The 72,089-nt window shown below is 41.0% G+C and overlaps 1 protein-coding gene and 2 pseudogenes across 1 annotated transcript; all 3 read right to left on the bottom strand.

The window, feature by feature from the left end:
* Positions 1 to 26,241: 26,241 nt before the first annotated feature.
* Positions 26,242 to 28,236, bottom strand: LOC133794014 (ureide permease 3-like). The gene is made up of 3 exons (XM_062231204.1): positions 28,102 to 28,236; positions 27,830 to 27,992; positions 26,242 to 26,470 (listed from the first exon to the last, which is right to left on the bottom strand). Exons 1-3 carry the CDS (start codon positions 28,220 to 28,222, stop codon positions 26,422 to 26,424), a joined length of 333 nt encoding a protein of 110 aa, XP_062087188.1. The 5' UTR covers positions 28,223 to 28,236; the 3' UTR covers positions 26,242 to 26,421.
* Positions 28,237 to 30,117: 1,881 nt separating this feature from the next.
* On the bottom strand, positions 30,118 to 34,021 carry LOC133795955 (probable protein S-acyltransferase 4; annotated as a pseudogene).
* A 368-nt stretch (positions 34,022 to 34,389) lies between these two features.
* Positions 34,390 to 36,019, bottom strand: LOC133795954 (proteasome subunit beta type-1-like; annotated as a pseudogene).
* Between the last annotated feature and the right edge of the window lie 36,070 nt (positions 36,020 to 72,089).

Raw genomic sequence — 72,089 nt, 5'->3', positions numbered from 1 at the left:
CATCATAAAGGGGACTTTTGGAACTTTTGATTCAAATTCTTATTTTCTAGAGAGAGAGTACTTGTATTTGAGAGAATTCTTGTATTCTTATAATCTGCACTGAAGAAACTCAGTTGACTCAGGTTCTTCTGATCTTGAGTGCAGATCTATAATCACAACTCTAAGTGGATTAGGCTATTACCAACATATTGGGGCTGAACCACTATAAAATCGTCTGTGTCGTTTATTTCTCTTGAAGGTTTTTATCGTTTTTGACGTCTACACGTCGTTGGCCAAAAACGCGGTCAACATTTTGGTGCTTTCGTTGAGAGCCTGGAGAGAAAGATAGACGGTCCCTGAAGCATTATGGTGCCTAAGAGCACCAATCCGGCCTCCAAGAAGAGAGGCTCCTCTAAAGAGCCTACTAGATCAGAAGGTCCTGGCCCACAAGACCATGAGACTGAGCCTAGGGTCATGCTCGAGGATGTGACTCCAGAAGTCGAAGAACTCCAGGAAGCCATGGGGGCCTTCCAGGAGGAGATGGCACAATTCCACGCCAGACAGGAGGCGTTCGCCGAAGAGATGGCCAGGCAGAAAGTCGCGTTAGAGCAGCAAAGGCGCAATATGGAGGTCAGAAGTGAAGAGCTTAGACAACAACACGAGGGGTCAACCGGAGGCATCGTGAAGCAGCACTTGCTCTAGAAGCGACTACCCAATTGGCCTAAGCCAATGCTCAAGCCGTAGCACAAGCAGCCACCCAGGGAGCAAGAAATAATGACGCTGGTCGGAGGACCACTGGCAGAGCCGATTCTCGAGGACCGGGCAGAAGCAAGAGTAACCCCCCTGGTCAGGAAGATGATGGGGACCGATCCAGAACTGCCTCGATGCAAAGGGAGCACTCTAGAACCCCCTCCAGGAGCCACCGATCAGAGACTTCTAGATCAGGGAGGCACCAGTCGGGCAATAAAAAGACTCCACCCAGGCAGGATCAGACCAAGACTCCTCGAGAGAAGAGGACTTCACAATTCAAAGATGGGCATTGTCGTGATGAGGCTGATAGTCATCACACCGATCAGTCAAAGGAAAAGGAGGGCAATGACCAACAAGGAGGAAAAGACTGCCCGGGGCGTGCCAAAAGGCCTCCATTGCACCCCGACCAACAGCGTAGTAGGAGAGAGCAAGTCCCGCGTAGTAAGCCCTCTGGGAAATCGAAGAGTACGGTGTTCGATCGGGCAGGAGAGCATGCTTCCCGGAAGGATCTAAGGGATGTTATCACCAACAAGAGGAGGACCGTCCCGGTCGAAGGGAAAAATCTGGACCGCCCTGCCAGTCAAGTAGAAATACTTGATGGTAATGCCCGACCAGGCAGTCAAGATCTTGGAACTTCATCAGTTGCACCAGCCATCCAAGCCCAGCTGGATGTACTAGCAGCTGCAGTGCAAGGTTTGTCAAAACGACCTTCCGGGATAGATGCGATAGACCACCGGAGTGGCAGCCCATTTTGTGCCCGGATTAGAGCAGCCCAGCCATCGGCAAAATATAAAGCACTGGTTCTGCCAGTATATACAGAAAAGGCAGATCCCATCAGACATGTTGGGAAATTCGAGGACCAGATGGAATTGCTTGGAGTAAGTGCGATTCTCGGTGTAGAGTTTTCCCGACTACATTGTCGGATACTGCCCAGGAATGGTATTGGAAGTTTAAGCCAAACTCCATTACCTCTTGGGAAGCATTCAGGAAGGAGTTTTGTAGACAATTCAACACTGCCTGGACTCCACCAGTTTATGCCAACCACCTTGCAGATATCAAACAAGGAAAAGATGAGTCTCTAAAGAACTATATACAGAGATTCATGAGAGAAGCCAATAGAGCAACTGCTGTAGGAGACGAGGGGAAGATGGTTGCCATATCCGCTGGGATAACTTATCAAAGTCCTTTGTGGGACAGTATACATAGAAATCCAATTTCAACACTTCAGCAATATCTTGACCAGGCGGACAAGTATATGAAATTGGATGATGCAATAGAGAAAGAGGAAAATGGCATAAACAATCCGGGCGGGTCAAGTGACTCTGGTGGAAGGAAACGTGGAAATAACGGGTCTGACCACCATGAGGAAAAGACAGCAAAGTTGAATTCAAATGAAAAGCCAACCAAGTATGAGCCTCAATTCACTAACTACACCATTCTCTCGACCAGCCGAGCGGAGATATATCTTGCTAGTCATGAAGAGGTTCCCTACAAGAAACCTCCACCCACCAGGAAAGAGATGAGGAAGAGAGACATGAATAAGTTTTGTCATTTCCATGGATATTATGGTCACGACATGAATGAATGCAATCACCTCAAGGACGAGATAGAATTTCTTCTCCGATCGGGAAAGTTGAGAAAGTACCGGGCAGAGACACCCCAGGGAGAAGGAAGCAGCAGCAATCCTAGTTTCAAGCGACAAAGATCTCCACCCTTGCAGCCCGGACCTGTGGACTTTACCTTAGACACTATATGTGGAGGTCCATACTTGACTGAGGAAAGCAGCGAAGCAAAGGAGAAGTATGCTGAGCGGGAGTGCTAGGATCAGAAACCATTGGAGTGGCAAGCATCAGAGGATATATTATTTTTAAATACCGCTTTCAGAGTGGTAGCTTGATTTCGAGTTGTTTGACTTGTTATTTAAGTTTGGTTTATGAGCTGGTTATTTGCTAACCAGTCATTTTATTTTTGAACAATTTTGGTTGTTTAAGACTCGTTATTAGACATGTTTTGTCCTTTTTAATTTACGAGTAATAAAAGAGACTACGCGAAGCGTGGTCGATTCTTGCTACAAATATGCATGTGTGTTAGTTATCCGAGCAGTGTCCAACTGGTCGGTAAAATCGGACAGTGTTCAACTGGTCGATACGTTCAAGCAGTGTTCAACTGCTTGAATATTTGCCATATATTCTATGTGTTTCACGAGTAATTAACTGCTCAAACAGATTCGGTCAAGTAGCAAGTGACTAAGGATCTTTCAACCCTCGATCACTTGGTGGGCACATGGGGTATACTGGTATATAATTTAACACAGGCAATAAGAGCACGAGTTAATGTATCTGTTTTTAGGCTGACTTGTAAATTTTCGAAGTCCAAAAAGGCCATTAAGCTAACTTGTTTGACAAAGCTTAAGTAACTTGGAATTTTTTTTTTAAAAAAAATTCAAGTTAGAAACAGATATTCGTGTGACAATAAACATTATGCTCATAAAATATTAGAGCAATAAGAGTGTGAGAAAGTATACTTAGTATGGACTTATGAAATGTCTAAAATTTCTAAGTTAGAAAACTAAGTACTCATGCGAAAATATAAGGCATATATCAGAGTGACTTTACTATTCACAAAAAACTTATAACTTTTTAAGTCTAAAAAGACTTAGAATGTTTTAAGTTAACAAAGAAAAGTAAAGTATAAATGCAAGCAGCTCAGCTATACAAGAATAAAGAGTAAACTACTAGCCAGGTACAAGTTTAGCTGATCAGGTGCAAAGTTTTCCTGCTCGGGAGAGCAGATACAACTTCCCTAGTCGACTAAGCATGTATCACCGATTGAATAGGAAACTCTGTTGTTTAGAATAAATAACATCGACGAGTCCCTGGAGTGAATCAAACAAACATAAATTGATAAATGTAAAGGAAAAATATTTGTTACTACTCATAAATTATTTTATTGGGTAATAAAAATAGTTTTTATCCCTTAGAAAAAACATGTATGAAGGAAAAAGTAAAAGGCAAAAATTTGGTGCCTAGTGTGAGTGGTGTCCGACCGGATTGGCCGAGGTTTCCGAAGAACTAGGCCCAGAATTTTGGTGCCTAACGCGCGGCATCTGAGCAGCTGCCCCTTGATGTCCGACCGCATTGGCCAAGGCATCCGAGTAGCTGCCCTTTGGTGTCCGAGCGGAGGCACGCGTGTCCGACTAGCCAGCGTACGTATCCAAGGCATGTGTGCATCCGAGTGGATGCGCATCCGAGGAGGAGAAGGCTGTGTCCGAGTGGATTGGGGCTGTGTCCAGGCGGATTGGGCTGCGTCCGATCGAGTGGGGCTGTGTCCGAGCGGAAAGTGGCATTCGTCCGTGTGGCTGAGGTGCTAAGCCTTAGGATGTGCCGAGCGGCTATGTCCAAGCAGCATTCGTTCGTCCGAGCAGCACACATCCAAGGAGCCATGGTGCCGAGGTGTGTGTCCAAGGCTATCCGAGGGCCTAGTCCAAGCCAAAGCTAGCATCTAGTCGGATGCATCTTGAGGCCAAGGGGCTAATGTATGGTCCGATCAGACCATACTTTTTACACAAAAGAAAGAGCCATACCCCGTGTCCCATACCCAAACCTCACCAAAAACCCATTCCGAAAAGCAAAGCCCTAAATTCCATCTAGCACAAACACCATTTCTCATCCAAAACACATACTGCAACAAGATCAAAAAATAGGATTTGAAGAAATCAAAAGACAAGTTCAGTCGTGGGTTTACATGAAAGTTATCGACCGGATAGGAGCTTTTGAATGACCTCAAGAACATTTTGCTAGAAGAAAAGTTTATCATACGAGAAAATCATATAATAAACTTGGGGGGCAAATGTTATCCCCAAAAATTGGAGATCGATGACGTGGCAATAGAGGTGACAAGTGGCAGTGCATGGTCCGTAAATGACACGTTAATAGTCAATAAATATATTGGCTCCTTAGAGTTGTGATAAAGTGATCTGGCTTAGGAGTTACCCGGTAGACCAATGAAGAGTTTTGACTGGCCATTCAAGTGTCATGACCAACCAGGCATGACCTTGTCCGACCAGTCATATGATTTTCTGTCGAGGCATGACCTTGTCTGCCCAGTCATGACCTTGTCTGACCAGTCATGACCATGTCTGACCAGTCATGACCTGTCTGCCCAGCCAAGTGCATGTCTGCCTAGTCAAGTGCATGTCTGCCCAGTCAAGTGCATGTCTGCCCAGCCAAGTGCATGTCTGCCCAGTGAAGGTTTGGCTGACCAGACTGAATGTGATATGGATCGACTAGATAAAGCAGAACTACGTCAAGATTCTCATAAACGGCTTCAACAAGAATCGGTCTTGGCATACGCGGGAATCTCTCAATTTATCACACAAATTTAGTGTATTGTTATATTTTGAATATTGTTGTAATTTTAATATAACGAGAATAATAAAATATCCCGATTATGGGGGATATCATCTGTACGATCCTGAGCCTATAAATACAAGGCTTATGGCATCATAAAGGGGACTTTTGGAACTTTTGATTCAAATTCTTATTTTCTAGAGAGAGAGAGTACTTGTATTTGAGAGAATTCTTGTATTCTTGTAATCTGCACTGAAGAAACTCAGTTGACTCAGGTTCATTTGATCTTGAGTGCAGATCTATAATCACAACTCTAAGTGGATTAGGCTATTACCAACATATTGGGGTTGAACCACTATAAAATCGTCTGTGTCGTTTATTTCTCTTGAAGGTTTTTATCATTTGTGACGTCTACACGTCGTTGGCCAAAAACGCAGTCAACAGCAACCAAATAGGCTTAAGAGATCAAGTCGGCTGAGGAGAGGCTGGTCGAGAAGCACCAGGCAGCCGAGGACAAGCATGCCAAGGAGTTGCGATTAGCGGAGGCTAAGATTGCCAAGATTGAGGAGTTGAAGAAGAAAGAGGACTCTATTTCCAAAATTACTGCCTCGAAAGATAAGTATAAGGAAGCCTCGCAGATAAACTACCGAGAAGCCCACAAGCTTCAATCGGAGTTAGAGATTAGCCGCAAGGAGGTTGCTGATCTTGAGGAGGCCAACGAGCGCAACCTGGAGAAATATGAAGGAGAAGCATTCCAGTGCTTTACATGTTCTGGAAAAGCAATCCCAAGGTTGTTTTTACTTATCTACCTGATTCAATAAGGGAGGCAGAATTGGCGAGGTGTGCTGCTCGCCTAGATGAGGAAGAGAAGGCTCAAGGGTCCCCTGAAATTTCCCTGGAACCAGGCATTGAGGGTGTCAATGACGATGATGAAGCCACAGTCGACCAGTAGCCTCAAGAGCCTCAACAGAATCCTTCGCCTGCTGCATAACTTTATCTCCTTTTCTTTTATCTTTAACTTGTAGTTTAGGACACATGAACTACGGTTTGTAATATCAATACAATTTATACTTTTATTGATGCACAGGAAACTTCTCTTTTAATAGACAATTACATCCAAGCTGTAACTGCTCGCGGTGCAAAGTATTTCACTTTTGATATTATAATATTTGCATTTTACTATGACATCTGTTCGCATGACCGAACTTAGCATAGTACTTTGGTTTGATTTGACAAAATAACAAAATTTTGAAAAATACTCAAAGTACCGTAGCATGCTTTCACTTATTTTCCTGTGGATATGCTTTGCTTACTAGATACCTTATATGCCCCCCAAGTGATTGAGGAGCTTTAGGTCCTCGGTCACTTGCCTTGACCAAGACCTGTCCGAACATAACTGCTCAGAATAGATACTTGTTAAAATAATAATATAGCAAAACAACACACGTAATGAGCAAATACATGTAATAAATACAATAGTTGGCAAGATTGATTGGCTGGGCACAGTCCCTTTTATTTCTCGTAATAAATGGACAAACGAGCCTGTATAAGTGATTAAAAATATGATCATACACTTATAAGCGATCAGTCACAAAATTGACTAACCCTTGTTCACAAACTTGTAAAAAGTAAAATTAACACAAGCCAATTCTTTAAGAAGAATTGTTTATTGATAGTACTTGCACAGGTGTTCTCCATTCCAATAACGAGGAACGAGATCTTCATTTAAGCGAGCAAGTTTATAAGTGTTTGGAAGGAGGACTTCTTTAATTTGGATGGTCCTCCCAGTTCAGTCCGAGTACTCTAGCAGCTTGATCGTAGGTGTTAAGGAAAACTCTTCTAAGGACCAGATCTCCCACATTACATTTTCTTTCATGCATTTTAGAGTTGAAATACCGGGCGACTTTTTGCTGGTAAGCTGCTACTCGGAGTTGGGCTTGCTCACGCCTTTCATCGACCAAATCCAAAGATTCCATCAATAATTGGCTATTAGTGCCTTGATTGTAAGCTATCCGTCGATGTGATGGCGGATCTAATTCAACAGGCAACATAGCCTCATATCCATAAGCCAAGGAAAATGGAGTATCACCCGTTGATGTTCGATTCGACGTTCTATACGACCAGAGAACTTCAGGCAACTACTCTGGCCATGCCCCTTTCGCTTCTTCAAGCCTTTTCTTCAGAGTATCTTTTAGTGTTTTATTGACAACCTCAACTTATCCGTTTGCCTGCGGATAAGCTATTGAAGAAAAGCTTTTGATAATTCCATGTCGTTCGAAAAAATTCGTGAATAGGTCACTATCAAACTGAGTGTCGTTGTCTGAGACAATTTTTCTCGGCAATCCATAGCGACATACTATGTTCTTGACTACAAAATCCAGCACTTTTTTGGTCGTTATGGTCGCAAATGGCTCAGCTTCGGCCCACTTTGTGAAGTAATCGACAGCTACCACGGCGTATTTGACGCCGCCTTTCCATGTGGGCAAAGACTTGATTAGGTCTATTCCCCATACTGCGGTCGGCCATGGACTTTGTATCTGCTTTAGCTCATTAGGGGCTGCTCCCGGAATCTTGGAGAATCTTTTACACTTGTCACATTTTCGAAAAAATTGCATCGAGTCTCCATTCATTGTTGGCTAGAAGTATCCTTGTCTTTGGATATTTTTTGATAAACTCTGCCCCCCAGTGTTGTAACGCCCTACTGCCTTAGAGTCATTACTAAGTGAGTATAAAATATTCAATTAACTCGCTAACCGAGGTTTTAAGACAAAAGTGTGATTAAATCATAATCAGAGTCACAAACTTGAGAATAAACCTTTTATTGAAAATTTATAAGACATCTAACATTTGGGATCCAAAAAACATTGTTTTGAAGTATTTACAACTCAAAATATAATTAGAGTCGACTAAACGACAAAATTCAGGTTTTATACAAACATTTCCCACAAACACCTCTGGTCGTGGCAGCCAGACAAACCGGACATGTACGCGCTGCTCATCCCGCTCGCCATACTCAAGATTGATCGACTCTCCCTTTGCCTTTACCTGCACCATAGAGCACCCGTGAGCCAAAGCCCAGCAAGAAAACCCTCACAAGCAGATAATAAACGCATATCAAGCACTTAATATAAAATCAAGCCAACACCAGGTCACACATGTACGACCTTGTCGTCCCAGGCGCTATACTAGGCCCTGGGTTTGCGATCTAAACCATAAGGATATCCCAGGTAACCTTGGGTTCTCACCCTGGCAGCTCGCACTCCACGTGCTAAACGCTGCACCCGGCCCCTTGGCGTTCTCGACCTTCACCATTCCTGGCCTTTTCCGTTACATCATTTTCATACACATATGATAAAGCTAAGCAGAAATCTAAACACATATAAATTCAATCAAAGGGCCATGCCCCGCAACACAGTCATATAGGGCCGAGCCCTACAACTCAATCATATAGGGACGAGCCCTGCACCACAATCATATAGGGTCGAGCCCTGCAACATAAGCTCTATGGGAACAGTAGTTTTCTTACCTGTGTCCCGAGCTTTCTAGGCACCGATGTCTCGAGCACAGTCCCCTAATCTGAGCCTCCCTGAAATCCTAGTCACAACGCATTAACAATATACATCCATCAAGCTCTAATCCATTAAATAACTTCGAGTCTTAACTCTAATCTCTGGGACATTGAATTCTATCAATCCCGATGATAAAATCCATCCCGAGCCTTAACTATTGAATTCCTGAGCCTAGAACCTCTTAAAAACCCAAGAATGCACTAAGCGTCGTGGCCCTAGGGACTCATGTTGCGGCCCCCAGCTCAACCCGAGGCCCTGCCTCAAAATAGCCCACACGCTCTGCGGCCCTTCCTGGAGGGCGCCGCGGGGCGCCTCCAATTCCAGACGCCCCGAGATCAAGGGGGTCGTGGCTCAACAAGAACAGGGCCGCGGCCCGACCCCTCGAGCCCAGAAAAACTCACCATTTTCACCTTAAAAACCAGTCCAATTATCCCCAAAATCAAGCCAACAATCCTAACTAATTATCACAGGGGTTATACTATAGATTCAACATCAAAACCCAATAGAAATTCAAGCCAATAACCTTATAAAAATCAAAGTTGAATCTTCATCCCTCCAACATGAAAAACTCTAATATTCAACCTAAAACCAAGTGCAAATTAACATAACTCAACATATTAAGAAGCTTACCGTGTACAGAATTGAATCTACAACTCAGTTTCCTAAGCTCCAAGCTTCCAAAACTTTAGCTTGGTTCCTAGCTTCAATTCCTTAGTTTTGGCTAGTTTTCTCCAAGATGTCACTAGGCCTTCAAGAGAGTAGGAAAACCAGAGCAAAGGTAGAAAAAGTCTAGGGGTTTCCTATATTTTGTTTTATTTAACTTAAATCTATGTGGTTACCTCAAGGCTCGGGGTACCAAAACGTCCCCGAGGGAAAAATAGTAAATTTCCCCTATATTCCCTCCTAGGCATTCTAACCTCAAATATATCTGCAAATATTTATTTTCGTAACCCGATAACCCCATAAAATGACTAACACCCGAACTACCCCTCGACTCACCCCGAGTCGGATTTTCGACCCCGCTGTGACTTTCTAGCTAACCGCTCCCTAGGACTGTCTCGGATCGTGCAACACAAATATATCACAATTATCATGTTTATACCCTCAACGGGCTAAAATTCCAATCATGCCCCTAATAGCCAGACGGGGCCCACATGCATATTTAATTCACCTAAACATGCATCACTAGTCACATATTCACACAAATCCACATATTAAACAATAATTCACATATTGCCCTCCAGGCATGCTAATCAAGGTCGTAATCCTTATTAGTAGATTTGGGTCATTACAACTATCCCCTCCTTACAGAGACTTCGCCCTCGAAATTACCTGAATAACTCGGGATACCGCTCCCGCATCTCAGATTCCAGTTCCCATGTCGCCTCCTCAACCTTGTTGTTCCTCCACAACACCTTCACCAAGGCGATGGTCTTGTTCTGCAAGACTTTGTCCTTCCGGTCAAGAATCTGAACTGGTTTCTCTTCATAGGACAAATCTTAATCCAGCTCCAAATTCTCATAACTCAGAACATGCGTCGAATCAGATACATACTTTCGAAGCATGGACACGTGAAACACATCATGAACCCCTGATAAGGCTGAAGGCATCGCCAATCTGTAAGCTACCTCTCCAATCCGTTCTAGAATCTCAAAGGGGCCAACAAACCTAGGGCTCAGCTTGCCCCGAACACCAAACCGTTTCACTCCCGTCAAAGGTGAAACCCTAAGGAACACATGGTCACCAACTTAAAATTCTACGCTCCTACGTTTCTGGTCTGAATAACTCTTTTGGTGACTCTAGGAGGCGAGCATTTGAGCTCTAATATTCTCAACTGCCTCATTTGTCCTCTAAACCATCTCAAGACCTAAATACCTCCTCTCACCCATCTCATCCCAATGGATAGGTGATCTGAACTTCCTCCCATAGAGCATCTCATATGGAGCCACTGTTGTTGTATGAGAACTCGATCGAAGGAAGATACTTACTCCAAGATCCCCCAAAATCTAGCACACAAGCCCGTACCATGTCCTCTAATATCTGAATCTTCCTCTTAGTTTGTCCATCTATTTGAGGATGATAAGCAATACTAAACCGTAACTGTGTGCCCATAGCTTTATGCAAACTTTCCCAAAACTTGGAAGTGAAGGTGGGGTCCCCGTCGGATACTATCGACCTCGGAGCCCCATGCAGTCGAACAATCTCCTTCACATATAGCTCAGCATACTGCTCCACATTATAAGTCATCCTGACTGGTAAAACGTGGGTAGACTTGGTGTACCTATCCACAATCACCCACATGGAATCATGCTGTCCCACGGTCTTCGACAACCCAACTACGAAGTCCATGGCAATATCTTCCCACTTCCACTCCGGAATCCCTAGAGTTTGCAGCAACCCTGCTAGCCTCTGATGTTCAGCCTTGACCTGCTGACAGGTTAAGCACTTGGCCACATAATCCACCACATCCCTCTTCATACCTGACCACCAATACAAAGTTCTCAGATCCTAGTACATCTTCATCGTACCCGGGCGTAAGGAATAGGGAGTGGTATGCAGTTCATCTAAAATCTCTCGCCGAATATCTGAATCCACCGGAACACAGATCCGACCCTTATCCTTTAGTAACCCCGTCTCTGAGATAGAGAAGTCCTTAGTCACTCTGATTAAGACGTTCTCCCTATAACCCCTTAACTGAGAATCACTCCCCTGTGCCTCCTCGATCCTCTCAAGGAGCGTAGATTGAAGAGTGGTGTTGGCTAACCGACCAACCACCAACTCTATACCTGATCTAGTCATCTCCTCTGCTAGTTTATTGGATATCTGTCTCGAACTGAACAGTTGTCCTGGGCCCTTCCGGCTCAATGCATTGGTAACTACATTAGCCTTCCCAGGATGGTATAGGATATCACAATCATAATCCTTAACCAACTCCAACCACCGTCTCTTGCGCATATTCAGATCCTTCTGAGTAAAGAAGTACTTCAAACTCTTATGGTTAGTATATATCTCGCACTTCTCACCATATAAATAATGTCTCCAAATCTTAAGTGCGAACACCACCGCTGCCAATTCTAGGTCATGCGTGGGATATCTCTGCTCATACTCCTTTAACTGTCTCAATGCGTAGGCTATCACCTTCCCAGCTTGCATGAACACACCCCAAACCCTGTCTGGAAGCATCACAATAAACCATGAACTTCTCATTGTCCGTCGGCAGACTCAACACTAGCGCGGTGATCAATCGCCCCTTCAACTCTTTAAACTTGTTCTCGCATCTGTCTGTCCAAACATATTTCTTCTTCTTCTTTGTCAACTCTGTCAATGGTGTAGCTATTCTAGAGAACCCCTCAACAAACCGCCGATAATACCCTACCAATCCTAGAAAACTCCTTACTTCAGGAACACTACTCGATCTAGGCCAGTCTCTCACTGCCTCAATTTTATTTGGATCAACTAGAATCCCCTCCTTACTAACGATATGGCCCAGAAATGTAACTTGTGGTAACCAGAACTCGCACTTGCTTAACTTAGCGTATAACTTATGCTCTCTTAACCGCTGCAATACCAAACGTAGATGTTGCTCGTGCTCTGTCTCTAACTGTGAGTACACCAGAATATCGTCGATGAACACAATCACGAACTTATCTAAATAATCCTTGAAAACCCTATTCATCGTGTGCATAAAAGCTGCTGGGGCATTGGTTAATCCAAAGGACATAACCAGGAATTCATAGTGTCCATACCTCGTGCGAAAAGTGGTCTTTGGTATGTCCTCCTCCTTGATTTATAACTGATGGTCACCCGATCGGAGATCTATCTTAGAAAACATCGTCTTTCCCTGTAGCTGGTCAAACAAATCATCAATCCTAGGCAATGGGTACTTATTCTTAATGGTCAACTTGTTTGGCTCCCTGTAATCAATACACATCCTAAGAGATCCATCCTTCTTCTTGACAAACAACACTGGAGTACCCCATGGCGAGAAACTCAGTCTGATGAACCCCAAATCTAGTAACTCCTGCAACTGAATCTTCAACTCCTTCAACTCTGCCGGAGCCATTATGTAAGGTGCCCTAGATACTGGCTCTGCTCCTGGTACCAACTCTATAACAAAATCAATCTCCCGTTGCGGCGGTAGCCCTGGCAGATCTGCTAGAAATAGATCCGGAAACTCGCATACCAATCTGGTCTCCCCCGGTCCAATTGACATATCCTTAGAGGTATCCACAACACTCGCTAGGAATCCTATGCAACCTCCCTACATCAGGTCCCTAGCCATCAACGCTGAAATTATAGGTACCCGTGGTCCACCAGCTGTTCCCACAAATACAAAGGGTACCTCCCCTTCTGGTTCAAAATTCACCATCCTGCGCTTGCAATCAATGGTCGCTCCATACTTTGATAGCCAATCCATTCCTAGGATCACATTGAAGTCATCCATCGCAAGCTCAATCAGATCATCAAATAATTCCCTACCATATACCTCTACTAGCAAAGCTCTAATCCACCTCCTACAGTCTACCAGTTCCCCAGTCAGCAACAAAGTTTGAAAACCCCTAGCATACAGAACACTAGGTCTACACAGCTGATCTATCACTCTAGCAGACACAAATGAATGGGTAGCTCCCAAATTAAACAATGTAGTATAAGAAGAACCAGCACTAGAGATCTGACTTGTCACAACTGAGGGGCTAGCCTCTGCCTCCGTCTGAGTCAAAGTGAACACCCTGGTAGGAGCGAGACCGTCGCCCTACTTTGGCTCCTCCTTCCTGGCTTATGGGCAGTCCTTCTTCAAATGATTGGCACTCCCACAGATAAAGCAGGCCCTAATGCTGCACCCACCCTAATGTCGTCGTCTACACCGAGGACACACTGGGAAGCTCCTCCAATTGTCACTTCCGCCCTGACGGCCACTAAAACCACCCCGTGCCCTCCTATCAGAACTGGGAGAAACAAGGGTATCTGGGGCCTTCCTCTTCTGCTCATTGGAGCCACTACCTTGAATGAATCCAATAGAAGGAGGCACTGTACTCTAGGCATCACGCCTAATAGCGCTCTCTCTCCAAATCTGGTCCTCGACCCCCTCAGCTGTAAGGGCCTTGTTAACTACTTGAGCGTAGGTAGTAGGCTCTGGATCCAAAGTGATCTTCACATCATGGGTGATCATAACATTCAATCCCCGTACAAATCTATCTCTTCTTTCCACATCTATCGACACTAGGTCTGGCGCAAACTTCGCAAAACGATCGAACTTCAAGGCATACTCTGTCACGGTCAACCGGTTCTAAGTCAGGTTGATAAACTCATCAACCTTCGTAGCTCGGACTGCAACACTATAGTATTTCTCATTGAAAATGTTCTTGAACTCTTCCCAGGTCATAATTGTCACATTCCTCCTGTGGGGCAGGGTGAGGGTCCTGACCCTGGTTATCATCCTCGGCCCGACTGTCGCGGTGTCTAGATGAATGACGAGGCATCTCAACAAATACGTCTGCAATCAATGATGCCACTCATCAGGCATGATAACAACATCCAAAACCACCTCCCAATCACATCAGCCAACCACAAGCAACAATCCATATAACATTCAAATAACATATAGCACACAATGGGCCATGCCCTGATATCATGCATACATTAAATCATTCGTCATGCTCTATATCATATAAGCAGGCAAACAGGGCATTTAAGAACATATTTCAACATAACAGTCAATCATACCAACCAACCCTGAGTCAAGCTTGCCACTGACAGCATGCGTACATGTTTGGTCATTCTCCAGAAACCATAAACCTTGGCTCACTTGATACCAAGTTGTAACGCCCTACTGCCTTAGAGCCGTTACTAAGTGAGTTTAAAATGTGCAATTAACTCGCTAATCAAGGTTTTAAGACAAAAGTGTAATTAAATCATAATCAGAGTCACAAACTTGAGAATAAACCTTTTATTGAAAATTTATAAGACATCTAACATTTGGGATCCCAAAAACATTGTTTTGAAGTATTTACAACTCAAAATATAATTAGAGTCGACTAAACGACAAAATTCAGGTTTTATGCAAACATCTCCCAAAAACACCTCTGGTCGTGGCAGCCAGAGAGATCGGGCATGTACGCGCTGCTCATCCCGCTCGCCATACTCAAGGTTGATCGACTCTCCCTTTGCCTTTACCTGCACCATAGAGCACCCGTGAGCCGAAGCTCAGCAAGAAAACCCTCACAAGCAGATAATAAACACATATCAAGCACTTAATATAAAATCAAGCCAACACCAGGTCACACATGTACGACCATGCCGCCCCAGGTGCTTTACTAGGCCCTGGGTTTGCAGTCTAAACTGTAAGGATATCCCAGGTATCCCTTTGGGTCTCACCCTGGCAGCTCGCACTCCGTGTGCTAAACACTGCACCCGGCCCCTTGCCATTCTCAGCCTTCGCCGTTCCCAACCTTTTTCGTTCCATCATTTTCATACACATATGATAAAGCTGAGCAGAAATCTAAACACATATAAATTCAATCAAAGGGCCATGCCCCGCAACACAGTCATATAGGGCCGAGCCCTGCAACACAATCATATAGGGTCGAACCCTACAACACAAGCTCTATGGGAATAGTAGTTTTCTTACCTGTGTCCCAAGCTTTCTAGGCACCGATGTCTTGAGCACAGTCCCCTAATCTGAGCCTCCCTGAAATCCTAGTCACAACGCATTAACAATATACATCCATCAAGCTATAATCCATTAAATAACTTCGAGTCTTAACTTTAATCTCCGGGACATTGAATTCTATCAATCCCGGTGATAAAATCCATCCCGAGCCTTAACTATTGAAGACTAGTTACTCTTAAAGACCCAAGAATGTACTAAGCGCCGCGACCCTAGGGACTCATGCCGCGACCCTCAGCTCAACCCGAGGCCCTGCCTCAAAATAGCCCACACGCGTTGTAGCCCTTCATTATGGGCGCCGCGGCGCACCTCCAATTCCAGACGCCCCAAGATCAAGGGGGTCGTGGCTCAACAAGAACAGGGCCACGGCCCGACCCCTCGAGCTCTCACCATTTTCACCTCAAAAACCAATCCAATTATCCCCAAAATCAAGCCGACAATCCTAACTAATTATCACAGGGGTTATACTATAGATTCAACATCAAAACCCAACAGATATTCAAGCTAAAAACCTTATAAAAATCAAAGTTGAATCTTCATCCCTCCAACATGCAAAACTCTAATATTCAACCTAAAACCAGCTGCAAATTAACACAACTCAACATATTAAGAAGCTTACCTTGTATAGAATTGAATCCACAACTCAGTTTCCTAAGCTCCAAGCTTCCAAAACTTTAGCTTGGTTCCTAGCTTCCTTAGTTTTGGCTGGTTTTCTCCAAGATGTCACTAGGCCTTCAAGAGTGTAGGAAAACCAGAGCAAAGGAGAGGGAGTGGGTTGGTTTAGAAAAATTCTAGGGGTTTCCTATATTTTGTTTTATTTAACTTAAATCTATGGGGTTACCTTAAGGCTTGGGGTACCAAAAACGTCCCCGAGGGCAAAATGGTAAACTTCCCTGATATTCCCTCCTAGACATTCTAACCTCAAATATATCTCCAAATATTTATTTCCGTAACCCGATAACCCCATAAAATGACTATTACCCGAACTACCCCTCGACTTGCCTCGAGTCAAATTTTCGACCCCGCTATGACTTTCTAGCTAACCGCTCCCTAGGACTGTCTCGGATCGTGCAACACAGATATATCATAATTATCATGTTTATGCCCTCAACAGGCTAAAATTACAATCATGCCCCTAATAGCCAGACGGGGCCCACATGCATATTTAATTCACCTAAACATGCATCACTAGTCACATATTCACACAAATCCACATATTAAACAATAATTCACATATTGCCCTCCAAGCATGCTAATCAAGGCCCTAAGCCTTATTAGCATATTTGGGTTGTTACAAGCGTGGTCCCCACAGAAACCTTCATGGACCTCTCACATTAATTCTTTGGCCTTTTCTTTTGAGACGCGTCTTAGGAGTGGCATTGAGAACCCCCTTTGATATAGAATTATGTCGACTAGGATAAACTGAGCAGCCTGCCTCTGAAGGGCCCTTTCTTTGTTTCTATCCGTCGGCAATACTCCATGTGTCAAATACTCAATGAAAGGTGCCATCCATGTATCCGCTGCCTGAATTACCAAAGAATTTTCTTCTATGCTGATGCTTGGTGCGAACAGCCGTTCAACAGGCACCATATTCAGCGTGTCTGCATCCTTTGCACTTACTAACTTGGCCAAGGCATCAACATTTGATTTCTGGTCGCGAGGTACTTGCTGTTGAGTATATTTGTCAAACTGTGCCAACAAATCCTTTTCTTTGTTCAAGTAAGAAACCATCTTCAACCCTCGGGCTTGATACTCCCCAGTAATCTAATTAACCACCAACTGGGAGTCACTATAGATTTCAAGTGACTTTATGTTCATGTCCCTGGCTAATCGTAAACCAGTGAGTAGGGCTTCATTATTGGACGATGTGAAGTCGAATCTGATTGCACAGTGGGATCGATGTCCTTCAGGCATTATCAAAATCACTTCGGCTTCAGCGTGATGTTCATTAGAAGAACCGTCTGTAAACAACTTCCAAGAGGGAGTTTGGCTTTGAGGCTTAGGCACTTCTGTCTGTTCGCTGTTTGGAATCCCAGTGAGCTCTGCAATGAATTCGGCTAGAACTTGCCCTTTTACTGCTGCTCGTGGTAAGTAAGAAATTTCAAACTGCCCAAGTTCAACTACCTATTTCAATAATCGGCCAGCGGCTTCTGGCTTCTGCAGAACTTGCCGTAGGGGCTGGTCGATTAATACTATGATGGGGTGAGCTTGGAAGTATGGCCGCAGCTTTCTGGGGGCTAAAATCAAGCAGTAGGCTAATTTTTCAATGGGGAAGATACCGCAGTTCTACTCCTATTAGCCTTTTGCTTACATAATATACGGCCTTTTGCACATTTTCCTCCTCTCTTACCAAGACAGCACTAGCAGCATATTCTATGATCGCCAAGTAGATGAATAGGGTTTCTTTTTTTACTGGATTAGATAGAATCGATGGCTGCAACATATGAGACTTTAAAGCTTGAAAACCCTGTTCGCATTCCTCCATCCACTCAAATTTCTTATTGCCTCTAAGGAGATTAAAAAATGGGAAGCACTTGTCCGTCGATTTGGAGATAAATCTACTTAGAGCAGCGATTCTCCCTGTTAAACTTTGAACATCTTTGATCTTCATTGGCGATTTCATATAGACCAGGGCCTTGATCTTTTCGGGATTAGCTTAAATTCCTCGTGAGTTCACTATAAATCCCAAAAATCTCCCTGATCCAACTCTGAAGGAACACTTAAGGGGATTCAACTTCATCTGATACTTATTCAGGACGTTGAAGCACTCTTGCAAGTCCCCTATGTGTTCTTCTACCTTCTTCGACTTAACCAGCATGTCATCAACATATACCTCCTTGTTTGTACCAATCAGCTCTTTGAACATGTGATTGAATAATTGCTGGTAAGTCGCACCAGCATTTTTCAAACTGAAGGGCATTACTTTGTAACAGTATAGCCCTGTATCAGTCAAAAAGCTAGTGTGTTCCTCATCAAGTGGGTGCATACTGATTTGATTGTACCCAGAGTATTCATCCATAAATCATAGGTTCTCGTGCCCTGAAGTGGCATCAACCAGCTGGTTGATTCTTGGGAGTGGAAAACAATCCTTCGGGCAAGCTTTATTAAGGTCTGTGAAATCCATGCATGTTCTCCACTTGCCATTCGACTTGGGTACTAGTACGGGATTAGAGACCCACGATGGGTAAAACGCTACCCTGATGAATTTGTTCTCCTTTAGCTTTTCGACTTCTTCCTTTAGAGCTTTCAATCTATCTTTGTCGAGTAGCCTTCTTTTCTATTGCACTGGTGTAAAACTCTTGTCTATGTTCAGGACATGGCTGATAACTGCTGGGTCAATTCCAACCATGTCTTTATGCAACCAGGCAAAGACTTCCTGGTTCTTCTTCAAAAATTCCACTAGCTTTTGTTTTATCATTGTCTCTAAGTTTTTACCGACTTTCACAACCCTGGTCAGATCTGCTTCATCGAGTTGGACATCTTCGAGGTCCTCGATGGGTCCTACTGCTTCATTAAAATCCCCAAAGCGAGGATCCAAATCCCTATCCTCCCTTTGGGCAACACCCTATTTGGTGACACACTCACCTGATTAGGCTTGTATTTCATTGGTCGTCTGCAACTCTTTTCCGGCGGCTTCCCTCGATCCACCTTTCTTTGCCTTAGATATCGATGAATTATAGCATTCCCTTGCTTCTCGTTGGTTTCCCAATATGCATCCTATCTTTGCGACAGTTGGGAATTTCATGGTAAGGTGCCACACCAAGGTCACAGTTCTCAGGTCCACCAAAATAGGCCTTCCAATTACAGCATTGTATGCAGAAGGACAATCAACTACTATAAAAGTAGTGAGTAATGTCCTGTTTGTGAACGCAGTTCCTGCTGTAATCGGAAGCCTAATCGACCCTGTTGGCGTGAGCCCTTCACCAGAAAAACCAAAAATGGTTTGGTTGCACGGCTCCAGGTCCTTCACAGATAACTTAATCCTTTCCAGTGAAGATTTGTACAAGATGTTGACTGAGCTCCCTGTGTCAACCAACACCCTCTTAACCATCATGTTGGAAATCTGGACGTCCACGACCAGCGGGTCCAAATCTGGGAATCGGACATGCTGAGCATCAAGCTCAGAGAAAGTTATTAACACTTCCTCTGTTCGAGCTTTTTTGGGCGCTCGCTCCTCCACATTCAGCATCTTGATGTCCTGGTCGTGGCATAAGGTCCGAACGTATCGCTCCCTTTGCTTCCCACTATCTTCTGCAAGGTGTGGCCGCCACAGATGGTGAGTAACGTACATGCCACAGGAGCTGGCTGTAATGGTGGAGAGCGTTGGCATACAGGCGCTTGCTCATTGCCTCCTTGAGCCTCTCGCTGAGAACCTCCATAGCTCACACGTATCTCCTTAGATGTCCTTGTCTAATAAGGAACTCGATCTCATCCCTATGCTGGTTACACTCATTAGTGTCATGGCCATAGTCATTGTGGAAACGACAAAACTTTGTTGTATCTCTCCTGGAGATATCCTTCCTTATAGGTGCTGGTCATTTGTAAGGGACATTGGAGCTGGTTGCCTGGTAGACCTCCGCTCTGCTCTCGACAAGGGTCGTGTAGTTGGTGAATCTTGGCTCATATCTATTGCCTTTGGGGCGCTTATTTTCGGAAATTGATGGCTCATTGTTCTCCTTTTTTCCACCATTTTTACCGTTGACATTGCCTTTGATGTTGCCATTGGGTTTATCCGACCCTTTGGCGGCTTTAGCGAGATCTTCCTTTGGTCCCTTGTCTTTCGCAGGCGATTTCCCCTCGTTGGCAATCGCATCCTCGAGCTTAATGTATCGATCTGCTCGATCAAGAAACTCCTGGGTACTCTTCACCCCATTCTTTCTTAAGTTGTTCTAGAGGGGAGAATGGCGCCTCACCCCAGCAGTTAGGGCCATCATTTTCCCTTCATCTCTAACAATTTTAGCCACACCAGCTGCTCGCATGAAACGCTGGACATATTCCTTTAAGGATTCTCCCTCCTTCTGACGTATCTCGACCAGCTGGTTGGCTTCAGTGGGGTGTACACAACTAGTGTAGAATTGTCCCTAGAATTCCTTCACGAACATTTCCCATGATACTATGCTAGTAGGAGGGAATTTAAAGAACCACTCCTGAGCAGTGTCAGATAGGGTAGCCAGAAAAATCCTGCAGCGAGCATCTTTCGACACCTTTTGGATGTCCATCTGTATTTCAAACTTGTTCACATGGGATACCGGGTCCCCGTACCCATCGAAGTTTGGCAGTACTGGCATCTTGAACTTGCTGGGGGTTTCCGCCACAGCTATTCTTTGTATGAACGGAGTACCTCTTCTCCGATCGTACTCAGTGTGGGATGTCTGGCTTCCCACCAGCTGCTAGACAGCCTGGTTTAGTGCATCAATTTGGGCCTGTATGGCGTCTAGGATTGATGGGGCGACTGCTGCCGGTGGAGCATACTCATCATGCCTCTCACGCCTGTCGTTGAGCATGGTCCTTAGGTCATCATCTCTGCGCCTTTGCTCGCTAGCGCCCAACCGATCAAAGACGTTATGATGTCTAGGCTGCCCCCCAGTATTTTGGCTCGTAGGCCTATTTTCTCTTGGTGGGGGATTCTTGTCTCCACCTCTTTCTTCATGCCCTCGACCAGCATTTCTCCTGTCGGAGTCGGCTTCATTATAATCATGGCCGCCCCTAAACTGCGACCGGCTATGGCGTGACTGGCTGGTCATGTTGTTTTCCCTTCTAGCTGGCACCTCTCGAGTGTCAGGGGGAGGCCTGCGTTGGTCGGTGGGTCCCCGTGCATTATTATGCCGTGGGGGTCCCTGATCGCAGAGCCTAATTCGGCGTGCCTTCTGTTAGTGGAAGGAAGTTGGCCCTTGCTCAGTGGATTCGGCTCATCATCCTCTAGGCGTCTAGGGCTTCGAAGAGGCTACCCAGCCTTATTCTACCTCTGTCGTTAGGGATTATCTCGACCAGCGCAAGAAGGTGGCTGCTGCTTAGGATCCTGAATTGGGACATCCTGTTGAGCAGAAGGCGACTGCTCCAGCCTTTGAGGGCTTGCTGGCTGAAGCGAAGGAATTGGATTTGGGGCCCGTTGTGGTGGCTGATCCGGTTGAGAAGCCAGCGCGGCTTGTCCTCGAGCCAACTGAATGACTGCTTCTAAGGCGGCTATGGCATCTCTCTGTCGGTGGTCCATGTCTACCTGCTGCTCATTCAGTTCTTGACGCTGACATTCGATTTCCCTCTGCTACAGCGACAATGTCTCAGTCGTATTCTCTTGATTGGCCTTCAGATTGGCCAACTCCTCCTGCAACACACTCAGTGTTGTCCTCAGTGTTTTAGAATCCATTTCTTCCACCTCAAAATCCAAGTGTGGATCATTTTTAGCCACATTTGGAGGAGGAGGTTGAGTGGATGCATCGCCAGAAGCCTACCTAGTTCTCTTGGATGTCTTAGCCATTTGGTCTTCTTGAATTTTTGGATTAAGCTCTCAATGAAAGCACCAAAATGTTGACCCTCAAATTGTTCAACGACACAGACTCAAATGAACGATAGAAAATGAGAGGAAAACAAGAAGAGAATCAAATGGAAAATAAACGACACACACGATTTATAGTGGTTAGGCCTCGGTGGATGGTAATGACCTACATCCACTTGTTGTTCTTATTGATATTGAATCCCAACACTGTGATCAATGAACTAGGGTTCACGAGTTTCACAAGCCTTGGGAGATTAAAATTTCGGTGAATAATCACACTATATGCTTCTCTTTGAGTACAAAGATTCAAAGTTCAAAAGTCCCTTCCTTGAGTCATTTCATTCTTGTTTATAGACTCAAGAAGGTTACATGGGTCGATGGGCCTTAATTACAATTGGATTAACGTGTTAAGGTGATAAAGGAAAATATAATTAATGCAATTATTACAAGATTGCGTATAAAAAAGGAAGTAAATGAAAGCATGCGACCAGATTGGTCGCACCGAAACGTGAGACTTGATGAATTAATGATTCTCTGGTCGATCATCGAACAAGATTCGTTTTAGGCAAAACCACCGCGTACCAGACACGTGCCAGCCAGTCCTGCCACGTCATCAGGAGCCGTTTTTTGGGTAAACAGTAGGGTTCATCGCGATCTGGTTATATCCAGAGTACGTGTAACGACCCAAAATTTGCTAATAAGGCTTAAGTGCCTTGATTAGCGTGCTGGGAGGACATAATTGGTATATATGTGATTAAATGATTAAATGCATGTTTATGAGTATTAAATATGCATGTGGGCCCCTTTTAGCTAATAAGGGCATATTTGTAATTTTTGGCCCATTGAGGGCTTAAATGTGATTATGTGTGATAATTGTTGAGACCACATTATTATGTGGATATATTTGCAGCATATGGCTCGAGACGATCCTAGTGAGTGGATTGGTGAAATAGTCACGGCAGGGATTAATACCCGACTCGGGGTAGCCTGGGGGTATTTTTGGGAATTTAGAGAATCTATTGGGAATTATTAGATGTTGGATAAATAATTGGTAATTAATTGGATGACGAGATTAATTGGTAGATATTAGGAACATTTAAGGAATTAGCTCGAACTAGGGGAAATGACCATTTTACCCCTAGGGATAAGTTGTGGGCTAGCTAATTAAGAGGGGCAATAGGGTCTTTTGCCTAGAAACTAAGGATTGACTTAGAATTATTTAGAAAAAAATAGAAAGAGGTAGAACAACTCAAGGAAAAGCTCTAAGCTCACTCTCTTTCATCTCTCTCACGTACTATCTCTCTCTGTCTCTCACTCTCCCTTATTGAATTTTGAAGCTACGGACCCAAAGGGTGCATAAGTTAGGCTTGGGCTGGAGATATTTGAAGGAAAATTGAAGGAATTGGAGAGGATTCAAGCTAGGAATTATAGCTAAAAACTTATGTTGAATCAGCCATAGATGAGGTAAGTTTTGGTCTCTTAATTTGCTGAAGAATATAGCTTAAATTGGGTAGAATTAGGCTGAGTAATTTAAAGCTTAGAACATGGGTTATTCTGGGATTTAAGTAGGATTAGACTATATTTTTGGAGTAATGGATTCTGGTTGAATTGGGGTATTGGTATTGGTATTGGTATAATTGTTTAGGAGATTAATGTTTAAAGTATGTGATTTAATTATGAATTCGTAGCTAGTTTGGTGTTGAATGGAGGTGATTTGTTGGGGAAATTCTGGGTTACTCTTGGTGTTTTTGGTTGGGAGATGCATGTGAAAAACCCAGATTTTCTGGGTTCGAAGGGGGCGCGCCACAGTGCGTGTGGCCATTTTGGCCTGGGCATGGCCTCTGACTTGGGGGCGTGCCACGACCCACTGGGCCAAGTTGCAGCCCGCCTCCCCCTTTGGCTTGGGGGCAAATCACGACCCATTAAGCCAAGTCGTGACCCGCCTGGGAATTTTAGCTTGAGAATTGTTTCTAGAATTGGTGAGGCTTTAGGGGTTCGAACCTAGGCGCTTGGGACAATTTCTACTACCCGGTTTAGTAGAAATTGAGGTCCCGGGGGCTAGTTTCTGTCTCCTAAGTATTTATTTGGATTGGAAGTTGATGGATACCATTGGCCTTTGTGACTAGGTTTATCGCCAAGGCCCAGGGCTACGGATCATGCTCAGAACCATTTCATTTTCTTTGATCGGAATTAAAGGTAAGAAAATTGTACCCTTGTGTGGCTGTTTTGGGACTGAGATTCCCTATATCTGAATCCAAATGTTGTATGATTATGATATGCCATGTGAACATGAATTAAATGACCTAAGAGAGTCGAGGTTGAAAATTTTCGTACAGGACGCGGCTCGGCCACTAAGAGCTGGGGTCAGCTAGATAAACACTTGACTCAGCCTAAGCGAGTCGGAGTCAATGGGTTAAACAGAGGGTGCGGCCTAAGGGCGTCGACCCTGAGTAATGTATAATGATTGTGATAAACTGTTGGGTATAAATATGCTTACTATTGTTAATCTGATGTTAATGGCTTGTTAAGTACCGAAGTGATTGGCTTGTGATTCATTGACTGTCATCACTGATTATGTGTTTGCTATGGTCTGCTGAATATCTGGTTATCTGTCTTGTGAATTATTGATCATGCTATGCTGTTATGGTTTTATTTTTGGGCCTTGGCTCACGGGTGCTACGGGGTGCAAGTAAAGGCAAGGGTAAGATGGACCAACCATGAGTTGGAGAGCTCTGGGGGTGGGGTGTACATTGTCAGCTACTTGTCCGCCATAGCCGAGGGATTATACAGGGACTGAAAACCTAAACTGTGTATTTTTCCATTAGAGTGGCCTATGATTATATATAACTTTTGGAAGTTTGTAAATTTTTCCTTTAAACCTTGTTTTTGGGATCCCATGTACTAAACATTTATTTTAATGAAAATTCTCCGTTTATGACCATAATCTTTTAACCCTAACTTGATTATGACTTTAGGATCACATCTTTATCCAAATGACTTGATTTGTGAGTCTTGCACTATTTTAAACACACAGTGTAATGGTCTTGGTTATCCAGGACGTTACAGTATGCGTCCATGAAGGACATTAGCTCGTGACCTGCCGCGGCGTCTACCAACTAGTCAATCCTTGGCATTGGGAAACAGTCCTTGGGACAAGCCTTGTTTAAGTGAGAGAATTTGATACAGGTTCTCCACTTCCCATTCAGCTTCGGGACCAGCACGGGATTGGCCACCCAAATCGAGTATTTTTTCCTCTTGGATAAACCAGCATTTTAGTAACCGAGCTACTTCTTCCTCTAACGCTTCAGCTCAGACTGTTCCCAAAAGCCTCAGTTTTTGGGATTTTTTAGGCACATTTTTGTCCAAATTTAATGTGTGAATTATTATATTTGGATTGATTCCAACCATATCCTCTTGCAACCAGGCAAAAACATTCAGGTTCTCTAGTAAAAAAAAGACCAGTTCCTCCTTTCTTTTGTCTTCAAGATTCTTTCCAACTCTTACAACTCTTGAAGCTTCTTTGGGGTCGATGTTCACTTCCTCGAGCTCCTCTATGGCTTTGAGCTATGACCTGTCTTCGCCTATCCGTGGATCAATGTTGTCATGTTGGACGACCTCACTATCCCTTTTTTGTTGAGGTTTTTTGTAACGCCCTGGGTAGCCAAGACCGTTACACTGTGTGTTTAAAAAGGTGCAAGACTTTCTAATCAAGTCATTTAATTAAAAACGTGTCACTGAAACTAAAATTGAACTAGGATTAAAAGATTTTGGACATGAAAGATACATTTCATTTAAATAAACATTTCGTACATGGGATCCCAAAAGAAATAGAGTTTAAAGGGAAGTTTACAAAATTTCAGGGTATATACAACTACTCACTACAAGAAAAAATGCTTTTAATAACACCAAAAATGTGTTATCAAAACATACCATAACACTTTTTGATGTGTTAAGACCGACTATGTTATCGTAGGTCATGGTACTTTACATAACACTTTATCATTGTTATACAGATGTGTTATTATACTATCAACGATAACACACTTTCTATGTTATTTTAATAAATAGATAAGTGTTTAATTATATTATTTATAGTCGATTATACAACACATTTCAATACTTATAAATTTGTGTTATACTACAATTTAGTATAACACATTTTTTGTGTTATACTACACTTTAGTATAACACATTTTTTGTGTTATATAATGAAGTTTGCATAACAAAATTATTTACATAAAAAGTGTTATTGTAATAGATATTATAACACAATTTTCGTATTATTTTAATATTTAGATAAGTTTAAATTCTCATTATATATTCATTTATATAACACTAATTTATTCTATTATATTTTAATTTTTTTTAATATAATTAAAATTAGCTTTCTAATATATACTAGAATCATCAAATGTACTTGATTTTCAAATAACAAAAAGTAAAAACATTCAACATTGTATTAACAATCCACAAATTAGTTTAAAACATTCAACATTGTCATCAACAACAAAATGTTCTTTAAGTATTCAAGTAGTCTTAAATATACAACATATTGAAAAGTTACTACTTTCAGCACAAAATATTCTACAGCTGCCCAACACAAAGCCTTCAAAATTAAGTATCATTTTCTCCTCCAATTGATGGAGAAAGAGACATTTTTCTCCTGCAATAGCAGATAAAAGGTAAGGTATATGCTTAAAAAAAATTAAAAAATATGAATCAAATAATAAAACGGTATACAATATAAGACCTAAGCAAGCAGTACCAAGTGAACATACTTCAAAATTCAAAATACTGCTATCACACAGTGAATTGATACATATTACAGTAAACAAACATTAACATTTTCAGGTTAAAGGGGCCTCAATTTCACCCTAAAGACATCTCTGGTTCAGGTGCTTAATTACTGAGACACCATGTTAAAAGTTTGGGAGATTTGAGTTACAAAAGCATTTAGAGTGGTTTGCAAAGAATATCCAATATCAAATTAAGGGTACTGTCTTCCAGCTGCAACATAGACAAAACAGAAAATATTAATATAAATAACATAACATACTCACAACAAAAGAAAGGCCTTGCTTGAAGCACTATAAGGGTTCCAGAAGGAGGAAATGCAAGCCTCCCCAACCAACCCAAAACAAGCCTACCTAGGGCCTTGCTTTAGTGTTGTTCTATGCCCTTTTTGGTGTAGAGTGGTTTTCCTGTAAGCATTTCAGCAAATACATCCTATGCTCCAAATATCTATTACAGGAGTGTACTGAAGACAAAGTAGAGGTCTTAGACTCTTAGTATTAGAAACAAAGTACTAAGCAACCATACACTTGATATGATCTAGAGTAAGAAGGTAACATAAAAATTAACATTGGCAATCCCCTCAAAGATATTGGAAAATACTAAAAAGCATTGATACTTGTTAATTGTCAATCAAAAACAATGTCTGCAACTATTCTTTTACCATAAATAAGTGTGAGAGTACATAATAGGTAGACTGACCCATTGTCAATTTGTCATATAAATAAAATGAAGAGAAATAGATCAATGGTGCTGAGAGAAACATGTATTTTGGTGATTCAAGCTTATAGACAAAATAATGATGGCCACATACCAGTAGTATATACAGTAGAAGAAGCCAATACAACATGCCAACTCATATATACATATATTGCAAGGGAACAATACTTGAAAAAAAAAAAAAAGTATTGGAGTATATTGTGGCATCAGTAATAGAAGAAATTGAAGAAACAACATGAAAGAAGAACTTCAAAAGATCATCAGAAAATCAACAAAAAAATGCAATACTTTATGCATATGTCATCAGCCAATCAATAGAAATTGAAAATAAAATCCCAAAGATCAATCCCAGCTTACTTTTGAGAAAAATTGACCCACAGAGTTCTGGAGCACAGTACCATCGAGTGGCAACATAGTCCTTAAAAAATGAAATGTTCAATAAGAAATGCAGTTTAACAGACTGACGTTCAGATATTGGAACTAAATAAATTGACCATTATTTGAAACATACCCCTCTTTAGATGAAAAACCTTCAAGCTTTTCTCTATTATCAGCTGCATTAGATGAGTTGACAGTAGAAGCAAGGCAAACTGCAACCAAGAAGCAGCCAACGCCAAGGAAAAGGATCTCGGCTCTATTAATTCTATTGTCTAAAAAGTAATTCAAGGTTGTTCCTGTCACCATTAAAGATCACAACAGAAGCAAAAAATTCAGTATCTATAAGAGCAACACAGACAAACATCAACATTTAGAAATGGTCAGAGAGAGAATGAAAGAAAGGACCTATAACAACTGTTATGCTTGCAGTGATCACTTCTGTGACTGATAAGCCAACAAAAGCCCAAGCATACTGAGTTGAGAGATTTCCAAGGCTAAGTACCACCCCTCCTTCCATTGCAAACATCACAGAAGGCCAATTATCCTGCACTAATCACCCTAACATGAATCAAAACCAAATACATACAATCCAATACAACTCCATTATGGCAAACAGATGAAATTTTCATTATGCTGTGTTCCTTATCACTGGTCTCTCCAAATAGTACCACATTCATCAAAGAGAATAGAGAATGAATGAACTAAACTTTATCATTCAACGCTTGTAATGAGCTAAAAAATATAATCAATACTAAATTAATCATGAGAAGGAGCAGCCAAAAGAATTATATAAAAAAAAAAAAGAGGAAAAACAAAAAAGAATGGATTCTAGACAGAAGCTTCAAACTTCTATAAAAATAAATTGATTTTCACCTCTGCTAAATTGATTTTCAGCTTTGTTAGGGTAAAAAAAAAAAGGAGAACAGAAGCTTCTGTTTTGGAGGTAATCTCTGAAAATTACATAGGCCAAAAAAATATGACAAAAGCCTTTGGCATGCCTTAGTAATCAATGGTGGTCATTATCTAGATGGTATCATCATAGGAAGGAGAACCATCACACTGTACTACATGGTATCATCAACATTCCTTTGTGATTAAATAATAGCATTTCATACTTCCAAACAGGCCCCCTGTGTGATCGCTGCCATCACACACACATAAGAGTACTTAATAGAAAATGAATTGGATAAAATGATCTCTGTAAATGTACCAGAGATATGGGACTTTATTATTTATAGCTGAATAGTACAAAGATACAAAGAGAGGGAAAAAGGAGCTGGAAACCAAGAAATGATTAATAGGAAACTAACCACACTAATCTACTAACTATATCTGAACCTATATTTCCTACAAATTTAGAAGGATTAATACTATAGTCAAAGACTTTTTCGATTATATATTTATTGTAAAATTTGAAGCAACTTTAAGTTGTATTTTCTTTCTTTCTTTTTAATGTTTGGTGTAAAATTATAGATTTAGTATTGCCCTTTGCTTGTTCTTAAAAAGAAAAAAAAAACTTTTGTGATAACAGTTTTCGAATGCAATGATGTTTTCTATAAATTCAATTCACTCTAGCCTATCAAGGAAAAAAAAATTATGATGTATATTAAATGCCAAGATAATAACAATAATATATTTTATTCATCTTTCATTTTAATTGTAAAAAAAAACTCTTAAAGTTGCTCACATATACGTACAAAACTAAATCTTAATTATATCTAGGGTTATATTTTTTTGGAAAACTGCCTTAGCATTTACTATTGATCCCCTAGGGTGATTATTCGGATATCAAATCAATGGTTTGTTATGCATGAGTAAACCTTATAAGGATCTTGATTACCTTATTTATGGAACATTTACAGCATTGGAATGATTACCTTATTTATGAAGAGGACATAACAGTAGTAGTGTCTAAATGAGAAGTTTGTTCAAGTGTTCATGATGCTCCCTTATTGGAACAACACTCAAATGGTTTAATAGTTTGGTCTATATCCCTGATACTAGATAGCTATGGATTATGTCTTTGGGCACCAAACACTGCTATATATAGCAGAACCTGTTTGTTGCAAAAGGAAAATAAAATTGATCGTTCATACCATACGAGTTATGAAATGTAGAATCACCTTTAAAGAAAAGGCAAAAATAAATACCTCTAAGCTTGATTATGATTAACCACTGTTCGACGAGAGTGACTTCTGTTATCATTTTTCCCCAATGCTCCATCAATAACCACGGCACTATCAAGAGACTCTCGTACTCTTTCTCTTGCAGGAGAATGTTGCACTTGCACATCATCTCCATCTTCACCATCTATTCTCAAATTCCCACCAAAGGATTCTTTCTCTCCGATTTCAACAGGAAAATACGAGTCCAAACCATGTCTTCGCTCTTCTTCTGGGTTCTTTTCTAGATCGTCATAATTCAAATCGTAGAGAAGAAAGTTCCTCCACAGTTGCCTGCAACTCCCTTGTTATATGGGTTCTCCTTCTTGTCATATCGATATCAGAAGTTCTCATAAGTAGTTTGGTTTGTACATATGAGGTAGAGATGGAAAGCTGTAAGACCACCAACGAACCAAACAGCTATAAAGCAGTATGCTATTAGAAAATCTGATAGATAATCAACCTTCATAGCTTCCAAGACTTTGCCGTGTCTCCTAATTATGTGAATCCAAGAAAATGTGAACACATAAATGCAGAGGATCGTTGAAGTTGAAATGAATGCGAAGAAGAACCGATAGTTACGCTGCACCATAATCAATTCATGACAAAAGAATCGATACACCATAACAGAGTAAATTCCGATAATAATTGAACAAAAAAACGAACATTGATTATGATATTCTAATAATTTGTAACAACTCTACAAGTTCTTCTAATGTACATGAATACTGGCAGGTGACATGAAAATGGAGGCGAGAAGTGTGCTCACTGATATTACAAAAGACACAGAGCCACTATTTCACAAAATACTTTGGCTGATTAAAACACCAATAAGTGTCAACCACAAAGAATAACAAGAATAACAGTATTGCCCTTTTGGTCTATTTCATAATCTGCCCAACTTTGATTTGAAAATATTCTTATTCCATTGACATTTTCCAAGGATGATTTTTTGAGGGAAGTTGATAATTCATAATATTTAAGGTTAATCTTTGGACTAGATATTAGGAGAACAAATATTGAACAGAACATAACCTAAATTCAAATTGGTGCATGTGTGGAAGGAGGAGAAAACAGGTACAATAACTTACTATTCCAATGCATTGACCGACCCAGGGACAATGATGATCAAATCTCAGAACACAGTTGTTGCAAATGGAACAATGAGAAGCATGGGGAGGGCGATACAGCAAACAAGTGTCACAGTACTTCACTTTTATTGTGTGACCATTCACAAGAACATCTTTCGTTCGAGGTAGTTTAAAATGTGGAGTCCTACCATTAACCCACTCCATGGACGGTGTAGGAACATCATCTTCATCTGGTTCAAGAGGCCTTGTATTTCTAGGAACAATACCCGGATCTCTACTAGATGTTAGGAAGAGAAATTTCAAGTCCTACAAATTTGTCCATTTGTTAAATTATGTCAAAGTAAACAATATAAACAAACACAAAGAGCTCCATGTACTCTCTCACAATTAGGTTCATTCTAAGAAAAAGACACACATAAAGCAACTTATTACAGAAACTTATCCCAAGTTTATTACATTCAGAAGAAAATGAATCATAATTAAGAGGAAATTACACTAGCCACTCTTATCATTGAGTCAATTTTCAAAAGCTAAACTAGCCTTACCTATGTCATAATGCTTTTAAAAATTCCTAGTACTCCAATCCAATATACACCTACAACTCTGAAAAAGGTAAACTTAAGATCCTAGCAATTAAGTCCTATTATAGACTATTATTTGTCCATGTAAACTTAAGATGTTACTCGCTATTAAAAAAAATTACCAAATAGACTTCGACCTATTAAGTAGATTGAGTTAGTTCAAGATCGAAACTGGACCTATTGTGCCAAATGAAATATGCTTAAAGTGATAATATTTTTTAATAGAAAACATTTAATTTATATTACAAATTACATTACTATACTATTAATTATAGAAAGTAATTTTTCTATACTATAGCTAATGGATTTCAAATTTTTAGTGATACTTTCTATAAAGTTGATCAAAGGATTTTTTTTAACTCAGTTATACGTGAGAAGAATTGTGGAACAAATAACTGAAAGAATTTTTCAAATGGTAAAAGAAATTGGAGAACAGCCTAGGAAAAAGATTGCCATAGTGGTAAAGTATAATCACAAGATGTAGAGTGTGATTGAAAAGAAATATATTAAAAAAAAAAAACATTATACTTGCCCAGAAATCTTTCCTCTTAGAAGATATCAATGCTAGAAAGAAGAAATAAAATACTTACCAAAAGAGTAAGAATTGCGCCAACGACCAATACGAGATTCCAGTTACTTTTATAGTAGTACCTCATGTGATCTATTTCATAAAAAACCTTTACACAAAAGGCAATTGCAGGCCCAACTATAAGAAATACAGGTAGAAGCACGGATGCTGCATCGGGGCCAAAAATGAATTGCCCACCACAGAAAAATTCCTGGAAAGAACAAAGAAAGCTGTATTAATGAAAGTAGGAAAATAATTATCATGTCAATGTTAGCTCCATACCCATTCTCAATTAACTTTATGCTTGATAAAATTCAACAAAGATAGCAACTCAAACCAATGGCCAACTATATGTAACAAAGAAAAACAAACTCTAAAAATGACTAAGAACTTAATTAATTGTGATGATTTTTGTAAGACCCAAAAATTTGGGTCATCAAAGATTCCTTTCTAAGCATTTTTTGTTTAATGAAGAAGGAACAAAACGCATCGTTTCATCAATACTAAGAAACAACAAAAATTCTGAACTACTAAGGTTCCATATTTGCACTGTGGCAGAAGTAGAAACTGGTTCTCATCAAACATAAAACGTCCAACTAAGAAGAGAAATAACTAGCTTATCATACTGATGACGTGGACCAACAGTTTAACTGTTTAAGTTTTTCTCTTCATAGTTAGTTAGTTAGATTTTTCCTATAAATAGTAGAAGTATAACCTGTGAACCTTTGATTCATTTTTACATTAATACTTTGTTGAATTGTAGAGAGAATCGTCACGAACTTGATCATTAGAGTCCCCGATCCCTTTTGCAGATATCCCGGGTGTTTCAATCTTAGTTTTAACCCATGAACAATTACGATGAGTGATTACGTCGATAAGGGACATTTACTATGCATTAATTACTTACATAATTGGATCTTAACACCTATGAAAATAATTAATTTTGTCAAATTTTGGATTCAATAATTTTAAAAATGTAAAATTTGTTCTATCCTTAATCACTATTATTTGACTAGATTGGCCATCATACCAAGAATAGGACTGAATACAAGGTAATCCACTCAACAAGCAATGTAAAACTATCTAAGATTTCTCTATATTCAGGTCGAAATCATGAAAATTAAAATTGTATTTTTTTCTCTCCTCCATTGATGCATACATATAAAAATAACTCAATCTCACAGAAGATCAAATCATTAAGAACTGTAGTATAGAAAAATGATGACCAAAAAGTCTGTTCCTTTCCTGAACTCCAAAATAAACCAAGTATGAGAAACCACAAACTATGCAATAATAATAATAATCCACCTATGTTTTCTGCTTTAATCAAATTAGTAAGGCTAACTAAACAGCTACATTATTCATAGTACTTTTCAGCAGTTTTTCCACTGAAACTGATCATATAAACATAATCAAAGGTTACAAAAAACAACCAGAACAACAACCACTTTCCAAGCCAATAAACAAAAATCCAAAAAAAAAATTGGAGCTCATAACCCATCAAATCACTTGTAAAGACAAGTTATAGGAAACCAAACAAATAAATAAATAAAAGAAAGAAAGAAAATCCAACTGAGAGGGATAAGAAAAGAGAAGGAAAAACTTACATTGCTTCCCTTCCAAACTTGATAGACCCTATTGGGTTTCTCTTTCTCCTGAGGGGTGGCCATAAAGAACAACCCTAATTCTGATTTTTTTTTTATAGTTCTCACCCCTGACTTTTTTGTTTTAAATCAAAATCCCATGTCTTCTTCCTCCTCCACGAAATCCATAACCCCAAAAAGAAGAAAAACCCTTCAACAAAACTCTAAAACCCACCTCCAAAAAGTTATCAAAACTCCAAAACTCCAGCTGAGTAGCTACATGTAATATCCATATATGGATTTAAATTTATTTAGTGATGAGTTTAGTCGTGGCCTCATAAGCAACCCCAGACTTCCAAACTTTGGGTATGGCATTGGTATAGTGAACCCAATAAGTGTACCCTAAACTGACTGCAGCTTGGAATCTCAAGGTGATCGGTCCGCTGCTTGTTGGTGGATTTTCCATGTCCCAAACTGCCCCATAGGCTCTGCGCATGGGTTTCCATTATTTGGTATCCTCCTGCACATAAACAAACAGCATTGGCTCATCAATCAATTTATTGGTTAGTATATTAGTATTAAAGGTTAAAATCAGTTTTCAACTTTTTAAAAGACTTATTTTATACATTGAATAATTTTCCAATGGTATAGCATATTTCAAAGAGACCTTTTTGGACAGTTTTGAAAATGGTGTTGAGTATTATTAAGCTATATAAAAAAATGAAGGTGAATCAGTAGGATGACAATTTCAACCATGTCTCCAGTGTATATATCTCTCTCAGTTGCAGCAACATAAACTGTTTTCACCAAATCAATTGCTTTCTGCTTCAGAAAGTGGAGTGACAGCATCCTGTCATTGCAAAGGATTTGTGGATTAGACAAAGGCAGAGTAAGGACCATATATGAATGGGTAATATAAACTTGAGGTCAAAGAATATACCTGAACATGCAATAGAAAAGGGCTGGGAGCCTTTAGACGCTTATCCAAAACAGGCATGATAAGTATTGAACCAGAACCTTGAGAGCTATATCCAACCTTCTCATAGGAACCAACAACAACGTATGTGAAGACACAACCCTTGCCTATTAAAATCAATACATCTAATTAGCATGCAGAAAGGTCATCAAACAGGCAACACTAGAGTTTTATCGATTACCTTCATTATCAAGACCACCTAAAACATTGAATGAGTAGTAAGGAAAGAAATGTTTGTAGTAGAGAGTGTTTGACAGCAATTGGGCCATAGTAGGGCAGCTCATTTGTTTGTTATGTTGATGTTGATAAATCTAACGAAATATGATATAAGTTATAAATAGATGAAAACGAAAAGGAAGGTAGCTACCTAAAGGGTCAATCAAATACCTCACACCCACTCATGAAAGTATTTTAAAGTGTGCAGATATCTTAGTTTATTCAACTTGGTATTACTACTTGAAGCCTTACTAAATGTTTAGCATCCAATTGCTTCTATAAAGCTCTCACATCAGCTTGAAAACCAGATGAAGCCATCACGGATTTATTAGCTCTGTGAGTTTAAGATAAATTACAAACATACAAAAGAGCAATTAAACCACAACATCAAGAATCTTAGGAGCCAATCTAAAAGCTTTTTTCATCTGTGAAAGAGTCCGATATAAAATCATCAGGCAACACAAAAAAAAGGAAAAGATACATTTTATTAATGCTTATTGAAATAAGCAACAATTTTCTATAGGGCGATCAGCAAACACACACATAAATACATATATACATATATATTGCTACCAAATTATCCACATGAGGTTCCACTCAACAAAGTGTAAAATGGAACCCAGAACTACAACTTTACTTTTACATAAACCAAATATTAAATGGTCAGTATATTGAGTCTACTGCCACAGTTCAAATACGAATTTGGCGACCACAAACGCACTACAAACCTTTTTCAAGGAAATAATTATAATCATTACCCAACAGTCCAATAAGTTTAGTAAAGCATTCGTTCAGCCTAAAACCTGCGCTTCCAACTCAAAAAACTCTCCTAGGTGAAATCTTAGCAAGTAAATATCTATTAAGAGTGGGAGAGAAGCGTACAGTTTACAAATTTTCGAGTAATCCCGAGTAAGAACATTATAACCGGTCGACATCCGAGTATCGGCGGTGATCACACAGTAATTGGCTCCCGCGATTGCCATACAGGATCCGCCATTATTGTAGTAGGGGAATCAGTTAGCGTGTTGCTTATTCATTGTGAAGGTGAAGGGCTAAGTCGGAGCAAGAGAAGGGCCTTAGGTTAGGTCTTGAAGAGGAGTGAAATTGGAGTATTGTAGTGTGACCCTTTCCTTTATTTTCTTTTCTTTTTTTTCAGTTCTTGACTTCGGTATTTGGCTGTCTTTAGCTTTAAGAAAACGAAAATGGTACCAATGGTTATGTTATACCTTGTTTTCCAATGCATAGGTGTCAAATTCTCACCTAAACACAAAAAAATTCCCATTAAAATCTCAAAAGACTAACAAAAGAAAGAAAACCCAGAAAGATGAGAAAACCAAAAAAATTTGGTGTGTTAAATTTTACCACGGAGAAGAGAAGCAACAGAGCCTATGGAAGAGAATTGGAAAATGAGGTAAAGACCACTGTCAATACAACAACAAACGAGTGATAAAACGTTTCTATGGTGGACATGGCCAATGGTTCCAATCTCAGTCAAAAACTATTTCTCTTTTCTCTCATCCAAAGCTGTTTTCGTGAGCCTTTTCACAGCTATTTCGTCTCCATTTCTTAAAACTCCTTTATATACCTCTACGTAGCCTCCTTTTCCAACCAAATTATCTAATACCCACATCACAAAACACCATTATAATCCAAAAGAACATAACAAAAATGGCAAGAAGAAGAAGAAGCTAACCTGAGCTGAAACCATCGGTGCCCTCACAGATTTCTTCAAAAGAGAAGCATTTCCAAATGGGTCTCTGAAAAGACTCGGTTCCTACAACTCCAATAGTCTTCTTCACCATTGGGGTTTGGAGCTTTCTTCTCTACTACTGCTTCTTCGCCGCTGCCACGTTTGCTGAGCTCTACACTAATTAGAATCTAGATGTAAGAGAAAATGAACATGATAAAGATGAGAGAAGCTATCAGAGGAAGAGTGATTTGGGCGAGATAGAGGAGAACACGAGAAAGAAGTAGGAAAAAAATAAAGATATATGTTTTTAGTTTCCCTCTAAATAAATTCACTAACCCGCCAATTTTACACTGTAGCGCATTTTATGTTCTATTTTTTTACCTAGCTTTTATAATACTTTTTCAATATTCTTATAGCCATGTGTTGTGAAAAGGGGGTTTTTCTTGTAGTGATTGGCCACTCTAAGGGCAAAATAGACATTTAAGGTTCTCCTATTCCTATCACCCCTCGACCCTGGCGGCTGAGCAGCTGACTATGTACATTCCGCCTCTAGAGCTCTCCAAATCAGGGCTAATCAAGCTTACCCTTGCCTTTACCTGCACCACGTAGCACCCATGAGCCAAGGCTCAGCAAGAGATAAAAAAACCATAATATCACAGCATGATCAATGACAATAATTGGATAAATCATAAAGCATAACCATATACTCAGCAATCCATAGCATTCACATAATCAGACATTCAGCATACCAAATTCATCAAATCAACATCAATAACCAAGTCATATAACAATCAGGGTCGACGCCCTTAGGTCGTACCCTCTGTTTACCCCACTGACTCTGGTCCGCTTAAACCGATCTTAGTGAATATTAAGTTGTCCTCTGCTACTAGTGGCTGAGCCGCGTCCTGTGCGCCAATATTAATGATGGCACTCTTAGGCCATTTGTTTCATATTCACATGGCATAATACCATCGTACAATAATGCATACAAGTATAGGGAACACTTAGTCCCATTATAGACTCGCAACCGGGTGCAGTTTTCTTACCTTTAATTACAAGCATTCTGATAACGAGAAATGACCCTTGAGCATGATCCCTTTTCCGAGCCCTAGCATACACCTAGTTACAACCAAGATAAGGGATTCCATCAATAAAAATTGAATAAAGGTTTTCGGTCCAAGTTCTAGCCTTCGAAACATCGAATTCCACCAAACACGGTAGTGGAATCGATCCCGAGCACCCTAGGTTAGGTTCCCACGCCTAAAACCTCCTCAAAGTCGAAAATTCCCTAAAGAGCCGCGGCCCTAAACCCCCTATGCCACAGCTCGCCTCCTACCAGAGGCCCAACCTCCTCAAACAGCAGACACGGGTCGCGGCATAGCACTCCCCATGTCGCGGCCCGCCCTTCACTTCGACTCACATCTGTTCTAGAGGGCCGCGGCATACCAAGAACAGAGCCGCGGGCTGACCCCTTCGAAGCCAAAAAAATCCCCATTTTCAACAACCAAACCTCAACCAAATTAACCCAAAACCATCCCAATAACACAAGTTAACTATCACTAACACCCTAACATGTTCCCAATAGTAAAACCCAACAAAAACCTAACTTAAAAAATTATTAAAATCACACTTCAATCCTTGAAACCCAAAAGCTTATAAACTTCTTAAAACATCCAGCAGTTCCCATAATTCACATGCTAAACCATAATTAAAAGCTTACCTTTACTGAAGAACAAATCCACCAAGTAATTGCTGAGCTAATTCCCAAGTCCTTAGCCTCAATTCAAGAGATTCCTAGCCCAAAATCCCTCCTTAGCTTCAAAGGTTAGCTTAGGAAAGAGAGTGTCTAGAGGAAGCTAAAGTGAGAGAGAGGAAAGAGTCGGTTTGTCCAAGTTCTACTATTTTCCTTGGTTTTGCTTTATCTAACCTTTGTTAATTAAGTTAATCTCGAGGCTAGGGGTACCAAAAACGTCCCTGAGGGAAAAATTGTAAATTTCCCCAATATTCCCTCCTAAACTCTCTAACTTCAAATATATCTCAAATTATTTATTTTCACAACCGAATAACCCAAATAAATATCTAATAGCCAAAATACCCCTTGACTCGCCCCGAGTCAGGTATCGGGTCCTGTTGTGACTTTCCCGCTAACTGGCTCCCTAGGATCGCCTCGAGTCGCATGTTGCAAATATATCCACGTAATAATGTCATCCCCACAATTAAAACATATAGTCACATTTATACCTTCAATGGGCCAAAATTACAAATATGCCCCTTTAAGCTAAACAGGGCCTACATGCATACTAATACCCATAAACATGCATTTCAGTTATCCATAAAATCATACAAGCATGCTTATCACAGAATCATGCATTAAATCATTTAAATCACATACAAACCAATTATGCCCTCCCAGCACACTAATCAAGGCCCTTAAGCCTTATTAGTGATTTTTGGGTCGTTACAACTATCCCCTCCTACTAAGAATTTCATTCTCGAAATTTACCTGAATAACTCAGGATATTAATCTCGTATTGTTGACTCAAGCTCCCAGGTTGCCTCCTCGACCCTACTATTCCTCCATAACACTTTAACTAGAGGAATAGTCTTGTTTCGTAGAACCTTGTCTTTCCGGTCTAAAATCTGAACCAGTTGCTCTTCATAAGACAAATCTGTCTGCAATTCCAAGTCCTCATACTTCAACACATGTGTTGTATCCGAGATGTACTTCTGAAGTATAGATACATGGAATACGTTATGTACTCCCGACAGCGATGGTGGCAAAGCCAACCTGTTAGCCACATGTCTGATCCTCTCTAAAATCTCAAAAGGCTCAATAAATCGAGGGCTCATCTTGCCCTTTTTCCCAAATCTCCTCACTCCTCGCAGTCGTGAAACTCGCAGAAACACGTGGTCCCCAACCTTGAACTCCACGTCCCTACGCTTAGGGTCAGCGTAGCTTTTCTGTCTACTCTGTGAAGCAAGAACTCTAGCTCGGATCTTCTCAATAGCTTCACTAGTCTTTTGAACCATGTCCGGCCCTAAGTACTTCATCTCACCCATCTCATCCCAATCAATGGGTGATCTACATCTCCTCCCATATAACATTTCATATGGATCCATTCCAATCGTTGACTGATAACTATTGTTATATGAAAACTCAACCAACGGGAGATACTTACTCCAAGATCCCTCAAAGTCAATCACACATCTCGTAAGCATATCCTCCAACATCTGAATTGTCCTCTCAAACTGTCCATCAGTCTGAGGATGAAAGGTTGTGCTAAACTTTAACTGAGTCCCTATGGCTTTCTGCAAATTACCCCAAAACTTGGAGGTAAAGATAGGATCCCGGTCCGACACAATAGACTTAGGAGCCCCATGGAGACGAACGATCTCCCTCACATACAACTCTGCATACTGATCCACTGTATAAGTCGACTTAACTGGTAAAAAATGAGCTAACTTGGTGTATCTGTCCACTATCACCCACACCGAGTCATGAAGCCCCACAGTCCTGGTTAAACCTCCCACAAAGTCCATTGTAACATCCTCCCATTTCCACTCAGGGATACCCAAAGGTTGAAGCAACCCCGCTGGTCGCTGATGCTCAGCTTTCACGTGCTGACAAGTCAAACACTTGGCCACGTACTCCATTACATCCTTCTTTATCATAGGCCACCAATACAATGTCCGTAGATCCTGATACATCTTCATGGTACCCAGATGAAGTGAGTACGACGTAGTATGGGACTCATCTAATATCTCTCATTTGATCCCTACATCAGCTAGAACACAAAGCCGCCCCTGATACCGTAGCATACAAACCTCAGAAATAGAATAGTCCTTAGCTACCCCCACTAAGACATTCTCCCTAATCTCATGTAACTGCGTATCTACCAATTGACCCTCCTTGATCCGCTCCAATAGGGTTGACTATAAGGTAACATTGGTCAATTGGCCCACCACCAGTTCTATCCTTGCCCTGGTCATCTCATCAGCCAACTCTCTAGAAATCTGAACAGAACTAAATAACTGCCCCGAGCCCCTCCAGCTCAATGCATCTGCCACTACATTGGCTTTCCCTGGGTGGTAAAGAATGTCACAGTCATAGTGTTTTACCAACTCCAACCAACGCCTCTGTCTCATGTTCAAGTCCTTCTAGGTGAAGAAATACTTCAAACTCTTGTGGTCGGTATATATCTCGCATTTCTCCCCATACAGGTAATGTCGCCACACCTTCAGTACAAATACCACTGCTGCCAATTCCAAATCATGGGTAAGATACCGCCGCTCATATTCCTTCAGCTGTCATGATGCATAAGCTATAACCTTCTCATTCTACATCAACACACAGCCCAAACCTAACATTGATGCATCACAATATACGACAAACTTTCCTTCCTCCAAAGGAAGACTCAGAACAGGTGCAATAATAAGTCGTCGCTTCAATTCTTGGAAACCGTTCTCACACTTCTCTGACCAGAAGAACTTCTGATTCTTTCGTGTCAATTATGTCATCGGTGCAGCGATCTTCAAAAACCCTTCCACAAATCATCGATAGTAACTAGAGGAAACTCCAAACATCTAATGCATTCCTTGGCCTGGGCCAATCTTTCACTACCTCCACCTTCGATGGATCCACCTTAATCCCATCTGCGCCAACTATGTGTCCAAGAAAGGTCACTTTTGGTAGCCAAAATTCACACTTCTTAAACTTGGCATATAACTGATGTTCCCTTAACCTCTGCAAGACCTGTCGAAGATGTTGCTCATGCTCTGCCTCTGAACTGGAGTACACTAAAATATCATCGATGAAGACAATGACGAACTGATCTAAGAAGTCCTTAAACTCCCTATTCATTAAGTCCAAGAAGGCTGCCGAGGCATTGGTCAAACCAAACGACATGACCAAAAACTCATAGTGTCCATACCTTATTCGGAAGGTCGTCTTCACTATATCCTCAGCCGGTGACAACCAAATCAAAGATCAATCTTCAAGAATACCATCTTACCCTACAGCTGATCAAACAACTCATCGAACCTTGGTAGAGGGTACTTATACTTGATAGTCAACTTGTTCAATTCTCTGTAGTCTATACACATCCTTGAAGTCCCTTCCTTCTTCACAAACAAAACCGGAGCACCCCATGGCGAGTAACTAGGCTTGATGAACCCCAAATCCAGAAGCTCTTGTAACTATATCTTCAATTCCTTCAATTCTGCTGGTGCGATCCTATATGGTGCTCTTGACACTGGTTTTGTCCCCGGCTCTAACTCAATAACAACCTGAATCTCCCTGTGCAGCGGCAGCCCTGGTAGATCCTCAGGAAATACATCCAAGAACTCACAAACCAATCTAGTCTCTCCCGGCCCTACTGGCAAAACTCTAGTAGTATCCACCACACTAGCCAAGAAACCAATACATCCTCCATGTAATAAGTCTCTGGCTCTTAGCGCTGATATCATGGGTACACGGGGTCCACATACCGTACCCACGAACACAAAGGGATCCTCTCCCTCAGGCTCAAAAGTCACCATCTTCTTCCTACAGTCAATAGTAGCCCCATATATGACCAGCCAATCCATCCCTAGAATCATGTCAAAGTCCTCCATATCTAGCTCAATCAAATCTACTGAAAGCTCTCAACCATCAACCATCATTGGCAATGCTCTAATCCATCTCTTAGAAACTATCAGTTCCCATGTAGGCAATATAGTCCCAAACCCTGCAGTACGATACTCACTAGGTCAACACAATCTATTAATCACCTTACTAGAAACAAATGAATGTGTAGCACCAGAGTCAATCAATACAGTAAAAGGAGAGCCAGCACTAGAAAGCTGACTTGTCACCACCGAGGGACTAGCCTCGGCCTCTGCTTGTGTCAAGGTGAACACTCGAGCTGGAGTCAAGCTGTCCACCTTCCCTGCTTCCCCTTTCTTCACTGTTGGGCAATCCTTCTTGAGGTGTCCCACTATTCCGCACACAAAACAGGCCTTGGCCCAACACTCACCCTGTGGCATCTTCTACACCTCATGCATTCTGGGTAGCTCCTCCATGTATCACTGCCTCCCTGACGGCCACCCTGAACACCCCAACCCCTCCTATCAGGACTAGCAGTGGTCGAAGTGTCAGGGGTCTTCCTCTTCAAATCCCTGGGGCCTCCACCCCTACCATACCCTGAATATGGAGGCACCGCTCTGCGACCCTCTCGCCTTGCAGCACTCTCCCTCCAAATCTTGTTCTCCACTTCCTCAGCAGTAAGAACCTTCTCAACAGCCTGGGCATAGGTCATCCCCCCAGGTACTATTGTAATTCTCACATCTCGGGCTATCATAGCATTAAGCCCTCTGATAAATCAATCTTGCCTTGCTGCATCTGTAGGCACAAGATCTGGTGCAAACTTCGCAAGTATGTCGAACTTCAGGGCATACTCAGTAACTGTCATGTTGCCCTATACTAATCCCACAAATTCACTCACCTTCGCTGCCCTGATGGCAACATTATAATACTTCTGACTAAACAAGTCCTTGAATCATCCCAACTCAAAGTAGTAACGTCTCTAGTCTGTGATGCCACTTCCCACCAGATGCGGGCGTCCTCTCTTAGCATGTATGTGGCGCAGGCCACTCTGTCATGACCTTCTACCCTCATGAAATCCAGGATAGAGGTAATCGTACTCATCCACTGTTCGACCTTCAATGGATCAGGTCCTCCCTTAAAGACTGAAGGATGCTGTCTCCTGAACTGCTCATACAACGGTTCCCAACTATTCCCAACTTTAACTGGCGGAACAACTGGTGCCACTACATGTGGCACAACGGATGCAGCACTCCCTAACGGAGCCTGCTGCCTCAGAAGACGGATCTGTTCATCTTGGCTCTAAAGCCGGGCCTGCATATCAGCCATAATCTGTTGCCAGTTCTCAGGGACTGGCGAAGGGTTCTGGCCCTGGTCATCATCTCTAGTCTCAGACCTGGTGTCGACTAGTCGCGTAGATCACCTTGGACGCATAGCTATCCAAGTTAATTTGCAATCAATGACTAGGCGACCAGACTATGATGACAGGGTAATAGCCTTTCCAAAGTCCACCATTGAGAAGCAACCAATCACAAGCAATCAAGATATAACAGTTCATTCAAATATTCATCCACATGCACCAGCGATGCTAATAAGCATGCCTCGACATCATCATGCAGTAATCAAAATATAAACATTTATCCATATGTTCATCCATACATAAGCAATATACAAATAATTATTTTAGATATTCATTTACATGCATAGCAATGCCAATAAGCATGCCTCAATATTGTTACACAGCAGTCAAGGGCCAGGCCCTATCAGTATCTCATGCTCTCTATTGATCAAACAGGTAACAACAATCATAATTCTTTCCAATCACTTAATCATATAAACATGTATACACATTTACCAAACCCTGAGTCAAGCTTGTCTTCAGTGGCGAATGTACATGTCCACCCGGTCTTCAGGAACCCTTAAACCTAGACCGCTCTGATACCAAGTTGTAACGCCCTAGGTAGCCAAGACTGTTACACTGTGTGTTTATAAAGGTGCAATACTTACTAATCAAGTCAATTATTTAGAAACGTGTCACTGAAACTAAAATTGAACTAGGATTAAAAGATTTTGGACATGAAAGATACATTTCATTTAAATAAACATTTCATATATGGGATCCCAAAAGAAATAGAGTTTAAAGGATAGTTTAAAAAATTCCAGGGTATATACAACTACTGGCCACTCTAAGGGAAAAATAGACATTTACGATTCTCCTGTTCCTGTCCACCCCTTGACCGTGGCAGCCGAGTAGCTGACTATGTACATTCCGCCTCTAGAGCTCTCCAAATCAAGGCTGATCAAGCTTACCCTTGCCTTTACCTACACCACATAGTACCCATGATCCAAGGCCCAGTAAGAGAAAAAAAAACACCATAATATCACAGCATGATCAATGACAATAATCAAATAAATCATGAAGCATAACCATATACTCAGCAATCCATAGCATTCACATAATCAAACATTCAGTATACCAAATTCATTAAATCAACATCAATAACCAAGTCATATAATAATCAGGGTCGACGACTTTAGGTTGCACCCTCTGTTTACCCCCACTCACTCCCGTCTGCTTAAACCGAGCTCAGTGAATATTAAGTTGTCCTCAGCTACCAAGGGCTAAGCCGCATCCTGTGCGCCAATATTAACTCCGACACTCTTAAGCCATTTGTTTCATATTCACATGGCATAATACCATCATACAATAATGCATACAAGTATAGGGAACCCTTAGTCCCATTATAGAATCACAACCGCATGCAATTTTCTTACCTTTAATTCCAAGCGTTCTGATAACGAGAAATGACCCTTGAGCATGATCTCTTTTCCGAGCCCTAGCGTACACCTAGTCACAACCAAGATAAGGGATTCCATCAATAAAAATTGAATAAAGGTTTTTGGTCCAAGTTCTAGCCTTCGGAACATCGAATTCCACCAAACACAGTAGAGGAATCGATCCCGAGCACCCTAGGTTAAGTTCCCACGCCTAAAACCTCCTTAAAGCCAAAAATGCCCTTAAGAGCCGCGGCCCTAAACCCCCTTTGCCGCAGCCCACCTCCTACCAGAGGCCCAACCTCCCCAAATAGTAGACACGGGTCGCGGCCCTGTACTCCCCATGCCACGGCCCGCCCTTCACTTCGACTCACATCTGTTCTAGAGGGTCGCGGCACACGAAGAACAAAGCCACGACTTGACCCCTTCGTACCCAAAAAAAATCGCCATTTTCAAAAACCAAACCTCAACCAAATTAACCCAAAACCATCACAATAACACAAGTTAACAATCACATACACCCTAACATGTTTCCAGTAGTAAAACCCAACAAAAACCTAACTTAAAAAATTATTAAAATCACACTTCAATCCTTGAAACCGAAAATCTTATAAACTTCTTAAAATAGCCAGCAGTTTCCAGAATTCACATGCTAAACCATAATTAAAAGCTTACCTTTACTGAAGAACAAATCCACCAAGTAATTGCTGAGCTAATTCCCAAGTCCTTAGCCTCAATTCAAGAGATTCCTAGCCCAAAATCCCTCCTTAGCTTCAAAGGTTAGCTTGAGAAAGAGAGTGTCTAGAGGAAGCTAAAGTGTGAAAGAGGAAAGAGTCAATTTTTCCAAGTTCTGATGTTTTCCTTGGTTTTGTTTTATCTAACCTTAGTTAATTAAGTTAATCCCGAGGCTCGGGGTACCAAAAACGTCCCCGAGGGCAAAATGTAAATTTCCCCAATATTCCCTCCTAAACTCTCTAACTTCAAATATATCTCAAATTATTTATTTTCACAACCCAATAACCCAAATAAATATCTAATAGCCAAAATACCCCTTGACTCGCCCCGAGTCGGGTATCGGGTCCCATAGTGACTTTCCCGCTAACTAGCTCCCTAGGATCGCCTCGAGCCGCATGATGCAAATATATCCACATAATAATGTCGTCCCCACAATTAAAACATATAATCACATTTATGCCCTCAATGAGCCAAAATTACAAATATGCCCCTTTAAGCTAAACAGGGCCTACATGCATACTAATACCCATAAACATGCATTTCATTTATCCATAAAATCATATAAGCATGATTATCAGAGAATCATGCATGAAATCATTTAAATCACATATAAACCAATTATGCCCTCCTGGCACACTAATCAAGGCCCTTAAGCCTTATTAGTTATTTTTGGGTCGTTACATTCTTCCATCCCACGAGTGACTTCTACTTCCTGGGACTGATCTCCTTTGTCATTTATGACCATTGCATACTACCCGGGTTGTGACTTTCCCTTCATAGAAATGATATAGTATTCTCTGGCAGCGAGCTGATTGCCTCTGACTGTGCATATCCCAAAAGCTAAGGGGAATTTCATTGCCAGGTGTCGAATCGATGTTATGGCTTCAAATGCCATCAACGCAGGTCAGCTCCAAATTGCATTGTATGCAGCTGGACAATCGATTACCACAAACTCAAGTATTTTGGAGACAGTTCATGACTCTTCTCCCAATGTCACCACTAGTCTAATTGTCCCTATGGCCGCAAAACCTTCACCCGAAAACCCATATAGAGTCATTGAGGTCGCCTTCAAATCAAATACGGACAGTCCCATTTTTTCTAGGGTGGACCTGAAAATTAAATTTACGGAGCTTCCATTATCCACCAGTATTCTTTGGGCCCTTCGGTTGGCGAGCTGGACGGTTACCACCAGCGGATCATTATGTGGGAATTGGACGTGGCTGGAGTCCTCTTCCGTGAAAATGATTGGTTATTTTTCCAATCATTGTTGTTTCGACACACGTTGCTTCAGGATGAACTCCACCCCGTTATGAGCCTTCAATTCATTAATGTACCGCTTTTGGGCCTCGCTGCTCGTGCCCGCCAAATGAGGTCCTCCCACAATAGTGGCTATATCTCCCCCTATTATTGGAGGAGGATTGATCTGATTCGCATGAGCTCTAGATTGGCCTATCGGAGCTTCTGGGGCTGACTGATAATTCTGCCCAGCGGACTGATTAGGAACTACCTGGTTTCGGGCATACTGGGCCAACAATCCAGCTCGAATGAGAGTCTCAATTTCATCCTTCAACTGCTGACAATCATCAGTGTAATGACCAGTGTCATTATGGAATCAGTAGAATTTTGAAGGATCTCTCTTCGCCCTCTAGTTTTTTAAAGGTTCTGGCTTCTTCCATGGGAGGCAATTAGAATTAGCTAGAAAGATACGCTCTCGAGTATCCGTTAAGTCGGTATATGTAGTGTAGATAGGCTTGAACTTCTCCACGGAGTTGTTTTTCTTCGTCCCACTCTGGTCGCCCTCACCATTCCCCTTCCTTTCATTATTCCCCCCTTGGTTATTCTGGGTAACAACTTGATCCGTAGCTACAACATCCGTTACAGCTCCAACAGGTTGGACAGTGGTCTATCCGGTTCCTACGACAGAAGCTCGTGCCTCCTCTAGGTTTATCCATTTCTTAGCTTTGGCCAAGAATTCATCTACGCTTTTAACTCCTTTTCTTTGGAGTTCTTGCCATAGGTCGCCCCCGACGAGGATTCCCGTTCTCATTGCCATGAGCTTGGAGCTGTCATCAGCGTCCCTAGCTCGTGCAACAACATTGGCAAATCTTCTTAGATATGCTTTCAGTGTCTCACATGGTTGTTGCTTTATGTTGTCCAATGAATCGGCCTCAACTCAAGCGGCCTGTGAAGCTCAAAATGCTTTTTTGAAATCAGAAGAAAATTTCTTCCATGAGCTTATGGAATTCCTCTTATACTGTTTAAACCACTGCCTGGCAAGCCCGACCAGAGTTGTAGGGAACAAGATACATCTTAGGTCGAGTTTGACATTGTGGGCCATCATCATGGTGTTAAATATTCTAAGGTGATCAGACAGATCTCCATCTCCATCAAACTTTGACATGTGCAGCACCCTAAAACCTACAGGATATGTTGTCGCTGCAATGTTCGGTGCAAAAGGTTCGAGCTCCTCATCTAAGTCGCAATCATCATTTTCCTTCCCGGACAAGAGTCTTTTCATTTGCTCTTCCATTAGAGCCAGTCTCTCAAGGGTTTGGTCCCTAGTCCCTAGGTTAGCTGGGGGTTGTTCAACAGCTCCCATCCTATTATACGCATTTGTTGGGTTATTGTCCCTCCAAGCTCAAGCTTGGTTATGTGGAACATTCCCGCTGTTGTGTACTATGGACGGACCTCCCTCATGTCGAGTATAGCTAATATCCTCATCCCGAGCTAGATACCTTCTCTGTGAGTTCAAATGATCACGCAGGTCGGGCTGTGGATCATATCAAGGACTTTATGCTGAACTCAAATGATTTCTCAGGTCACTCTCGGACCTGCCTCCACGATGGCTCTCTGTCCAATAACTTCTGTTTGCAAAACTTACAGCTCGCAGTTGAGATCGAGGACCTAGATATTAGTGGACGGGGGAGGATTTCTCCTAATGTCCCCATGAATTGGAATATCTCGTCGGGGACAAGGTGGTGTTGGATGCCTTACAGGTGTCGGAGGATGCCTTATTGGCGAGGCTATCCTCGTTCCATCAGGATGGACTAAATTAGCTCGCCTTGGTTCTACTCCAACATCCCTAGTTCTTTGTACCTAGAGCTCCGATCGTGGCACGGAGGGATTTACTAGAGCATTATGCCTTCATGAGCTGGTCCCAGCCTCTCCTCGCAGATTTTTATGGGCATTCCTGGGAATCTGTGAAGAAGGCACCGAGCTTGGGGTCGCAATCCTAACTGACCGACTGACATGCTGATGACCCCAATGATGATCAGCGGGCCGAAAATTATAGTGATTTCCCCCTGAAGGCACAGAACTCAGAGTGGCAGTTTCTACAGATCGACTCGGTTTAGGCCGCTTATTCCTGTGGGACTTATGAGACCCAATTTGCCTCTTTCTGACATTAATGTCAGTTGCAAGAGAGGGTAACTGAGCCAAGACCTCCTCAATCTGTCTGTTTTCCCTAGTGAGATGGCTCCTCAACTAGATGTTTTCCATCTCGATGGCAGTCAGGTACCCTGGGTTAGGATTTGGTGGTAGCGATGCCGAACTCCCAGTATTGTCCTGACCCGCTAGTTGTTTTCCCGGTCATTGTTAAACATCCGAACCCCTTTCATTGGGAACAATAGTATGATGGGCCTCTTGCCCATCAGGCTATTCTATCTCATTATTGTGCATTGAGCAAGTGACCACCATAATGAAAGTTGACTAGAACTTGTGAAGCACTAATTTACTCTCAATGAAAGCACCAAACTGTTGACGGGGTTTTTTGCTAATAGTAGATTAAGAAATAAAATGGGTAAATTAGTGCTAGATTATAAACCGCAATGAAATGATAAGCATTCACTCAAAAGCCCAAAATTTGTACGTTGTAATGACCCAAATTTGCTAATCGGGCTTAGGGCCTTGATTAGTGTGCCTGGAGGGCAATAAATGATTTATTATGCTTTAATGTATTAATGGGTGAATTAATGTGGATATATGATAGTGATGCATGCTTAGTGAGTTAAATGTGCATGTGGGCCCGTCTGGATATTAGGGGCATGAATGTGATTTATGTTATATATATGTGATATGTCCGCGCAGCACGATCCAAGACAGTCCTAGGGAGCGGTTAGCCAGAGAGTCACAACGGGGTTGATATTCTGACTCGGGGCGAGTCGAGGGGTAATTTTGGTATTAGGTGTGTTATGGGATTATCGGGACATGAAAATAAATATTTGGAGATATATTTGAGGATAGAATGTTTAGGCGGGAATATTGGGGAAATTTACCATTTTTCCCTCGGGGACGTTTTGGTACCCCGAGCCTTGAGGTAACCATATAGACTTAAGTCAAGTAAAACAAAATAGAGGAATAGTTTAGAAACTTTAGAAACTGACTCACCTCCTTCCAACTGAAGATAAACCTTATCTCATCTTCACTTTCACTCCCTAAGACAAAACTCAAGACAACTTTGGTGGAAACTAGCTTAAGCAAGGAATTGGCTGGGATTTAGGGAGCTTGGAGCATAAGGGGGCTGGTTCTAAGGCTCAATTCAGCAAGAGGTAAGCTTTGATTATGGTGGATAAGTCTAGAGTTGCAGCTGGTTATTAGAGTATGCATGCTAGCAAGTTTGAATTGTTCTTGCGTAGTCTACTTGAGTTTTGGGGTGGATTCTAATGGGTTTTGGTGTTGTTACTGAGTTATTATTGAGTTGGAGTTTATGTGTTAAATATCTGGGTTAGATAGGTGAGTTTTGGGTGAATTGGCTTGAGGAACGGTGTAGAAAAATGGTGGAAAATCTGGGTTCGGAGGTGAGAGCCGCGGCCCTAGGAGGGGTGCGCTGCGGCCCGTGTGCGCGCGCGGCCATGGGAGGCCGAGAAGGTTCATGCGCACCGCGGCCTGTGTGGGGGTCAGTGAGGTGCTAGCCTCTGTTTCGAGCCTAGCCACGGCTCTTGTGGGTGGGGCCACAACCCTTTGTGCCAATTTGAGTTTTAAGGGTATTTTAGGCTTGGGAACTCAAGGGGTAAAGCTCAGGATGGATTATATCACCTGGATTGATAGAATTCAAGGACTCGGAGGTTAGGGTTATGGCTCTAAGTTATTTGTTGAATTAAAATTTGATGGATGGACATTGTTAATGTGTTGTGACTAGGGTGTCGGCGAGGCTCACGTTGGAGGACTGTGCTCAGGGCATCGGTGCTCAGGAAGCTCGGAACTCAGGTAAGAGAACCCTTGTTCCCATAGAGCTTGTGTGCAGGGCTGAGCCCAATGTGTTTGAATGGACTGATATGCAGGGCTGAGCCCAGTGTGTTTGAATGGATTGATATGCAGGGCCGAGCCCAATATGTTAGAACTGCGGGGCGTAGCCCTTTATCTGATTATGCTAGAATTCTATACTTGCTTGTTATGCTATGTGTATTATGATATGAATGGTCGGCTTGAGAGCCGGGAACGGTGTAGACCGAGAACGGTGAAGGGCCGGAAACAGCGGAGTTGGGCACATTGCGTGCAAGGCCGAGAACGGCAAGGGGCCGGGAGGAGCGTTAAGCACGTGGAGTCCCTAGAAGGACACCTGGGATATCCTCACAGCGTGGTCCAAAAATCCAGGGCTTGGTAAACGCCTAGAACGTCTAGGCCGTATGTGTTTAGCTAATTGGTGGCCTATTTATATGCATGATATATGTGTTGCATATGTTATCTGTTTGTGGGTTCTCTTGCTAGGCCTCAGCTCACAGATGCTCTGTGGTGCAGGTAAGGGTAAAGAGAAGATCAACCAACCATGAGTATAGCAGGCGTGGGGCGGCGTGTACATGTTTGGCCAGCCTGGCTGCCACGGCCAGAGGGTTTTTGGGAGATGCTTGTAAATAAACTCTGATTTTGTCGTCTAGTCGACTTGGTTTAGTTAATATGTTGTAAACATTTCTAAACTGTATTCAGGGGTCCCAAATGTAAACCTTTTATGATTTTCTATGGAAATTATTATTTCTAAGGTTTCTTCTCTGTTTACTGTTTAATTACACTGTTTGATCTAAAACCTCGATTAGCGAGATGAAAGCACGTTTTAAAACCCACTTAGTAACGGCTCTAAGGAAGTAGGGTGTTACATACGTGGTTTAGTGGTTAAAATCTACCTAGTCCCTGAGTCAATATGATTGCTATTTTTCTCTCTGTTTCTTCAAAGTTTTAGTAATACAAAAAATGATCCCCCTTCCTTGTCCAACATTCCTAGTATTTATAGGGGAATTCCATGGACAAGTTTGGGTCACTGCATAAATAAACTACGTAATTATATATATGATATATAATTAATACAGATTATTGCCATTTAGGATATGATTTAATAACAGAATAAATACGCTCCTGCTATCTCGGATAATAAATGACATATATATGATACCGCTTGGCTATTAATGAGTGCACAAAGAATTCTAGAATCTCATGGGATCCTTCAGTATGTCTTATATGTAGGTCCTCATGAGCTGACTATCTCACATGAGCTCATGCTTGCCAACTATCTGACTCTGAGATCGGAGTAGGTTTAGAACGCCTAAAGTTGGGTCTGACCATTATGAGTTTCGAGCTCGATTATTACCTTAAGTGTTGGTCAGATAATGACTTGTATACCGTGTACAAACTGGATTGAATCTCGAGCTACTCACATGGTTAATAACAAGATATTCTACTTGGTTATTTTTTCACATATTTACCAACCATCTGTCCTCGAGCTAAGTAATTGAACTTGTGTTAAATTTAGGGTACAACAGACTATATAAACAGGGAGATGACCAATGAACGGTTCCAATAAAAGACTGTCTTTTATTTGTTTTATGTGTCTAATTAATTTCAAGTCAATCTCAAAAATAATTCACATATATGTCTTCTTAATTGTTGTTGGAATAATATGTCTTATTTATTAAATCTATGATTTGCACAATAATGAACAATTCATAATTATCATTTTTACTCATTGATGAAATGGGTGCAACAAATATATTTCAAAAATAACAACTGAATTTATTATCCAAAATAAATATCAAATTTGTTCACTCATCAAATAAAGGAATCCAAAATATAGTTTCAAGAAAGAATTCTAGAACTAATTTAAAGAAAGAACTTATTAGTTTCTTTCATAATGAAAATCAATTAATTCAAAATGACAAAATTTTAAATTGCTTTGAAAATAAACAAAATAAATTTCTAAACTAATATTTTCTTTGTTCAATCATCCTCATCATTTCTTATTCGGTTTGGTTTCAATGCAATTACTCTTTTTCTCAAAAGATTTCTACATCCCTGAAGACAAGAGCAAATGAAAAATAATAATAGTGGCATGATTTTTTTTAATCAACCATTCGAAATATTAAAGAAGAGTTTTTGAGTAAATCGAATTTACCCCGTATTTGAAAAATTGAGCATGTGCCATAGCATCACTCTTTATCAAGGCCCACATCTCATATGCAGTTTCAATAACCATACATCTTTCTTTAACGTCATCATGCATGGTCGATGACATGCATTGGCGTGTCAGGTGATTCAATCTCATCCATTCACTATATTTTTCATATTCATCAAAGCTGGATGAAAAGCTTGGAACCTCTGGAGGTATATCATAGATCGCTCCGTACAAGTTTTGTGTTCCAAAGACAATGTGAATCCCTTCATACCATTTTCTAATGCGGTTAAGACTAAATGGAATCCTTTCCAAGAGTTTATCAATGAGGTGTGTTTGAATTCCCAAGTTTTCAAGTACTATATCAGAATTAAGAGAATTAACCATTGTTGCTGGAAATAAATAAATAAAATATAATGAATTAAAACATATAATAAATACCAAATTTTATTTGGAAAAGTAAACATGATGCATGAATGCAACATATAAAAACACATAAAAACTATATACTAATCCATGATAAATTAATTTGAAAATTAATGGACCAACCTAGGGGTAAGTCAGACAAACTCCATATTAATTTTGAGACGAATCTCAATTTCGTAAGTGAAAACTTTTTAAAACACATTTTTCTCTATTGACTTATGAACTACCACTAGTTTGGTCAAGATGCACTAGTCGTGCTCGAAAGTCTAGATACACATTCGGAGTGTAACCCATTATTTTCAATCAATGACTTAACTCAAGAGTGTGCCTTAGGGTCTATAAAACTTGAAATACATCACTAATTATATTCTCATAAGGGAAGTCAAGCTTGAGATAAAATAAACATATTTGGAAGCTTTTCCTTAGGGAGGCCACAAAGGAAGGCGACACGAGACCCTTCCTATGCCTCTTGGTCTTCACCCAATAATGGAGACCATGGGACTTATTGTCATAACTCCCTATCCCACTCACTATTTTTAAAAAGTGTATTTTTCACAAAATCAATATTTTTCAATTCAATTGTAAATATAAATTTAATTATTTTTACCAAATGATATTCTAATAATTACTAATCAAATTAAGCATAAATTAAAAAATTGTGCCATTAATTCTAATTTTAATTTTGCTTTAATTAAGAGAATATCATTTTTATTTTAATAAAACATTTTTCATTAAAATAACAAATTAAACAACTTTAACATTGATTTACCATCTTAACTAATTAAGACTAAGTTTATTATTATATGAATTATCATATATAAACATATAATAAAATATACGACGTTCCTAATAGCATGTTTCTACATGAATATAATGCATGCTAATTGCATATTGTGTGGGTATATGAATGGCATGTCATAATGCATGACAAAATATTAAACACTTTAATCATATTCAAACATTTATAATAAGTAAATAAAAGCTAGTTGGTAACTTTTGGGTATTTCTAGAAATATTACAACACTTGCAAAAGAATACATGAAAATGTAACCTAGACTAACTAAGGTCTGATGAAGAGCACCTTGATCTCAAACCTTGAGATGTAGTCTTGTTGAGTCAATGCCACCCTTTTCCATATCCATTTTGAATTATACAACTTTGTAATTAATCTAAACAACCTTTTAGAATAATTAAACTTTGGGTTTAACACACAAATAGTATCTAAGGCCCAATTTGAATTTGGGTAATTTAATTCAAAAATAAAATTAAACAATTTAATTTTAATAAAATTCAAAATAATTTTAATTTTAGATATTTTAATTATGGAAGAGAATAATTAAAACATTTTTAAATAAGGGTAATAATCAATATTATTTCAATTAAAGAAATTTCCAAATTAAAACATTTTTAATTCTATTTCACATTTTTCATTAAATGAATAATTAAAATCTTTTTTTTTTTTTTTTGTGACAACACGTTAGGGTTTGTATAACACAAACCCTAGGTGTGTACCAATGTGGGCAGCGGCAGGGAGGTCCAGCGATGGAGGCTGGCGTGTCTCGGGGTGGAGCTGGCAAGGGCACATGCTGGGCGCAAGGGCGCAAGGCCTAGGCATGCGGCACAGCATGGGCACACGGGCGCAGATGGGTGCATGGGGGCATGGCTGGGGTAGGCGTGCGTGGGCACGGCTGGGCGCGCAGCAGCTCTCGTCATGGGTGCAGGGGCACGGCGTGAGCATCGGGTTCATGCTCAAGGCTCTAGCCATCTCAGAATTTTACCCATAAATGTAAAATAAAAAATTATAAAATTCCTATGCCCCAAAATATGCTTGCATATTTCATCTAGAAATTTTAAGAACAATTCCTAGACCCAAAAACACCATTATAAACAACCCTTAAGAATCTATCATCATGAATACAAACATATATCACATATAATATAAAAATTCACATAGTCCTACAAAGCAATTAATAATATGGAGAGATTAATGACCTGCTCTGGTACCAATTGTTGGAAAAACAATCAGAGTGCGCAGCGAAATGGGCGTGGTGGGCCCAGTGTATGTAACACACAAAAAAAATTCATCACTCATATAAAAAGCTTATATGTTCAAGAAAACATCAAGACTGAAACATTAATATACAATATTATTAATCATGCAACATATATATAAATATACACATATACATAAATATTCAAGAACAAAAGTATTTACCTCCTGAAGTCTATCAAGTGTCATTGAGTCTTTTCGTATATATATATATATATATATATACAGATATATATATATCGATCTTCCTATCCAATGCTTTGAGTACTCAAACAACGATCTTCCGGAGTGTTCTCTACACCTCAAGATATGTGTGGGCACATAGAGAACATGGGTTTGTAATTTAGGAATCACAAGCATATCTCAACACATGAGAACTTGGATTATGGCTTGAGAAATGTTAGAATAAAAGAAGAAGATGACAATTTCTTGTCTGACAAAAATTTTGAAGCTTTTCTGAATTCTTACTGACTTGTGTGTGTATTTTTTCTTCTTTTTATTCTATAACATGTATATATAGAGATTATGTATTACCTTATTATTCCTAATAATAAAAGTAATATAATAATAATATCGTAATGATGATATGAATTGATTTAGGTAAATATTTAACTTACCAAATTTGAAAATATATATTTTCAAATTATTAATTAAAAACATAAAAAAAAATACTGATACTATATTAGTACACTGCTACATGCATGGCAAAATCACTGAATTGTGTCATGCGTGAATTGTAGTATTCCCTTTTCAGGGATATTGTATTTTTTTTTAATTATTTAACTAAAATCAATCATTCCACAAAATATGGTATTATCTTTTTAAGGAAAAAGATCACAACCATATTTCAAAATTTAAAATTCAAATTGATAATCATCATTATCATCATTTTTTAAAATTCAATAAATCAAAACTATTTTTGACTTACCAATTTTATTTTCTCCCACTAAAATAAAATAATTAATTTCAAAAATTAATTTATTTACATATATATATTTCGAAATTATATATTTAAATTAATAAACATATTTTTTAAAATTTCATAATTAATTCATGTTGACGCCATTTTTCGTCAACTTAGAAATGTAGAGCAATTAAAAAAATTCCAAAGGAAACAAACAATAATAGACACGATTTTTACATAGTTCAGCAGTTAAAATCTGCCTAGTCCATGAGTCGGTGTTATTCACTTTATGGAATTCTCTCAAAGTTTTCTGGAAGCAATTTTACAGAGTCTTCCCAATATCAATTTCTCTGTCCTTACAAATGAATTGTTCCACTCCATTTATAGAGTGGTTTACAGAATATCTCCCCTCATATTTCGGGGAGTTATTATACAAATCAATTAGATAAATGCATATAATTACTATGTACGCGTATAAATCCCATGATATTTGGGATTTAACAACAAGTTACAACTAATCCCTTAAGGGATTTTATAACAATAAAGATGTTCACACTCATCTCGCGACCTTGAACATTCAATTTACACACCTTCGAGACTAATCAACCATCACGAGCTCGCTACCTCGGTTCGCCTTGACTTTTAACAAGTAACATGGTTCAGATCATCCTTTTCGAGCTCACAATGTTCGAGCTCGAACCATCTTGTCTTATGGCAGGAAAGGAATTAGGAAATTTATACAAGTGTTGAACCACTGTCATTGTAGCTTCGAGCTTGACTTATAACCTCAGAACACCTCTGAGACCACGTAGTCTCCGAGCTCACCAATTCCGATGTTGTCACACTTACTGTACAGCGAGACTGCTCTTGATATTTTCATTAAAGCCAATTATGACGAACCTGCTTATTCTGAGCTAGCACTTTACGAGCGTGACTTTCGAGATCAAAATTTCTATTCTCAAAATTTGGGTGTAACATTTTGCCCCCTCAAAAGTATCAGTTTGAATCCTATGAGAAGGAAACTTTTGAACTGCCTCTTCCGAAAATCGAGCCACCTACCACACTCGAGTGTAGACACGCGTCAGCCACGGATTGCGCAGTCAGAGTACTTGAGTACTTTTTCAACATGCCCATGTCTTTTTGCGTTTCATCTTTTTTCCGCCATTGCCATATTTACACCCCAACCGTTAGATCAGACTACAAATCAAACCAAAGACCCAGATTAGTCCGACCCTTGACATCCTCTGGGGTCTATAATATGCCTACTCCGTCTTCTTCATTTCACTTTCACTCTCTTTACAAATTCGCACCAGAGAAAGAGAAAAGAAAAACCAAAGATTCTTTGCATGTTTTCCAAGCCACGGAAACAAAATAATTCCAGCGCTTTCGACTCCTTGAAGTCATTCTTACAACCGATCCTTCAGTCGATAACGTCACTATATCTGCGAGCTTCTGTGTGTAAGTTCCCTTCCGTGATTTCTTTATCTTTATTTCTTCTTGCATTTTTACGTACTTTCTTTCCATATGAATATATGCACTAGTTAGTAGTCGTAGCAATATTGTTTAGCTAATACTACCTAAAATTAGGACTCAAAATTTTTAACCATGGGTTTCAAGCCCAGATTTAGTGCAAAAAATGTAAAGGTAGGATTTTTCGAATAATAGCATATCGTGTAAGCCAAGAAATCGAGGTTTTGAATTAGGGTTTTTAACTGTAGAAATCACAAAATTATCACCTTTTTGGGTAACTGTTAGCTTTATCCCTGAAAATTTGGGATCCTTAAAATGAATCCACACTTCCCCACTCTCGTGTTAAGTACATGCTCGAAGCCCGAACTTTACAATAGTTCAGGGTTCCACTTCGAATTCGATTTATGCTTTTGAGACCTCAGTCTCGATTGAGTTTACTCCATGATCTCATGCTTTCGAGCTCGAATACCAAAACTGTACTCTGTGATTTCTTGCATGCCTGGCCCTCACCTTTTTCTTTCTTGTTATATGTTGCAGAACTCTGAGATTCAGTGGGGGTCAGTGCTCGCAATTCCTTACTCTCCATCAACTCCTAGCCCAAAGTGTCCCTTCACTCGGAACCAATGCTTAATACGTGAGCACCATGAGAGGTGCGAACAAGAGGACATCCGAGATCGTTTTCGACGTCAGATTGACGAGGTCAAGGAAGGAAAAAAGAAGATACTTCGGGTCGCGATTTATCCAAATTCGGACCCCGAGACCAGACCTATCCCGCTCGATCCCAAACTCAAAGTCACTGTTGCCTATGAGCCTGGTGAACTTTCCCTCTCGTTGATGGAAGACCCTTCAAACTTACCTTCCACCTCTCAAGCTGCATCCATTCCCACCCTGCAAGAGGGTTTTTTCAAGGCTGGGCATTAATGGAGCTCAGTCACCTCAACGGGCCAAATTTCAAAGCTATTAGCTTGCCATAGCCTGAAACTTTTCGGCGTATTGATGTGCCGACCTGCGACTCCGAATGAGCAGAGTTTCTTTGCCCTGGAAGATGGCAATCCCAATAGCAAGATTAAGCTCGCGGCCTGGAGTCGCGAGTACATGAGGGCAGGGGCTCTACTACCCTTGAAATCTTATTTTAAGGATTTTCTGGATTTTGTTGGGCTCGCTCCCTTCCAACTCCGCCCTCAAGTCCCTGTACCATGAGCTGAAGTGGAAGGGACCCTCACCCCAAGAGATTTTGTATCTCTTCTATCTCAAAAGCAACCCCTCTCGAGCTCGGGGAGGGGATGGCTTCTACTATTTGTCGAGCTATCCGAAGGAGAAGAAACTTTTTGAGGATATGCCAAACCATCCTCTTAACTTCAAGCTCGCACTCTTCTAGACGGATGGCCTCGCTCCTTCTAGATTCTATTCATTCCAACGCATCCGTAAGTACTCACACAAATCCCTATCCTTTTCGTTTAATGATTAGGCTCGGAATAATAACATATAACCTTGTTCTTCAGCCAACTATCACCACCCCCTCAGAGTCGATGGTGGAACATAAGGAAACTTTACTCCAACTGCCCTATGGTCGGCGGTCTTTATCTTATCTTCTCCATGAAGAGCGACTCCGAGCCTGTGGCCTCTTGGAGCAAGACCAGTCTATAGATGACTCTGCCTACCACAAGTACTTCAATTAGGAGCACATGCCACTTCCCACTAAGAGACTTCCCTCGAGAAGGAGGTCTTCGAGCTCACGGGCCCATCCCCCTATGGCTCACCGTCATGACCAGTCTGCCTCGGAAAATGAAGCCCAGGATGAGGCCTCGAGCTTGGGTGGCGGAGGTAAAGTAATACTTAGCTCCAATATGCGGTCCCCTTCTTTGTTTAAGCACAAGCCCAACACAATGATCTACTTTCTGGATCCTAGGGATAACTTTTACGTTTGGTCCTCGATAGATGAAAGGGTACGTAGGTTTTATAGCTGGTTAGGTCAGTACCAAACTATGTATAGTTTAAACGAGGTTTGGGATGTGGTCTTTGTTCAATACGGGACCAACATTTACAGAGACCTTTGAAGGCTATCTCCTACATATAGAGAAGGGACTCTTCCAGCATCCTCTGAAGTTAAGGGAATTTCTTGGTCGCACAAGCGCAAGCTCGGTAGAGAGTACTAGTTAGGTTTCTTTTGACCTTAGTCTTGCTTCTTTTTGTAATTTTGGTTCGATCACTAATGTGTAAATTATGTATGTGCAGGCGACATGGAGTCTGACTTGGACAACGTACTAAGCCGTCCTACAGGGGCAAAGGCAAGTAAGTGCCAGAGGGCATCACAGAAAGGGGGGTGCCCCTCAAAGATCCCAAAAAGAGCCGAGGTGAATCCTCCAGCCCCGGACTCCCAAAGCCCAAGCCAAATTGCTGCTACAGACCCCGAGGTCAGGGGGACCTGCTGAGGCCTTTCTTCCCCTGCCTCCTCTTGAAGTCTAGCCCCTTCCACCAACTCCTGCCCCACAACCAAGATCGATCCCCACAAGGGAGCGCTTCTTCATGGTCTCGCCCCATGTGCCCGAGTTCATGGTTGATAACGCAGCCGGGCCACAGGGTGTTAACCTCGGGTCCGAGGTGCTGACCCAAGCTGGTCAAAGCCTAAGTAGCTTCGCTGCTCCCCAATGGGAATTTCTGACCTCATGCAGCGATGCTAACTCAATTTTCGACAAAGGCGGCGAGCTCATCATTTTGGTAAGCCATTTTTCCTTTAATCATATGCTGTGTTAATTCAAATATTGCCTCCACTGACTTGATTTAATTTTTGCATAAAATCATTTACTTCCTTTATTCAGCATAAATTCATGTTGAATAATAAGGTGACCAGGCTTAAGGCATTGGCCCAAGAGGCCAGGGATGCCCAGCTGAACCTGGCAGACGAGCTCAAGGTCGCCCGGTAGGAGATAGCATCTCGGGACATAGCCTCCTGAATATGTCAGAGCTCAAGGCAACGCTGGCGATGACCCTGAAAGAGGTCAAGAACAAGAATTTCGAGCTCAAGGCCCTCCAAGAACAAAATGCCAAGCTGGAGGAAGAAAAGGTAGCCACTTTTGATATCATCAAAGGTGAGAAGGTTCTCCTCCGTGCAGAGTTCAAGGCCAAGAAGGATCATGTCATTGATATAGTGATGTATCGAAACTTGGTGAACAACCCCGAGCTCGATACAAGCTTCCTAGACACCTTGGAGGCCGATTTCGTCGAAAGATGGCAAAATCGCCTTAATGAGGAAGATGCCAGGCTCGAGGCCGAAAAGACCGCGAGAGCTTCAGGAACGGCTGAGGAGACCGTGGGGGCATCATGAACGGCTGGGGAGAAGGTGCCGACTCCATAAGTGTGGAATCATGGACTGTGTCCCATTATTTTTTGTAACTCATTTTATATAAATGCCCTTCGGGCAAAGACAATACATATCTCACTTTAGAGCTATTTCAAAACTATTTAGACAGTAATTTTAATCTTTATTCACACAATTTTCTTGCTCGAAAACCTTCATGCATTTGATTTTACATTCAGCTTTTGCTTTAATATTTTTGCTTTATATTTCTGGGTCGAAATATTTCGAGCATGTTATACTAAAGGCTTCCTTTTATGTTTGTTTATTCACGCAAACACATTTGTTGAATTTAAGCTCGAGTTTCAATGCATTCATGCACAGCTTCCTAGATATATCCATGTCCGACCTCGTTATTATCAAGGTCGAACCTTACTTTTACCATGTACTCGAAAGTACTTATATGGCATGTAATCTTAGTAGTTTAGTTATATCTTGCTTTTCTAGTCACTTTTTCTCATCCTTGAGTACGTCCTCGAGGTTGTGAGATTGAAACTTATTTTTGCAAATTTTTCCAGCCTCGGAATTGACTTAATTCGCAATGGGTTTATTTACACCAACTTTCTATCGATTAGTTTTAGCTGTTTTGTTCCAAACTTATTTAGCTCGCGTCTGGTTTGTAATCCATACACTTATAATTTTTATAATCTGGTTTATGTCTAGACAATCTTAGCTCACGTGTCTGGTTTGTAATCCATACACTTATTTTTAGCCTGGTTATGTCCAAACAATATTAGCGTGTTTGGTTATTAATCCATACACTTATTATTTTTAGTCTGGTTATGTCCAGACAATGCTAGCTTGCATGTTTTGTTATTAATCCATACACTTTTAGCTTTAGCTCTCATATACACTTATAACTTCTATATTGGGTTAATGATCCAGACATTTTTATTAGTTTACGTGTATACTTAAAACTTTCATGTCGGGTTAATGATCCAGACATTTTTATTCTATGTTATTTATTTTTTCAAACTTATGGTATGATTGTATACCACTGATGCCCCCTAAATATCCTATGAGTGTGACCATAGGTTATTAAATTAAGAGAGTTTGCAAAAAAAAAAATACAACATTTAACAAAGAAAACAACTTTTGAGCAAAATCTAACATTTTATTAACAAAAGTCTTAAAAATAAACAAGCTTGGTTACAACAAAACACCATTCCTACGTTATTGATAATAAGGTCGTAGATGTTCACCATTCCAAGCTCGTGGTACCAACTCTCCGTTTAATCTCGCCAATTTATACACCCAGGCCGGATGATTGACTCGATTTGGTAAGGTCCTTCCCAGTTAGGTCTAAGTACCCCAGCAGACGGGTCTCGTATAACCAGAAACACATGTCGCAGGACCAGGTCTCCCAATCTGACTTTTCTATCCTGAACCCTCTTATTGAAATACCTAGTAGCTTGTTGTTGGTATGCAACATTTCTCAATTAAGCTTCATCTCGTCTTTCTTCAATGAGGTCTAGACTTTCTTCGAGTTGGGATTGGTTCGAGGCCTGATTGTACGCATGGCTCCGTGTTGTGGGTATTTCGACTTCAATAAGCAACATGGCCTCGCACCCATATGCTAGGGAGAAGGGAGTATGCCCTGTTGAAGTTTGAGCTGTGGTTCGATAAGCCCACAAGACTTGAGGTAACTCCTCAGGCCACCTTCCCTTAGCCTATTCTAACCTTTTCTTTATGGATCTTTTTAGGGTCTTGTTGACTACTTCGATCTGACCATTTGACTGGTGATGGGCGACGGGGGAGAAGATTTTTATTATCCCATTTTTTTCACAAAAATGGGTAAACAGATCACTGTTGAATATTGAGTACCGTTGTCCGATACTATCTTTCAGGGAAAACCATATCAGCAGATGATATTTTTTACCACATAGTCTAAAACTTTTTTCGAGGTAATAGTGGCCAGGGGTTTAGCTTCGATCCATTTCGTGAAATAATCGACGACGACCACAACGTACCTCACTCCACCTTTTCCAGTTGGCAACAAGCCTAAAGGTCGACTCCCCACACTACAAATGGCCATGGGGAGGTCAACATGGTAAGCTCGGTAGGTGGAGCTCGCGGAATTGAAGCAAATCGCTGGCATTTATCACATTGTTTGACATACTCAAACGCGTCTGCCTTGACTGTGGGCCAAAAATACCCTTGTGTTATCACCTTTTTGGATAGACTATGCCCCCCAGTGTGATCTCCACATAATCTTTCATGAATTTCTTCCAAAATTTTCTTTGCCTCAGGTGGAGTTACACATCGGAGTAATGGCATTGAATACCCTCTTTGATACAACCGTCCTTCCACAATAGTGTACCTCGAGATCTGATGCATCAGTTGTGGAGCCTCGTTCTGTTCTGCTGGGAGACTTCTGGTTTCGAGGTAATCGATTATTTGAAAGGGGCTACTCCAACTCCATTTCTGTTCTGATTTACTGCACCGACAAAGAACATTTGCCAATCATGAGGAGTTTCAGGTCATCTAGGTAGGTTGTGAGTCGATCATACATACATCCTCTTCGTCAGGCTCGTTGATACTCGAGGTCGATAAAAACTCTACCGAGACCACGTTCAATGTATCGGCCTCACTGGTTGTAGCGAGCCTGGCCAACGTGTCTGCATTTGAATTTTGTTCTCAGGGGACTTGCTCTATAGCGTAGAATTTGAACTGTCCAAGCATAGTCTTTGATTTCTCTAAGTACGGGGAAATTTTTATGCCCCGAGCTTGATATTCCCCCAAAACTTGGTTGACCACCAGCTGTGAGTCACTATAGCAGTGTATAGCCTTTGCTTTGAGTTTTTTGGTTATTCAAAGTCCTACTAGTAATGCTTCGTATTCAGCCTCGTTATTCGATGCCTCGAAGTTGAACCTCAAGGCTGAGTGGAATCAATTTCCTGTTGGGGTAATCAATATAATGCCTACCCTCGATCCATTTTCATTGGAGGATTCATCGACATAAAGTTTCCACAGCTCGTGGGCTGGGGTTACAACTTCATCATTCGAAATTTCAGTACACTCGACAACAAAATCCACCAGGGCTTGTCCCTTGATGTTCGCTCTCGGGTGGTATGTGATCTCAAATTCTCCGAGTTCGACAGCCCACTTTAACAATCTTTTGGATGCCTCTAGTTTGGAAAAAACTTGTCGTAGTGGCTGGTCAGTTAGCACATGAATAGGATGTGCTTGGAAGCAGGGTTGGAGCTTTTGAGATGAATGTATCAGGCTAAGAGCTAGTTTTTCCATTAACAGGTATCTCGATTTTTCCCCCAGTAACCTTTTGCTGACATAGTACACGGGATTTTGTACTTTTTTCTCTTCTCGGACGAGCACCGCACTAATGGCATGTTCGGTTGTCGTGAGGTATAAATACAAAACCTCTCCCATGACAGGTTTCGACAAGATTGGTGGTTCGGTAAGGTGCTTCTTAAGGTTCTAAAACACGAGCTCACACTCCTCTGACCACTCGAATTTTTTGCCCCCTCTCAAAAGGTTGAAAAAAGGAAGAAAACAGTATGTAGATTTCGTGATAAACCTACTTAGTGCCTCAATTCGTCTAGTTAAGCTCTGAACATCCTTATGCTTTTGAGGTGAGGGCATATCTATCAATGCCTTAATCTTGTCTAAATTAACCTCTATTCCTCGTGCATTTACTATAAACCCAAGAAACTTTCCCAAAGACACTCCGAAAGAGCACTTTTGTGGGTTAAGTTTCATGTTATACTTTCATAGTACAGTAAAGAATTCTACGAGATCATCAACATGGTTATTGTTATGTTTCGATTTAACTAACATATCATCAACATAAACTTACATGTTATTTCCAATCTACTCGCCAAACATCCTGTTCACGAGCCTTTGATACATGGCCCCAGCATTTTTGAGCCCAAAAGGCATAACATTATAGCAGTACAACCCTTTATCAGTTACGAAGCTCGTATGTTCCTGATTTGGTGCATGCATGGCGATCTGGTTATATCCAGAATAAGCATCCATGAATGACATGATGCCATGACCTACAGTGACATTCTCGAGCTGATCTATCCGAGGTAAGGGGAAACAGTCTTTAGGGCATGCCTTGTTAAGGTTTAGTAGTCGATACAGGTTTGCCATTTACCGTTGGGTTTCGAGACCAACACTAGATTCGCAATCTAATCAGGATAAAAGGCATATCATATGAATTGATTTATCTTTAACTTGTCGACCTCCTCCTTGAGAGCCTTATTTCTATCATCGTCCAGGAGTCTTCGCTTTTGTTGCTTCGGGGGGAAGCTTTTGTCAATGTTAAGTGCGTGGCTTATGACATTCGGACTAATTCCCACCATGTCTGAGTGTGACCATGCGAACACATCCTGGTTTTCTTTCAAGAAGCAAATTAATTGCTATCTTGCCTTTTCAGAAAGGTTCTTACCCACATTCACCACATTTGTAACATCTACTTCGTCGAGCCTGACCTCTTCAAGCACTTCTAAAGGTTCAAGGTCAGCCCTTTCTTCTATTATGGGGTCGATCTCTTCATCTATCTCGAAGACTGACCTATTTATCTCTTGGATAACTGCTAGATCTTGCGCACTCGTCCGACTTTTTCCTCTTATGGAAATGCTATAGCACTTCCTTCCTGCGAGCTGGTCTTCCTTCAGCGTCCCGATGCCACTAGAGGTCGGGTACTTGATGGCTAAGTGCCTAACAGACGACACTATCCCCAGCCCAATTAGGGCGAATCTCCCAAGCAGTATGTTGTAGGCTGATGGGAGGTCCACCACGACAAACTCCATCATCTTGGTTACCAAGACTGGATAGTCTCCCAAGGTTACGGGGAGCTCGATGGATCCCACACAGGCAATCCCTTCTCCTAAAAAATTGTACAATGTTGTTGCATATGCTTTCAAATTGTGAAGTCGAGTCCCATCTTTTCTAGAGTGGCTTTGTAGAGGATATTCACCGAGCTCCCATTATCAGTTAGGACTCGGCGTACCCTCTTGTTCGCAAGTTGGAGAGTAATGACCAGGGGGTCGTTATGAGGAAATTGGACATGCGATGCATCCTCTTCTGTAAATTTTATGGGTTGAGTCTTAACCCTCTGTTGTTTTGGAGCTCGTGGCTCAGGTTCATAAGGAGAACTGTATCTGGTCTTGAGCTCATTTACGTATCTTTTCTAAGCGTTCCTGCTCGAACCTGCGATATGAGGTCCCCCCGAGATGGTTACTACATCCTCCCCATCAATCGAAGGGGATCTCTCATACTCCCGAGCTCAGGAGTTGTTGTGTTGGGCAGACTGCGCAGTTGTTGCCCTCTAACTTATTGATTCTTTATTAGGATTTTGGTTTCTGACGTACTGTCCGAAATATCCCCTCAAGATTAAACCTTTGATCTCGTCTTTCAATTGTCGACATTCATCGGTTGTGTGTTTGATATCTCTATGGAATCTTCAATATTTACTTGAGTCCCTTTTTTCCTTTTGATTCCTCATGGGATCAAGTCATCTGAACGGGACCTACTTTTCATTGTCCATGTAAATATTCTTCTGAGATTCATTGAGCTTGGTATACACCTTGAATACGAAGAAGTATTTATCCCCTTTCTTTTTCTTACCTCCATCAGCCTCAGGGTTATTACCTTCATTCTTCTTCCTTTTAGAAGGTTATCCCCGGAGGGTTTTGAAGTTGATGGGGTCGCTGAGGTCGAGGTAGAATTCACATTTGTCGTTGTAGTTATGGGCTGCGAGGTCAGGTTCAGCGCTAACCTAGCCTCTTCTGCATTGACAAACCTCTGGGTCCTCCAATTGAACTCGGTTAGCGACCTGATAGGTTTCCTTTGTAAATCTTCCCAAAGGGGAATTCCTGGCAGAATACCCGCTCGAACGGCCATCAAGTGACCGCTATCATCGACATCCTAAGCTCGGGCCACTTCTAGGTTAAACCTCGTGAGGTAACTCTTTAATGACTCATTTTGATGTTGTCGAACATTAGTTAAGGCCGAGGCCTCGGGCCTGATGCCAGTCATAGCCTTAAACTGCTTCTTAAAGTTTCTTGATAATTGATCCCAGGACAAGATCGAATGTCTTCTAAACTTCTCAAATTAGTTTTTTGCTGGTCCTATAAGTGTGGCTGGGAACAACATACATCTAAGCTCGTAGCCAACGTTGTTGGCTCGCATTATGGTGTTGAAGGTACTCAGATGACTACGGGTCTGAGTTTCCATCAAATGGTGGGACATGGGGTATCCTGAATCCCTGAGGAAATGGAGTGCTGGAGATATGTGGGGCAAATGGCTCGAGTTCCTCATCAGACTTGTCAGCTTTGTTCCTGTTACACTCGTCTTGCAGAAGTCTGAATTCTCTTTCTAACTGGTCAATCCTTTCCTGGACTAAATCCACTGGGGGTCGAGCCTGGACCTTAGGGGGCTAGTTATCATTAATAAAAACTCCAGCTCCCTGTCTTGGTATAGGGTTATATGTTGGTTGTTTACGGCCATTCAGATGGTCGAGCAGATCAGGGTTCGTGGGATTATCTAGCCCTTGATCATGGCTTAGATGATCACGCAGGTCAGGGTGATTCCCTCAATTCCCTGTATGCCTTGGCTTGGTGTAATAAATGCTTACGGACCGAGTGTATTCCGAGCTTTCACTTATGTAACTTGTAGCCCTCTCCGAATGTGTGGCTCAGTGATTACGAGGTGGGTCCCCTACTTGCCTAGCAATTTGTGATCCTGAAATTTGGCTTCCTGATGGCTGAGGAGCCTTACGATCTCGGGTAGCCTCTCTTTCGTTCCCCTGTCCAGGCCTAGCTTGTCGGTTTCCATCTCAACTTCCGCTGCGAGATGGCCTCCGTGGTGCAGTTCATGGATCCTCTCGGACTGGCGAAGGATGCCTTATTGGTGATGGTGGATACCTTATGGGTGACGAGGGTTGTCTCCCATTGTCAGGCCTGGATGGCCCAGAGTTTGCCCAGACAAGCTCCGAGTTGTTTCTTGTGGTATCAGGATTCTGGTTCCGAGCCACAAGAGCGGCGAGGTTATTACCCGTTCCTTTAGGCATGTCTACAGTCGGGTTGGCAGTGGCCTCAGTCTGAGTACTCCTTTGAGGACTTGGCTGATTCGGTTGTGATGCTTGTTCCACCCTCCTGGCAGCCGTGAATAACTCGGTACGAGGGTTCTGCTCCTCGAGTATCTGGGGCAATGGTTTCCCACCAGCACTGGGATTTCTTGCAGCAACCATTGATGATTCAGGAGGTTTTCTAATTGAACAGGCTCGCGTCTTGTTTAATGGCTCTCAATGAAAACACCAAACTATTGACGTTGTTTTTCGTCAACTTAGAAATGTAGAGAAATTAAACAAAATACTAAAGGAAACAAACAATAATAGACAAGATTTTTACGTGATTCAGCAGTTAAAATTTGCCTAGTCCACGAGTCGGTGTTATTCACTTTATGGAATTCTCTCAAAGCTTTCTGGAAGCAATTTTACAGAGTCTTCCCAATACCAATTTCTCTGTCCTTACAAATGAATTGTTCCACTCTATTCTAGAGTGGTTTACAGAAAATCTCCCCTCATATTTCGGGGAGTTATTATACAAATCAATTAAATAAATGCAATTAAATGCATATAGTTACTACGTACGCGTATAAATCCCATGATATTTGGGATTTAACAACAAGTTACAATCAATCCCTTAAACATAGGGATTTTATAACAATAAAGATGCTCACACTCAACTCGCGAACTTGAACATTCAATTCACACGCCTTTGAGACCGATCAACCATCATGAGCTCGCTACCTCAATTCGCCTCGACTTTTAACAAGTAACATGGTTCAGATCATCCTTTTCGAGCTCACAATGTCCGAGCTCGAATCGTCTTGTCTGATGGTAGGAAAGGAATCATGGAATTTATATAAGTGTTGAACCACTGTCATTGTAGCTTCGAGCTTGACTTATAACCTCGGAACACCTCTGAGACCACGTAGTCTCCGAGCTCACCAATTTCGATGTTGTCACACTTACTGCACAACGAGATTGTTCTTGATATTTTCATTAAAGCTGATTATGACGAACCTGCTTATTCTGAGCTGGCACTTTACGAGCCTGACTTTCGGGATTAAAATTTCTATTCTCAAAATTTGGGTGTAACAATTCAAAATTAATTATTCAACCTCAATTATCATATAATCGTATATTTGACCCAAAGAATAAAATTCTTCTCAAATTTTGAAATTACAGTTTTACCATTGTACCAACTCTTACCTTAATATGGTGTTGATAGAGCCACCCTAGGGACCTATGGACCTATAATACCAAGCTCTAATAAATATTAGATTATTAATCAAATCTTTTTTATTCAATAATCATATTTATTATTCTCATGATTACTCCACTATAAATATGAGATTGAACTCTTGATAATTATAGACATATATTTATAGAGTACTTTATTAAAGAATAAAGTGTCCATTGATATAATCATTACATACAATGTTAATCCTCTATTAATGGTTCATAATTAAAAGGGAATAAAATTACATTTTACCCTTTTTACTATATCTTATTCCTAGTGTACCATTGACTTTACTAGTGAAGGTTGTGTCACAACAAGTTTGCGACGTAAGCGCTTTTAACCTTTTTAGTTCCAAAAGTCAACCCAATAAGGAACCATTATTCAATCTATAAGAAGGTATAGATTTCATATATGTTAAACTATTTCCCCAGCCATATATATCATTGAGTACCTAAAACAATTTTTCTTAGCCTGATCATTCTGACAAACCTTAACGCATGAATCAAAGGATCAAATGATGTATATAGGAGTTCATAGTAACCTCAGGATTAAGAGAATCGTTTGATGTGTTTGATTAATACTATGAAATGGTGTTTAAACAAGTATTAACAAATCACATCTGGTCTAGTTCTATATATCACTATATATAAAGTACCTTCACTAAAGTGTCCTACTACACTAGTGACCCGGATCTAGGTCATGTGTATTCATAATACTAGCAGTTCTTCAACCAGGCACATACAATCTTGCTCGCTTAAACGGAGATCTCGTTCCTCGCTATTGGAATGGAGAGCACCTGCACAAGTATTATCAGTGAACATTTCTTTTTAAAGATTTGGCTTGTAAGTGTAAGATCAATTTTTGATTTCTCATATAGACACGAATTTTTGTCCATTTTTTACGAGAAATAAAAGGAACTGTGTGCAGCCAGTTATTATTGTATTTATTACAAGTATTTGCTCATTGCATGTGTTGTTTTGCTATATTATCATTGATTGTTTATAAGTACGCGAGTAGTGATGTTCGAACAGGTATTGGTCAATGGCAAGTGACCGAGAACCTTAACCTCCTAGATCACTTGGGGGGCATATAAGATACTAAGAGAGCAAAGCATATTATAAACGTATGTAAATACACGAGCAAAATAAGGGAAAGCATACTACGACACTTAGAGTATTTTTCAAAAAATTCAGCTGATTTTGTAAGGTAATAAAGTGTTATGCTTGGTTCGGTCATACGAGCAGATATTATAATAGAATTTGTAATATCAAAACGAAATATCTTTACACTGCGAACAATTGCTGCTCGGATGTAATTAAAAATATTAAAAGTAAATAGTGCCTTAGACAGCAAATTGTCTTAACACTGCGAATCGTTTGTTCGTGTGTTCTAGTTACATATAAAAAAGTATGTCTATTGTGCAGCTGCGGGAGGGTCCTACTAAGGTTGCTGGTCGATGGTGGTTCCAGGTTCTTCTTCTTCGACTCTGTCAACTCCTGTCGCCAAGGAAAATTCAGGAGACTCCAAGGCATTCTTCTCCTCCTCCAAGCGAGCAGTGCACTGAGCAAGCTCAGCTTGTTTTACTTGCTCGAGAAGGTAATCAAAGTTCTCACCTTGATTGTTCTTCCTGAACATGTAGAAGCAGTTGAAGGTGGCTCCTTGGAACCTCTCCAAATTATTGGCATTCTGCTCTTCGAGCAGTTTAACCCGATCCTCCAGTCTGTTGGCCTCCTTCGTGTTTACGATCAAATCTTCTTGCAGCTTGACTACCTCTTTATAGTTGGTCTCAGGGGCTTCCTTGAACTTGTCCTTAGCAGCAACAGCCTTAGCCAGATTTTTTTTGCTCTTATTCATCTCCTTAGTCAAAACATCATCTTTGTCTTCAGCTGCTTTGACTTTTTCCTCAACTGCTTTGATTTTATCCTTGGCTATTTTGATTATGTCTTCAGCTTTCTTAACCTTAGCCTCCAATTCCTTGATCTCCTCAGCATGTTTTGAGTCAACCTCCTTGACACGGCACCAACCATTGTTCACGTTCAGAAGACCCTGCGAACAGTTAAGAAATGAAGATGTCAAAGCTAGTAAAAGGAAATGTTGTTCAACTAATATCAAATACAGAAAAGAAACTTACGTTGATTACTTTGTTGAACCCATGAGAAAGGACCTGACCGGGTCTCAGCGAAGGGAGAGAAGGAAAGGCCTCTTGGCTGAGGTGGTGCCTGGCTACATACTGGACTTTATCAATTGTTGAGCAAGAAGCATTGCTCAACAATTCTGTCACCAAGGATCCTTCCACCTGGTCAGTGGAGGGCTTAGTGTGGAGAAGGGGAGTGGTTGTTCTAGAAGAAGTAGGAGCTGGAGGATCCTCTGATCGCGTCTTTTTTCTCAGAGGTTCCGCACTGGCATCTCCAGTGCTTTTCCTGCTCGATTTCTTTGAGCTCGCAGGTTTGCTCCCAAAGGCATAAATGTCGAATGCAGTGTTGCTTTCCATGACTACAAGAAAAACAAGAACAAGCAGACAAGTCAAAAAATAATTCTGCATAATAAAGAAGCCAATCAAATGAAATTCTAAGTACTATACC

The sequence above is a fragment of the Humulus lupulus genome, chromosome 8 (assembly GCF_963169125.1).
Source record: "Humulus lupulus chromosome 8, drHumLupu1.1, whole genome shotgun sequence".
NCBI classification, from domain to species: domain Eukaryota; kingdom Viridiplantae; phylum Streptophyta; class Magnoliopsida; order Rosales; family Cannabaceae; genus Humulus; species Humulus lupulus.
Note: the sequence above shows the minus strand (reverse complement) of the source record. Positions and strands in the feature narration are given on the sequence as shown.

Excerpts from the sequence above, each read along its gene's own strand:
- LOC133794014 (XM_062231204.1), bottom strand. The coding sequence starts at position 28,222 with ATGTTTGCAATGGAAGGAGGGGTGGTACTTAGCCTTGGAAATCTCTCA. Across the intron at positions 27,993-28,101 it reads AAGCATAACAGTTGTTATAG|GAACAACCTTGAATTACTTT; the intron begins GTCCTTTCTTTC and ends TAATGGTGACAG. Across the intron at positions 26,471-27,829 it reads GGTTTTTCATCTAAAGAGGG|GAGAAAAATGTCTCTTTCTC; the intron begins GTATGTTTCAAA and ends CTGCTATTGCAG.